This window comes from Lytechinus variegatus, chromosome 8, assembly GCF_018143015.1.
Source record: "Lytechinus variegatus isolate NC3 chromosome 8, Lvar_3.0, whole genome shotgun sequence".
Lineage (NCBI taxonomy): Eukaryota > Metazoa > Echinodermata > Echinoidea > Temnopleuroida > Toxopneustidae > Lytechinus > Lytechinus variegatus.
Window position 1 is genome coordinate 10864559 of NC_054747.1, and position 72089 is coordinate 10936647.

At 38.8% G+C, this 72089-nt stretch overlaps 3 protein-coding genes and 1 long non-coding RNA gene across 7 annotated transcripts in view; all 4 read left to right on the top strand.

Annotated features, from left to right (window-relative positions):
* The window catches only part of LOC121419970 (zinc finger protein 836-like), a 15067-nt gene extending 11913 nt beyond the window's left edge, over positions 1 to 3154 (top strand). For 2 of the 3 annotated variants that reach the window (XM_041614478.1, XM_041614479.1), the window contains one exon: positions 1 to 3154. This exon is cut by the window's left edge and continues 1015 nt beyond it. In XM_041614478.1, the coding sequence (XP_041470412.1) occupies positions 1 to 1141 (1141 nt within the window). In that variant the 3' untranslated portion in view covers positions 1142 to 3154. The other variant, XR_005970671.1, reaches the window with a different exon arrangement.
* A 6449-nt stretch (positions 3155 to 9603) lies between these two features.
* On the top strand, positions 9604 to 29904 carry LOC121419971 (histone-lysine N-methyltransferase PRDM9-like). The gene is made up of 6 exons (XM_041614480.1): positions 9604 to 9743; positions 14170 to 14382; positions 14962 to 15146; positions 26276 to 26961; positions 27627 to 27876; positions 28447 to 29904. The coding sequence occupies exons 2-6, from the start codon at positions 14231 to 14233 to the stop codon at positions 29874 to 29876; spliced, it is 2703 nt and encodes a 900-aa protein (XP_041470414.1). The 5' UTR covers positions 9604 to 9743; positions 14170 to 14230; the 3' UTR covers positions 29877 to 29904.
* Positions 29905 to 31086: 1182 nt separating this feature from the next.
* Positions 31087 to 33909, top strand: LOC121420639 (POZ-, AT hook-, and zinc finger-containing protein 1-like). The gene is given in 4 exon segments (XM_041615303.1): positions 31087 to 31091; positions 32660 to 33192; positions 33195 to 33311; positions 33314 to 33909. Coding segments are annotated over 4 exon segments (744 nt in total). The 3' UTR covers positions 33403 to 33909.
* A 7950-nt stretch (positions 33910 to 41859) lies between these two features.
* Positions 41860 to 49732, top strand: LOC121419972. 2 transcript variants are annotated; one of them, XR_005970673.1, is made up of 2 exons: positions 41860 to 45201; positions 49485 to 49732. It is a non-coding gene; the product is annotated as an uncharacterized LOC121419972 (long non-coding RNA). The 2 variants fall into 2 exon arrangements; XR_005970672.1 differs by lacking the exon at positions 41860 to 45201 and adding an exon at positions 45210 to 45437.
* The last annotated feature ends 22357 nt before the right edge of the window (positions 49733 to 72089 follow it).

Below are 72089 nucleotides of genomic sequence, written 5' to 3' on the forward strand. Positions count from 1 at the left end.
GAAATACCTTAAAGAAATGACTGTCCAGGTTCTCCGTTGCGGGGAATGTGGATTTTCCTGCCGTGATCGGAAATCCCTGGAAGTGCACAAACAGTCTCACAAGCTTGTCCAGAAGGTGGTTAGAAAGGTCAGTACCCCGGCTGATTTGACCAACGCAGAGACTTGTGAAATATGTGGTTTTAAGACAGCGGATGAAGAGTTCTTCACAGAACACATCAACAAGCATGTCGCTTTCCCATTTGGGTGCAAGAAGTGTGGAAACACTTATACGACTAAAAAGTCGCTTATCAGGCATCATCATGAGAAACATGAGGAGCAAATACTTGATAATAGGGAATTGGACCAGAGTCTAGATTTGAAGGCAAGACTGATCCATTCCAAGCACAAGGATGCCTGTCCAGAATGTGCCTTCTACACTCCGCATAAGTCAGTTCTCAAGAAGCACATAGCCAGGCACAAGGAATTCCCCTACGGGTGCATCGAGTGCGGGAATGTATACACACGCAACAGCACCTTACGTCGACACCAAAGATCCAAACATATCCATCTCTTCACAGGGGGCTTTGAGGGACCGGAAAAGAAGGAGATTGGCGGGCTGCTACGGAAGATGACTTCTCCCGAGGAACTCCAAATCCAGGGTGACTCCTGTCCGCACTGTGGGTTCCGGACACCCGACAAGAACTTCCTGACTGACCACGTCCTCCTGCACCTGACCCATCCCTGCGGTTGTAGGATCTGTGGCAATGTCTACACCCAGAAGAAGTTTGTGATGAGACACATGCAAGAGAAGCACCCTGAGGCCTACAGAGAGGACGTTGACGTTGCGCCCGTGACAGGCGACCAGGACAGCGCCTCGGACAGTGGAGGGGAGAGGGATGGAAGCCTGGATGATGATCGTAGTTCTGAATCGGGGAAGGACGATGGGTGGGAGCTCGAGGAAATGGTAAATGATGATTATGGTAGGGATGATGATGAGATGGATGGGGAAGGTGGAATAGATGAGGATGAGAGAGAAGAAAAGATGGAGGATGGAGAAGAGGATGAAGAAATGGAAGGGGAGGATTATTCTGATGAAAGTGATGCTAGTGAATATGATGATGATGAGGATGAGGCGAGTATTGGAAATCAAGGTGATCCCTGATTTCTTTTACATATAACATGTACATGTATATATATAATGGTACTTGCTCCCATGATACGCTGTATTTTTTTAAATAATGGATCATATCTTTGTTTTAATACTCACGATGTACTCCATCACAAAACTTTCAGTTTATTCCTCGATCTTTGATTTCCAATGTATACAATTCACTTCAATTTCAAATGTTTATATCCTGCTTTTATTGACGAATTTAGATTTAGATTTGGAGTGTATGGTGTTATCATGAGAAATGATGTTCAAACTATTACAATACTAACAAAGTTTAAACCTTTTGTTTGCACCTTCAAGGGCAATTTTGAAATTTTTAGTTCTTTATCTAGTTTGGAAAACGTTTTCGCCTTTTATTGTAATAGAAGGGAATGAATGAAAGCTTTCATTCAACTTTTGCAGATTGGAAATTGAAGGTTTGTGTCGTATTGACTACCGGTAGTCCGGTACCTGCACTTTATGTTTACAAACATAAATATGTATGTAGTATTTTTAGCATCTTGTTACAGTGGCAGCAAGACTGTATTGCTGATATTATGGGCAGTATTGTATATCAGCAGCTGACTGAAGAAAGAGTTTCATTTAGATACAAGTCTTAAAGCCCAAATACACAAAGGTTGTTTTGAAAACGGTTGCTTGCTTCCATGGTTTATGCACATTTCCTGTATGAATAACGTTTTTTTACTGCTTACATTAAAAGCAATGTCCAATGTTGACGAGTTAATCACACTCTTTTCTTCATGAGTCTACTCTTCAAAACATTAGCATCCTGCCTTTAAATTTTCCCTTTTCCCTTTTCTAAATCTCTTGGATTAGGCAAACCTGTATGTATTTCTGGCTTGTATATAATAGGTAGGTTTTGCTTTTACTACGGGGAAAACTTTCTACAACGCATCGATTCCTTTGAAAATGCAATTAGAATCACAACGGAGAGCTGAGAGGCTTTTGTCGAAGTTGGTGGACTGGTCAGAATTATGTTCCGAAGATTTGCACCGGACGAACAGTTGCAAATATGTCGTCGTCCAGAGTCGAGATATTCCGATGCCGTCCCGGTCCACCAACTGTCGACAAAAGCCTCTCGGCTCTCCATTGTGATATGGCTTGCAGTTTCAAAGGGATCGGTGCGTTGTAGAGAGAGTTTCCCTGTAGTAAATGTGAATAGTCCGGAATGTCATATTGTTTTGCGGATTTGGATATGGAGCATCGTGAATCCTGATGAAAAAACATAAATGCATGTATATATATGTATAGTATGTGTAGGTATATTTTACAACTCGCCCATCTAAATCATGCCATTTTTGTAATTGACTTTGCATCTCATTGGTTTAAATATGGTGCTAGATGTTTTTTGTTCGTGTGTGTCATTTGAGGAGAATGAAGCCCTTGGATCATTCATGGCTTGTATGAAAACAGAAAAATCTAAGAATAAGATCAATGAAAGTTTGAGGAAAACCGAATGAATAATAGGATGGTTATGAGGATTTGAATATTGAGATCGCTGTTAATGCTATGTAAATCCTAATATGGATAATGCGACCAAAATCTGTGACGTCACGCACGTAAAACTTTCCCATTACTTCAGTACATATTTCTCTCAGATATCATCTCTTGTATTTATACCAGGTATATATTCCATCGCAAAGTCAGGTTTGTTTTTTTTATAAGGGGACATGTGATACAGGTTTCACAACATTACATTGTGGATGAATTGATTGTGATATCATTAGAGCAGAAAAAAAGATGTTTGGGCGTGTGTTTTCACGGACCAAAAGGGGAGAGTTATACATTTGTTACATTAAAGATCTTTTTTGCATTGCCAAAAAGAGGATCTCCATCATGGATAGCATTTAATAGTATTGACTTTCAAATGTTCATAACTTTTGTTTGTCCAATTTTACTTAAACTTTTAAAAATCTTATTCTTTGATTTTTTTTCTGTTTTTACACAAGGAAACCTTCAATTGTGTAATTCTCCTTAAATCTTATGTACATTGTCAAAAATGTATGGCCAAGTGCTTGATGCATCGCCAGAAAAATTATTTTGTTGTTGTATTGCTGTTGATGCACAGGAAAAATCTTTTTTTGTTTAATATGCATTGCCTGTACATCTTGCTTCATGTGTTGTAGAATGGTGGCATAAAGGGTCTTTGCACAACTCAATGTAGGCCAGCGATCTGGGGAGCGTTTCATCAATATTTTCATCCGACAAGTTGTCAGATCTGACATCTTTCCATGATTTTGATTGGCTGGGAGGCACTGTTCCTATGGTAACTGTCGGATAGAATAGGACTTGTCGGATGAAACGTCCGACAAGTCCTTGTCATGAAACGCCCCCCAGGTTCGGAAAAAATTAGTGTACATTGTATGTGTAATTGACATGAACGTTCAAACAAGTTGAAACCCATGACTATAATAGTTCATGAAATTGTTATTTTGATATCCCTATCAACCCCACCCCTTCCTCAATTTTAAATTAATGAATTAATTTGTTCTGAATGAGTGGTTGGATTTTTAAATGAATTGTATTTCACCTGTATTCGCGTATCAGGTGGGGGTTTCACGAAAGTTGTCAGCACTGGCTGAATTGTCAGTGCTGAGAGTTCTATTGAATTTTGTGGTTTAGATTGGCTGAGAGGCATCGACCTCTGACTAATTGTAGAAACTGTCTGAGAAAGGCAGGAGAGCGTTTCATCAACATTTTCGTCTGACAAGCTGTCAGATCTGACAACTTTCCTTGATAATGATTGGCTGAGAGTCACTGTTACCATAGTAACTGTCGGATAAAACGTCCGACAAGTCCTTTCATGAAACACTCCCCTGGTTGTCAGTGTTGACAACTTTCATAAAACAGTTCCCTGATTGTAGACCTACAATATCCTATGACATGTAGTTGCCATTGTACATTAAAGGTAAATGCTAGTTTTGGTAACGATTTCAAAATGAGTTCGTACAGAATCCAATGAAATGACCACCAAAGTGTCTGTTTGTATAAATAAAACGCATGTGCCAAAGGATTCTGGAAGAAATTGTGTAATTGCTGAGAAATCAGCAAATAAGCACAGGATTCGGGTAGAGCGTCGGGCCCGGCGCTCTAAGCAATAATTATACATTGTCCCACGTGCCCTTATCTGTGTTGGGGATCTTCGGTGTGAACATTTTTCAGCGTAGATTTCAAGATTTCACAAAGTTCAGTTAATGTAACTGTACCAGATCTAGATCCTCGATGATATACTGACAATTAAGGCTTGTTTTACAGACTTTCTCATGAAATCAGTGTTTACTGCAACTACTGGAATTTATCTTTAAGTGTGCAAGTTATAGATGAACGTGACTCGGATGTATTACTGAAGGGAAAAGGCGGTTAAAAGACTGTAAAAACTTATGAAGTTTTTTTTTTGGTACTTGATTAGTGTAAGGAGAATGCTGTATAGAAGAAAAATTAATTGAATAAATGAATGCATTTGATAAAATTTAGATGTATGAAGGCTGAATGGATAGGAATACTGAATACAATTTTGATATGAAGGCTAAATGGATAGGAATGCTGTAAACTACATAAATTGATATTCCACATGGATGAAGGTTTTTTTACAGCCTCTTGTGAGTTTGGGCATGGACCTAGTGTAGGAGGTCCTTGGTTTGGGCCAGTGGCCCGTATTCTAAACTTGGATTTAATTCCAACTGGGAGCATTTAATCAACGTTTTTGTCTGACAAGTTGTCAGATCTGAGATCCTTCCTTGATTCTGATTGGTTGAGAGGCACTGTTGCTACGGTAACTGTCGAATAAAACGGGACTTGTCTGACAAAATATCCAACAAGTCCTTTCAAAAAATGTTCCCCTGCTGTACCATGTTGGTTCAAGTATAGATAGATAAATTTGACGGGTATGATCTCTATTAACAGTACACGTTCATTTTATAATTTTTATCAGCTCATTTTGACCCTGAAATCAGTCATTACTGACTCCGAACACTTACTGAAATAGTTTTCTTCATCATTAAAACATTGTTAGGAAAGGAGCCATGTAATTTACAGTAAAAATAGTAAACTCATGGGCTTGTATTCTGAACTCGGGTTTAAATTAAAGATGAATTCCAGTTTTGGTAACGATCTCAAAATGACTTTTTACATAATCTGATATAATGACCACCCAAGTGTCTGTTTGTATGAATAAAAAATATGTGCCAAAGGATTCTGGAGGAAATTATGTAATTGCTGAGAAATAAGGCAAATAAGCGTGGATTCAGTCACTTCTGTTGGGTCTTTATATCAGCAATGATAATGCACTGTCCCAGGTGTGCCTACTGTGTTGGTGATCTTCAGGGTGAACATTTTCAGCGTAGATTTCAAGATTTCACAAAGTTCAGTTTATGTAACTGTACCAGATCTAGATCCTCGATGATATATTGACAATTAAGCCTGGTTTTACAGACTTTCTCATGAAATCAGTGTTTATTGCAACTACTGGCATTTCTCTTTAAACCCTGGTTTAAAGATGTGGTTTAACAATGGAGAGCCAATTGGGCACAAATCCCTAACAGTACACATCCAATTTATTAACTCATATGACACTCAAATTGTCTGGGAATGATAACTGAAGTATTATGAAATATTTTTCATTATTATGAAAGCCAAAGGAAACAAAATAGTAAACATAAGAAATGTACAATATAAACACAATGTTTGAATTTTTGGCTCCCCATAATTTCAGCACAGACTTAGACCATGGTCTAAGTTAAACCCGACTTCAGAATATGGGCCCATAATGTCAATGCAATTCTGACTTTTTTGACTTCCGATAAATGTAAGACGTACTGTGGCTGAAGTTAAACTGGAAACTATATTTTTATGTTGGCAGATAGCCTGTACTCACTTGCAGATGACCTATACCTGTATGTACCTGTCGGATCTAGCCAGAGTAGTCTGCAGTCACAGACCCTGATTGAAACTTTGATCAACAAGTGTGTCTCCTTGCAAAGACTAGCACATACAAAACTTGCTGTTTGAATTCAGGGCGAGGGCCTTCAGTACACAAGGCATGAATAGGCTGCGATTCAGACCCTTTACTCGAGTGAAGGGTTTTGCATAGCAAACTAGGCACAGACCCTGATTGATACTTTGATCAACAAATGGGTCTTGACAAAAGACTAGCACATCTAAAACTCAATGTTTAAATTTTGGACTTCTTTACACAAAGCATTGTAGGCAGCACATCCAGACCACTTTTACTTGAGTGAAGGGTTTGCACAGCAGACTCTTCGAGCCAGGTTGGGCCCCATTGCATAAAAGAGTAAGTCTGCTAGCCAATTGTATCTTTAATGGAATCCTTGATTCTGTTGCCATAGTAACCATTGGATGGCAAAAATACCATGATACAAAATTAATGGTAACTTTTATGCAATGCCGGGATCCCGGTGTTATTTTATGGGGTTTTTTTTAATGATATTAATTACTGGTACATTTTTTTTTACAACATGACTTTGTGACACTTGTACCATTCCCCCTTTTCCCGTTTTATACCTTTTATTGGGGTCTGATTTCCCTAAATATGCGGAATTTATCTAAATATGACCCGGAACAGAGCTGCATAAATTACATTGTGTGCTATATGGTATTAGTATTCATGTGGCAAGTAATATTAAAAAAATAAGAATGTATGTATGATGTTTAATGAATTATGTTATAATCGTGTCACAATTGTTTTTTTCTTGATTGCATTTTTAAATCATTGTACATATTGGTGGTGACTCGGGACCATGTTGTTCCCACATTGTATGTTTCAAACTTGGATTGAATATAAACTGGGGAGCATATTTCATCAATTATTTATCTGACAAGTTGTCAGATCTGACATCTTTCCTTGATTCTGATTGGCTGAGAGGTACTGTTGCTACGGTAACTGTATGATAAAACGGGACTTGTCTGACAAAACATCCGACAAGCTGTGGGCTACAGTTTTTGTTTAAATATAGATAGGTAAATTTGACGAGTATGATCTCTAACAGTACACTTCGATTTTATCTGCTCATTTGACCCTGAAATCAGTCATTACTGACCCTGAACACTTACTGAAATTCTTCTCTTCATTATAAACATGAGGAAAGGAGCCATGTAATTTACAGTAAAAATACTAGTAAATTCATAGGTCGGTATTCTGAACTCGGGTTTGAATTAAACCCTGGTTTAAAGTTGTGGTTTAACTATGGAGAGCCCCTTTTCACCTCTTGCTAACCATTCCCAAGCATATCATTTTCACCCTTTTCATCAATCACCTGTTCTTCCCATTCTTATATATGCCCCCTCATTTCAGGCGTTGGTTCCCAAGACTCCCCTTTCAGGTTAAATCAGGTTAAATTCCATTTCTAAAGCACCCCCATTTGCAGAGGGCCATCTAACTTGCAAGTTCTTAGCCCCTCATTTCACCTTGTGCATGTAATTCTTACAGTGTACTTATTCAATCTTGTTTTATCTGCTCGCCCCCCCCCCCAATTTGTTATATTATCATTCATAAGACCTTAACTCTAACTTATAAATGTGTTAACAATCAAGCCCTAACTTATTTAGCTGACCTCTTTGCACACACATCCAAATACAACACTCGCTCGGCCACTAGTAATGCTCTTATTGTGCCTCGTTCTGCTAAACAAATAAGTGATGGGGCCTTTTCTACCGTTGCCCCCAAAACATGAAACTCCTAGCCGCCTTCACTAAAGACTTCCCCAACACTTTCCTCATTTAAGAAATGTCAAAAAAACTTACCTATTCTGATTTTCTGTACTGTTTCCATATAATGTTCATAATTTTATAATTATTATTCTTATATGTTTCATCCTCTTTGTGTTTCTATTATTTTTTTCTTTATTGCACTTTCACAAAATCTCATGAAAAGGCACCATATAAATGAAGTGTAATATATTATTTGACTCTGACTTCAAGATTGAATTTCCATTATAACAAATATTCTGATAAGTTTGAAGATTCTGGAAGTGCCAATCCCCCCCCCCCTCAGATGTCTGACAACTCTGTGTATTATGGAAACATCTCTGTATGGTTTAAAAAAAATAATTCTCTATAAACAATTTAGAACGATTTTCTATGCTGTAGTATTAGATTTAGGCCCTTATAGGGTGTAATTACAAGCATCATTATAATGCATAAACATTCTATATTGTCTGCACATAAAATATTAAGAATAAAACATTACAAATGTATTAATGTCTTATGCATTCCATTGTCTTTTTGTGTGTTCTCTCAATTTGCTGATACTCAATAGAGGCCATATACAAAGGCCTATGGGGTCTATTCCAAATAAAGTTACTTGAACCGCTTGTCTTACTTTCCATATATGATTTTGGTAAATTCGTTGTTACGGTTCCTACCATGGAATATAGTTTGGCTGTTGAGTATTTTTACCATAAATGGCAAAATTACATTATTTTTTCCACTCGTAGTATGAAAATGTGGACACTATGCAGATCGTCCTAGAAAAAAGGTCTGTTTACCCGAGCTTTTTTTACAACCTACTTTTGGGAATGTGAATTATTTTATATCATATACACATACACCATCATGATCATTAAGTGCTCAACCCGGGGGGCCACTTACATTGACGAGTGGATACCATGCGCGACCAAAAAAACACGTAAAAAGGATGTCTTTTTCACGATAGGGCACGTTACGTACGTAACGTGATAAGGGTGTCAAAAACACAAAAATAATGAAAAAAGGGTATCTATTTCCCTTACGTGTTTAGGATCGAATTTGCGGGGATGATAAAACAAAATCAAAATGTTTTATAAAGGATGTCCATTTTGCACCAACACTTTGTGTTATTTAGAGTCCGATTTGCGCGAGATGTAGAATATGGGGTCGTACTAAACCAAATGAGGTAAAGCCGACGACCGAAGGACCCGTAACAATAAAACATTCCTGTACTTGTTTAGGGGTTCATTTCAGGGAATATTTGCCAAGAGTATCGTTTTGTTTCCAATATTTGTTAAGGGTAGGGTTTCACACGCCAATACTTGTTAAGGGGTGCATTTTCAGAATATGGAAATTACGTGTTTAGGGTGCTTTTCGAGACCCCATGGTCGCGCATGGTATCCACTCGTGAATGGAAGTGGCCCCCCCCCCCCCGGGGTTTTCCCTCTATTTTGTTAAGATAATTCATGGACAATTATATGGATGCAGATCATTCTTTGTTTAGTTTTTTTCTCTTAATGTTTATATGAGAGTGAATTCTCTCAAAAAGTTTTGCAAAATCACTTCAGACTTTCCTCAGCATTTACTTGTTTGCATTTCCTGCATGATACATAAAATATTCACCAAATCATTAATTGATCACTTTCAAATACATCATCTATCTCCTCCCCTTCTGTTCCTTCTCCTCCCCCCAGCCCCCTTCTCTCGCGCGCTCGATCGATACTCCGCTATCGATCGATCCGGAAGGAATTGGAGCTAGAGATGACCTTTGGCTGCGAAAACTGCAGATGCTGCCGGCTCCCTTTTTACATTTTTTAGTGTAATTTCTCATGTTAAAAGCAAGGTTGCCGTGGTTTACATTTTCTTCCGTCGATGCCCATGAAATTTAAAGGTAAGTTCATCCCTTTGAGGGCTATTCCTTTTCTTTTGTTTTGTTTTTTAAACTAAACTTATGAAGAGATGCGCTGATGCAATAAATTATGCAACGGCAACGCCAACCTCCGCCATGACATGTCCGCCTGCCTCTCAGTCTGAGTCTCGTGTCTCTGCCTAGACAGCTGGCAGCCGTCTGTTTCGAGTTTTTTAATATTTTTTTTGTTATTTGTCCTCGTAGGATGGGGGGTCGGGTGTCCGGACACTATCTTTTTGAAGCCTTCTTTTTTTGTCTGGATTACACTATAAATATGAATCCATTAGGTAGGGCCTAATCATTTTCTAAGTATGGTACTTTCAGTAGAGGCGCACGGCCAATATTGGAGACTGTCTCCAATGTGGGAGACTATCTCCAATATCAGAGACTTTTGTAAAGAATTTGGGTATCCAATTTCAGAGACAGTCTGCAGTTTTGGAGACTAATTTCCTTTGTTTACATTTGCGGCAAGAGGATTACCTTGGCGGCAAATAAAAATGTGATAAGCAGATTCCTCATGAAAAATTACCCCTTTTCACCGTCTACTTTAAAAATTCACCGTCTACTTTTGTTTTGATAAGGATTTTTGTTGTCAATCACACACAAAACAAATGGGCTTCTGACCTCAGTGAGACAAAATTTTGGGTGGAAAAAATCATGCTTTTGTTGGTGTTGTTTCTTTTGTCCTTTTGCAAAGGAAGTCTCCAATGTGGGAGATTGTCTCCCCTATTGGAGAGAGTCTCCCATATTGGCCGTGCGCCTCTACTGACTTTGGTAGTGGATCGTATTACCGAACACTTTTCATGAATTTGATCATATCAAACACATTATTCCAATAAAATTCACCAAACTTTCACCATAAATACACAAATACCTACAAAATATAAACATGCAGAAATTTTGCCGAAATTGTTTTTCATTTTTACGACATCAGCTTCCAATCAGACCCCTCTTCGCAAGTGAAATATTTTGGTCACTTGAAAAGGTATCGTATTACCGAACGTGTGTTTTCTATGGGAAAAGTTGGGAAAACAAAGTCACTGATGAGCTATTTTGACCATATTTTATTGTTTTGAGGATATAAAGACTTCGAAATTGTGTTTTTGATAATTTTTCATCATTTTTCTATTTAAGTTCCCTTTGGAAGGAAGTTGCAAAGGTTTGAGCGTATTTGATTATTTTCTGACGCATATGATGCGCGCGTTCGGTAATACAAGGCCGGTCGGTAATACTTCACTCACTATATATATTTTGTTCTTTATAATATTTTCTAACATTTTGAACTAAAAATTGATGAAACTTCGCTGGTAAATTTTTCCAAATGACATTCTAAAATTGATCGTCTGGACACACAACCTGTCCGGATACACAACAACTGGGTATACACAGACGGCTCGCTATCGTGCAGCCACCATTAGGGGACTTGCAATGCAAAATCCCCCTGTCGGGGCTCTTCAATTTTTGTCTTTAATGAATAAAAATTTTGAAAATTAACGTGACCAAAATGCAAATTTATATTCCCTCTCGCCTCTTGGCATTAATTGCCAAAAAACAGAGAAAAATGAAGTTAAAAGGGACAAAAACAGTGACTTGCCTCGACTGTCGCGCAAATTCACTTCCCCGTTTTATCCGATCTTAAGTACATAAACATATGGCCATTGACTCGAGTCCCCTGTACAGATCGCGCTAGAAGTAGGAACTTCGGTCTCTGTATTTCATTTGGTGAGTGAAGCCAACGGCAACAAAGTTCAGCTGAACAACCAACAAAACGGAGACCGAATCTTTTGGTCTAGTCTCTGCCCTGCATTTGCTTCTGACCCGAGGCCGAGCTGATGCATGCCGACAGCTCGGGCTGGCTGGGGACGGCGTTGGCGTTAGCCCGGGGGGGGGGGGGGGCACTCAGTATATGATGCATAGTGGGTATGTCAATGTGCCGTGGAGGGGACCCCCATTTTTACTCTCAAATTTCTGTTTCAAGGCTTTAGCATTTTTGTCTTATTGAGAAGGACAAAGAAAGCAGCTCCAACACCAAGGCATTTTCTTCGAGAAAAAAAAAGAAAGAAATCCGCTCCAAAGCTTTGCATATTTTTTGTTACGCCATTCCGATCACATTGATCTACTATATAATGAACTGCAATTTTGGTGAAAAGCGGCCGCATAGCGCTGTACCATCGCGCCAGCGCACCTGGCAGAGGCAGCGCTAGCTGCATCATGAACATGACCGTTTCGTAGGGATGCATTCGCACTCACACGCTGGCGATCTGTTCCAAGGACCCCCGTTTTCACAAACATTTGTAGTTCCGAAGCCCGTTCCGAGGACCCTCCTTTTTACAATTTAAGCCCGCTCCAAGGCCCCCGTTTTTTGTCTTGCCCGCGGCACAGCCCCACCATTTTTTTGGTCGAGGGCGTTAGCCCTCTGAATCTAAAAATTTAGCTGAAATTAATCTGGAGGAGCTTTTTAAACATTTTCTTTTCTGGTTTTGGCATGTTTGTTTACAAGAGACTAGGTATGTGACCAAAAAAATGAAAATAATCAAATATGAATAAATTTGGTATCATTTGAAAGCTCTTATAATACGGTAACGTTAAGTTAAAATTAAAAAGACCTTTCAACTGATACCAAGAACTCTATTTTTCATCAAAAAAATAAGAAAGTTATGACATTTAAAAGTTTTGCTTTAATAGTTATGTGCACAATCGTGACAATTAAGTCTCGCAAATGAGAGACTCAATGATGTGATTTCCCCCTATTTCTTTTGTGTTTTATTGTTTTAATTAGACAATATTTCAATATTTACAGATTTGACAATAAGGACCAACTTGACTGAACCATAACAACGGCAATTCCACATGTTTAGGCTAATTATGAAAATAAACCTTGTTTCACATTAAAATTGTTCATATTTCACATAATATAAAAATACAAAATGAATAGTGAGTGATGTTATCAGTTCCCTCATTTGCATACCGACTAGGATGTGCATACATGTAGATCAACTATTTTGTGAAATTAAGCAAAATGTCACAACCTTCTTACTTTACATCTGATTTTGATGAAATTTTCAGTGTTACACGTATGCTTGTTACATTTTTCTATTTCTATTCAAATCAAGTTTTTGTTTGGGTGGACTTGTTCTTTAAATTTCACACAGAAGGATGACTGCCATTAGGCTCATAATGGTGGAGCAAACAACAGCCGCTTAACTACAGCGTCTGTGCAGAAAAGATGCACCCTCCTCGATTACTCTTAAATAATTTTTCTTTTTGACGGGGGAAAAAAGGAAGAAATAAATTAGGGACTAGATCTAGACTCTATCAACTACAATCAGCTTATGGTACCACCTTTCTGAAAGTGAAAAGTTTGCAGGAAAACAGCGAATTTGATGACAAACAGATCGGGATCAGCGAGGTTCTTCTTTGATCGCCATTGGTCAGCTACAGCTGAGAATACGGACCACTCATGGGTTCATTACATGCTGCTGTGCACGGGATAATCAAGGCACGCATGCAACTCTCTCTCTGAGCTGATCCTTTTATTTATTCATTTATTTATTTATTTATCAGAAAATATTTATACAGGATAAAAAGATCAGCTGAATTGCTGGTTTACATCAATGTCCTGATTTAACAAGGTTAAAAAACATATAATTACACTATCATGATGCAAAATACCTATATACATTTAAAACAGCAATATCCACACTCTGATGACAAAATGACAATTCAACACTCTACATTGTAGGAACCTTATCAGTAATGGCACCTTGATTCAAGTTAAAATTTCACTTAGAAAAAACAAATAGCTCTCCAAAAGGGGAGCCATGTACTCCACAAGCACCCAAAGTGCCTAACCAGCACCCCATCCTCCAGAGTGTATGACACCAGATAACCATACACAAAGTTTTTTTCTTTGGAGATTCCTGGAGTCCAGGGGCCTTTTTCATGACGAGATGATCGATAGGTAGGAACGTCCTAGGACCATCCGAGATAGGAAGATTGGCGATAAATCAACGCTTTCCGTTTCACGAAGCAGTTCTGTCTATCAAGTCCGCGACATCGCTTGATATCGAAAGTATCGGAAAAAAAACTTTAGTCTTCATCGTCACCTGAATCTTTTATTTTGGAATGACGACTTTTCATAAAATCATATATTTGCACATGATTTGCACTAGTTTTGCTTCTTTGAAATGCTGTGGAAGTGTTTCGTACATGTATCTTCCGATTATGAAAATGTCGGGACCCCTGCGATTCGCGAAAAATTCTGTACGCGAAAATAACAGCTTGTACAGTAATATGGTGACAAACTTAATTTCAGAGACTTCCTCATGAATTAATTGTTTGCTGCAACTACTTTCTTTTACATGTACCTTTAAAACCCTGATCTTGGTTTTCTTCACTGTATATACAGACCCACATGTACGTGTAGTCTCGGAGGGGGGTTCGTTCTTTGAGGTTCCACGACGAACAAGATGGAGTATAGCTATGCCCATGACAGACAGGAGGCCCGGGCTAACCCAGAGCCAGGCCAGGGGCACCCTCAGAACCAGCATCTTTTGCATTATCAGCACCAACAGTACCCACCACCACACCACCCAATACAGACAGGGTACCCTGGACTCAGGTTAGTAAACATCAGGGGCCTGTTTATTATGGTAACAAATTTGTAATAATAGTTAAAAGCTACTGAAATCTTGTAATCTGATTGGCTGATGGTGATTTTGTATAAAAATTGTTACCAAATGAAACGGGGCCCATATATTTCATTTCATTTCATTTATTGATTTAACCATTTTAAAAAACAACAAAATTACAATGTTCAAAAGATACAAATATTCTTGCAAACACTCTTGCAATAGACCAATTTGTAGGTACTTCATGGACAATTTTGGTCAAATGACCTTTCATTTCTTTCATTATGAAGGGCAGATTTCAAATCAAGATATTACATGTATGTAAACATGCCTTGCTTACATATTACATGTACGTATTAGAATATGCTTGAGAAACACTTGGGAAAAATCTGAAGTATACATGTAGTACATGTATTTTCCTGCATTTCAAACTATTTCCCATTTTCCTAGAAAGTTTTTGAGGCACTGTTTACCTGTATTTACCATCATTATACCCCACTCTAGCCAATCCTGTGTAGGAATAAAACTATTTAAAAAAATCAATCAATTTTCTACCTTTGCATCCATAGACTTGCCCCGTACATGAACCCGCTACCGGTGCAGGGTGGGGGGACACCAGCAGGACTTGGTCTCGGTCAAGAAGGGGCTTTGGTCCAACCCCCAAGGATTCCTACCTCAGGTTCTACAGCAAGCAGCAGGGATTCCAGTCAGAGTAGTCATGAATTTGAGAACGTTCTTAGTACTGTCATGCAAGGTAGGTACCTACATGTATCAGGGTAGACAATTTTCCAGGAAATGTTGGTATCTCCCGGCCAGGTGGGAAAAACCAGTTATCAGGTGTGGATCCAGCTGGATTAGATGTGCAATACTATTTTAGAAGTCATATTGTCTTTGCTCAAAACTATGTTGTCTAATCCGGTTGGAACCACACCTGCTAGTAAGTGCTAGGAATGAACAGGGAAGTACAGTTAAAGGGGAATCCAACCCAAATAAAAACTTGCTTTTATAAGGAAGGAAAAATCAGACAAGTTGATAGGTGAAAGTTTGAACAATATTGGACAAACAACAAGAAAGTTATGAATTTTTAAAAGTTGTAAATATTGGTAATCACTATACCCATGGAGACTTCAAATTGGCCGCATATGGGATGTCATAGTGATGTAAGGCAAGGACTCTTCCATGTACTCCAATACATATTATGGCTAAAATGTCATTTTTCCCAAAAGTTTTATTTAAAATTATATTTTTCTTTCATGAGGACATAAAACAATATACTACCTGGGTTATATTTAGATTACTGCCCCAGGGGAATGAGTACTTAGGAGAAAACCACAAATCCCTGATAATAAAGTACATAGCCTATGGGAAAGTTGTCCTTGCCCCTTGTCATAATTTACTTACCCAGTTGCCAATTTGAAATCTACATAGTATTAGTGATCTCAATTTTAAAGAAGCTATAACTTTCTTATTGCTTGTCCGATTTCTTTCAAACTTTCACCATTCTGTTTAATTTATTTTTCTCCTTCCAAACACAACATTTTATGGCCAAGGCTGAATTCCCCTTTAAATGCTAGAATATGCTTAGGAAACACCTAGATAGGCCATACAGAAATGTAAGTGGTAACAATGCGCTAACAGAGCCCATGTTACACCAATAATGTCGCAGCGATGCCTAAAGTCACAACACCACGTTTTATTTTACATCTTGGATCAATGTTTGATATCACAATGAGGAAGGTGTGACTGCTCTTACTGTTCGTGCTCTGTTAGGCTTACAACGTTTCTGCGCGGCCGTTACAGGGCAATACCTGAAAATATTCCACAAGTATGTTTGGTAGTATTCCCCTGCATTTCCAATTATTTCCCATTTCCTCTCACATATTTATGAGGCAGTATTTCCTGGTATTTACCACCAATATTTCCCAATCCGGTCAACCCTGGTACCTCTGCACAAAGTCAGAAGAAAACTTCTTTGTTGTCCGTCTTTCTATTGATTGTAATTCTAAGTTGCAAGAATCATTTATAAAACTGATATCTCGTGGGCTACCTGTAAATTGTTAAACAAAGAATTGGGATTTGCTATTGGGATTTGCTTTGCTATAATCCTATTTCTAAGCTCAGATTTCTTGCTGCTAATACCTAGGTCAAATTTGCTCTACGGTGGGTCGAAAACTGCTGTTTTAACATTTTTGTACCAGCTACATATACAGTACCAGTCAGCAATCTTTGAGCATACGCGGACACGCGGCGAGCCATCCAACCCGGATGTGTGTCACACGCGCGACTACACGAGAGCAAGTGCTACTATTTCTCTTCGCGTGTCATTTTGCTCTCGTGTCTATAGCGTGTTACACTCGGCGTCGATCTTTTGTGATCGAGCCATTCGTCATGGTCAAGTGACCAGAGTGTCATACGCGGTTTTTACACTCGACAAATCCGAACAAAAGAGGTCAAATTCGAGTTGCTTTTTCGTACAAGTAGATGTTCATGTATTGCGTTTTGATAGTAAACGCTATGCGATCGAGGTGGACAGGGAGGCACCGGCCGCGCCGCTGCTCTTGCTGCGCCATGCGGCACGAAGACGGAGAGCACATGCGCTGCATGCACACTTCACTGGCACGGCGCTCCCGGTTACTGGCCCGGTTCTCCGGCGTGCGACAGCTTGTGGTTGGCTTTGCGTGCTTGATCATGCTCCGGTCAAGCAAAAGCAATTCAAAATTTAAATGTGAATGAAGGAATTAACAGGAGCCTACATCAAGAGAACATAAGATCTAGGATATTACTCACATTGTTCTCCCGTTCCTCACCGGTCCCTCAATGACCCAAACAATCCAAGATTCATATGTACAATGTGTATGTTTGTGATTTTTTTTCTAGTGTCAAGGCCGGCCCGTAATAATACGGTTTCGGAGATATTATGCATGATGATTTATTATTCATTACTATTGTTCATATTGTCATTGTTGATATACTAGTATCATTTGTTTTAATAATCTGAGTTCCTCTCTCTATTATTTTGAGGATTTGTCTTCTTCCCTTCTTTTTTTAAATGACCATACAATTTTTTTTTTATTTTTAGTGATTTTTTGCATGGTCAGCTTCCCAACTTTTGGTTCAGCCCCCCCCCCCTTCCCACTTTGAATACCGGTCCGCGGCCCCCGATGAGTGTGGATAAGGATGATGATGTCGATGCCGTATTAATAACGATGATATGAGTGATGGTTATGATAATGATTATATGGCCATTGGCGGCGAGGAAGCCAAACAATTCAGGGGGGGGGGCACCAAAAATTTTTGACAAGCAAGCAAAAAAAATTATCAACCCAAAATTTTAGGGGGGAACACAGGAAACGAAAAGCAAAAAACAAATTATCAACTAACAATTTAGGCTTCTGCCGCCTGTGCATGTGGCAATAATGAGTATGACAAGGCGATGATGGAGGATGGGCATGTAAATTAAAAAGACATGTTTTTATCTTTACACAATTATACTCTATCATCTGTAAAAAAGGGATTTGTTATGATGGATACTGATGACAGCATCGGAATAAGTAGGCCTACAAATTTTTTTTTTAAGTGGTAAGGTTCACCACAGTGGCGTACGCAGGATTTTTGAAAGGGTGGGGGCCCAGCTGAATGAAATGTTGACGAGCAAAAAAAAAGTCTACACCACAAATTTTACGTTTCGTACCCAACACAAATTTGACAAGCAATTTTTTCCGACTTTTCTTCAGGGGAGGGGGGGGGTGGGAATAAAAAACTTTGGCGGGGGGTGAACACCTGTACCCCCCTTCTGCGTACGCCGCTGATCCACCATTATGGTCTGTTGTCAGTTTCCATTCAATATTTTACTTACAACGTAATATGATGTACCCCGCTATATATGAAATATTTTATTACAGATGAATTCTCTTGATCATCATTATTTTTTACATAAAGTACGACCATACAAATTTGATCACGATAATGGCATTGAATGATGATGATGATAGTAATGGTGGTGATGATTATGATAATCTTAGAAACGATGACAATTTCATGATGAGGATGGTGTGACCGTAATGATTGTGGTGATAAGGACGATGATGTTGATCCCGTGTTGATAACAACGATAATTACAGAGATGGATATAATGATGAAATGTGGCGAAAGTGAATATGACATGGCTATGATGGAGAATGGGCATGTAAAAAGAAATTTAAAAAAAATGTTTACATGAATATAATATCAGCGGTAATAAAGGATTTGTTGAGATTGGTGTGATTCATTCTGATTACATCATCGGAATAAATAGCCTAATTTAATTTTTAAAAAGTGGTAAGGTTTTTGAGTGTTTCTCATCAAGAAAAACTAAAAGCTAAGACTTGAAGAGGTTCCACATGTGAATTATCATCCATGACGCTGACAGAGCTGCAACCGTCCTCATTTTGTGCGAGGCTCGATCCCTGGACATCGTGATAACGTATCTGATATCAACCAAAGATAATTCGCGTTGTTTGTGATTATTGGATACCATACCACATAGGAGCATGAATGTCTTCGCTCACTGACAGGTAAGATTTTCTTGTTTCAGATGAAATACCGAAATTGCAAAGTGAGAAGAGTGAACAATGGGCCAGGCCATACGGGGAGGGGTGGAGTTTCCAGGGCAGGGGGATCAATTCAAAATTTGATTGTGAATAATGGGTACGTGATATAATGATGTCATGATGATGCAGGGGCCGCGGTATCGGGGGGGGGGGGGCTGGGGGCTTCAGCCCCCCTTGTTTTTACAAAACCATGTACAAAAACGTAAAAATTACCACTGTGAGTGTGACGTGATTTTTTGCAGGGTAAGCCTCCCCCCCCCCCCCCCACTTTAAAACCATGATTCCGTGGCCCCTGTTATGTGATGCTGGTAATTCTAATGATAATGAGGGGTATGATGGTGAATTTTTATGATGTGGGTTGTGACGATGACGGTAATATATTCTTTTTTAAGACCATGAACTTCGGCGACGCGGGGGCCTACAATGTATAAGGCTAGAGTATAGATTCGAATTCGTCATGATAAAAAAATAGGTGGTTTGCCTGTTTTCATTCAATGTTCATCACAATAAACAGAATGTTTTGACCATGAGAAATTAACTATAATGTAGGTGATAAAAAACGGATAACATTAAGTCACTACCAGTTCTCGAGCCTCGCCTTCTAATTGTCTATAGAAGCAGAGCTAACCAGGCCAGGGAACTAAAGCAGAGCCTGGCTGATGTAGCTAGTGTCGAAAGACCATGCATGTAGTATGTACCGGTATCGTGTGGTACGCAGATAAAATTACTCATTCGGATATTTGTAATTCCATGCAAATTATTTACGATTTGAAGCCAGTCTTAAAGTAGTACAATACAATCGGCAATATGCACAATGCACAGATTTGTAATAAGTATCAACTTAAATAAATGACGGGTTATCCCTTTCTTTGCAGAACTCTCTAACTAACGTTGACCTGCTCCCAAATAATGCGATACTATGGTATGGTATTCGCAAATTTCCAATAAAAAATATATGCAGGAGAGTCATACAGTGAGCCATAAGATAAAGGCAAATGGACTTATATTGACGTTCAGATTTTTTTTAATACAAAGTAGAGGCAAAAATGAAACAAAGGAATTTTTTTAAAAAGATAGGGAACTATGAAGCCATAAGATGAAACTTTTAGAAAGGAGTTGAGTCGAGATTGGGCAATGGGAATGGTAGAATGATAACTACCAGTACTCAAACAAAATTATTTTAAATGAACCGACAAAGCAATCATGGCATAAATTCCTTGCATAATGGGGGACGCCCCCCCCCCTCAAAAAAAATCCAAGCAGGTCAAGATAATGTTATCACCCCCTTCGGGCTGGAGCTACGCCACTGGGGCAAATGATAATTTGGTACTAAAAAATAAAAGGGGCATAACTACCCCTAGAGCCTTCTATTAACTTGTAAGCTATTTGATCTGTTCACGAACATGATTGCGTATTATACGGCTTCATATTAATTCTCGTCATTGGATGGAAGATGGGTTATTGGGTGGGAACGGAATTTGTTTTATTTACCTGAACGTTTTCATATATTTTTATTTCTTTTTTCTCACCTCTCCCGCGAGCCCTCCCGTTGTTCATCTTTCTTCCTCCTGCAATTTGTTCTTACTCTTATCTGATCATTAACTATCCTCTCCCTCTGCTTTACCTTTTTTTATTGCGTCCCCTTTCTGTTTTACCTACAAAAATTAGGAGTTAGGCCTGCACACCAGAACAAAAGTTTATTCTTATTTTAAAGTTTACCCTGACAAAAGTTTAGTGCGAAGTAGTAAAAATATAAAAATATTGCCGACGGTTTGATGAAAAAAATCAGAGAATAAAATTCATTAGAATTTCGATTTGATTTGTGACATGTGCTAGAATGCTTTCCTAAATATTGAATAGCAAAAAATAAATGAAATGTTTTTTCTAAGAAAATTGAAATGCTTTTTTCCCGAGCATCCCGGCTGAGCATTCAGTATATCAGTAGACAAATCATAAATTTTATACCCGTTCGTAAAAAGGAAACCAAAAGGAGTCATCATTAAAAAGTTACTTCACTTACTAATATGCATCCTTTATAACATGTACATAACATAATGGGGAAGCTGCTCGTTTACGACGTCACAAATTAAAAGATTAAAATTCTAATGACTTTCTTAATATTCATTTGATTTTCCTCAAACCTTCGCCTTTTTATTATTATTTCTCTGCTATTTTCACAGCAAATCTTTCTTCGGGTTGAACTTCCCCTTCAAAATGGAGACTTGATCAACACTTGTAATGAAATAGGTAATGATCAAATACTTTCAAAATTGAGGCATTTCAAAAATTGTTTTAAGATTTGATGGGAACGAGACGGCACTCTAACATTTCATATCATTTGAGAACTTAGATGGTACGTCATAACAAGCTGCAGATTTTTTGTATGGTCCCCCCTCCGTAACACTTTACAACTGTTCCGCGGCCCCAGTACAACTTTATGATTTGGTCGTTATCGATGGTCTTATCATAGTATACAATACAAACCTTCAGTACTTGAGAGTTGCATGTGTTCTACTCTAATTATCATTTTCATTAGAAGTAGTATTATATTATAATTTATTGCATTTCATTATATACAGCCTGGTAAAAGCTTTTTACAAATCAAAAGCTTGACCAAGATTATGATTTAAATAATATTCCTTGGCATCAACAACACGTGACCGACATTGCTATTAAGCTCACAGACATGTTTCTTTCATCATAATTCTTACATACGTATGAATATGTTAAGGTAGTTTGCAAAATTCTCAGCTTTGGGTCATTGCATGCTGCATATTCGATTTTTGTTGTATCCTGGCTTTGTATAACGTACCTGGCCTTGGCAAGTACAGTACATGCCCAAATCGTCAAGCATTACTGATATGATAATCCAGTTTGTCGAATATCAGGCATTAATCACAACCCATCGTCATAATCTCTATGTCGTACATCATTTCTTGTGTATTTATTGAATCAACTAAATCACGATATTTGATCAAAATATAGAAAAAAATCAAGTACAAGTAAAATAAACAATATCCCCCAAAGAATGTATGTTATATGCAGACAACCCTTATTTCTACAGAGAAAATTTACTTTTTTTCTTGACGTCACCACCATATCAAGTTCATAACATAAGAAAACAATCTTATTATCGTCATCATCACATCACTACCATTATCCTCATCCTCGATCATTCCGTTTTCTCAAATGCTGACTGTTCGTGATTGGACAATGGGAGGGGGGGGGGGTCATCGCTGAATAAAACATCAAAAGACTCCGTGGCGTAACTTCGGTTGCAACAGATTCTTCCTATTGTCAGCTGTTAGCGGTAATTCACACCTTCATCCATTGTTCACAAAACGTGCGAGACGATGTAATTAATTATCCCCATTCAAGTCGCTACAGCTTGGGGCGTTCAATTCAAAGCTTCTGCTGTTATAAAAAGGATATTAAGAGTTAGTATCTTTCCTAAATGAATGCTCAAGTGCATTGGGGTCTTTATACAATAAAACACATCTTGAACAATATCAATTAGAAGCAGCTCAGATCCTCATGGAGGCTGATTATTATCCAAGCACAGACACACTGACACTTCAAAATAGAGTGAAGAATTAATGCTTACAATAAATATTTATGTTTAACTCCGATTAACTCGTTACCCATTGGCCGACACCATGCACAGTGCAAGTGAAGCATCGGAAAATTGACGTTTTTTATTTTTTTTATATGAAAATACCTTTGAACTTGGGGTCCAATTCACAAAATCATTTCCCCTAAAAAGGGGAAGGAAAGACCGAGAATGAAAAAGCAAAAAAGAGGAAGTGCGTATATGTAGGCAAAAAAAAAAATATGTATGAATGACCGGCCGAGAATGAAAACCCAAAGAGAGAAGGTAGGAAATAAGATGAATGTAAACCAGAGAGAACGTTGGAGATATATAATAATGTATGAAAGACAGAATGAAAAGGAAAAGAGAGGATTATGGTAGGATAAAAAAAGGTCGAGAATGGAAAACCGAGGAGAGGAGGATAAGAGAAATATGAAAGATCGACTATAAACCAATGAGAGAAGGTGGAATGATTTATGAAAGACCGGGGGGGGGGGCACTTCCATTCACGAGTGGATACCATGCGCGACCATGGGGTCTCGAAAAGTACCCTAAATACGTAATTTCCATATTCTGAAACCTTACCCTTAACGAGTATTGGAAACAAAATGATACTCTTGGCAAATGTTCTCTGAAATGAACCCCTAAACAAGTACAGGAATGTTTTATTGTTACGAGTCATTCGGTCGTCGGCTTTACCTTATTTGGTTTAGTACGAACCGCCTTCTACACCTCGCGCAAATCGGACTCTAAACACGAAGTGTTGGGGCAAAAAGGACATCCTTTATAAAACATTTTAATTTTGTTTTAAAATCCCCGCAGATTCGACGCTAAACACGTAATTTTCCTAGCGAAATAGATACCCTTTTTTCATTATTTTTGTGTTTTTGACACCCTAATCACGTTACGTACGTAACGTGCCCTATCATGAAAAAGACATCCTTTTACGTGTTTTTTGGTCGCGCATGGTATCCACTCCTCAATGTAAGTGCCCCCCCGCGATGAAAGACCGAGAATAACAAAGCAAAGAGAGAAGGTACATGTAAGAGAAATAAAATAAATACAGAAAAAAATTGGGAATTAAAAAGCGAAGAGAGGTAGGAGGAAAAGAAAGATCGAATATGGAAAAGCAAAGAGGTAAATTAGGAGAAATAAAATAAGAGTGTGAAAGACCAAGAATGAAAAGCAAAGTGGAGCCAGGCCGTGAGAATGAAAAAGCAAATAGAGGGGGTTGAAAATGGAAGATCGAGGATGAATAACAAAATTTAAGTGAAGGTAATTCAGAGATATAAAAAAAATGTAAAGCCGACTGACCGAGAATGAAAAAGCAAAGAGAGGAGGCAGGAGAAAAAAAGAAAGATCGAATATGGAAAAGCAAAGAGGTATAGGTAGTAGAAATAAAATTTGGTGTGAAGGGGGCTGAAACTGTTAAGACCGGCCGCGCCCCCTCCCTCGGCTCCCCTTGTCCCCCCTTGTCTGCTTTAGCTGGATATACATGTATATTGCAGATGAATTCCATATAACTGCCATTTTAATCACCCCCCCCCCCCCTCGAAGATAATGAAAATGGAAGATTTTCTTTGCTTATGTGAATGTAATGTTTGGTTTAAAAACATAAACCTATTAAATCAGAGCCTAGTTAGAAGGGCGGGATCGAGGCAGATGGGTGAGGAATGTTGGTTGAATGAGGTCAGAGGCGATATCAGTAATGCATGTAAAGGCGTACCACGAAAAAAATCAATTCCATTCAAATTTAAGTTTGAAATTCCGAATTATCATCAATTTAAAATACATTGTAATAATCAAAAGAAACACAATATAATGCACACAAACAATTAATATATCAAATATATAACAGCATAAGCTTATGAAATGTAATACATTTTGAATTTGGCAAGATAAATGATGAGATCAATTCAGGATCAATTTTATTTTTACAAAACTTAAAGGTTACGTGAATAACAATGAATAAACAGAAAACAGAGATATGGCATTGCAATCAACTTTTCTTGTGGTTGAATCGATTGTACATGTCGGCCAAAGTTTTTATTTTTAAGTATAATATATTGATGTTTGATTATTAAGCCATACAATTAATTTAAGAACAGAGTTCAATAAAAGGTGTAACTTAAACACACTGGAAGTTTTAAAGGTACATGTATCTTACCTCAATATAGAGATTGTAATAAAAATCAATTCAACAAATGTATGTAATGGATTGTAAATCAGTACCGTACATGTAGATGTACTACAGTTGTAGATACATACATGTGTACATGTAGATGCCTTATTGATACAAACTCTGTAAGATCGCCGAGGAACCCGGCGCAGCTAGCTAAGGACAAAAAAAAACTACTCCGATATGCGATCCAGACACAAGTGAAATCTTGGATTTATCAGTCCATATATGACATACAATACATAAATACTGTACAGGAGGTATAGCCGAGGCACAAGTCATGTCTCGTGAAGACGAAATTATAAAGCAGTGCAGAACTCTACACAATATACATTCTGTAGGTGCACTGGGAATAGTTTGTAAGTAGATTTATTCAATTCTGGGTGGATTATCATAAATATTCACGCAGCTACGACCGGGCGGTTAACAGTTACCGTATCAGTGGAGCAGCCCTGCCAGTCGCCGCGCACCGCTAGCGCGGCCCGTATCATGCGGCGGACCGTGCTATCCGCTTCATGCTCGAGAGCGGAATCGAGCGGTTCATCTGCTGTGCGACATAACATGATATCATTCGCGCGGAGTGTCATTTTTACACTTGACACTCGGCTAGAGCGAGCGGACACACAAGCGCCGACCGAGTGTCAGTTCTACACTTGTCACTCTGTAAACAATGGACGCACCTCTCGTGTCAAAAATCAGAACACTCGAATACATGGCAGAGTGTGCTCTAGCGTGACATTGGCGTGTCAATACGCTGCGACGGCCGGAAATGGCTCGCCGCGTGACCGAGTGTACTCAAAGATTGCTGACTGGTACTGTAGATGAATTGAATAAAAAATAAATGAAACTGCTGTTTTCGACTCGACGCACGGCCGCCATAGAGCAAATGTGTCTGAGGTATAATGCATGCATACATTCACATCATCTCTGGTCACATTTGAAATTTTAAAGGATTCTACATGTAGGCTAAATGATTGGATGTCAAATAGGTGGATACTAAAAGGGGAATCCAACCTTGGGCATAAATGATGTGTGTGAGAGGAGAAAAATAGGTAAAAGAGAATGGTAAAATTTTGAACAATATCGGACAAAAAATAGGACGATTATGACCAGAAGTGTGGTGCATACATACTTAATAATAATAATAATAATATGTCCATTTATATAGCGCAGTTACTATGTGCATATACTCAACTGCGCTTTGATACTTGGTATCATATTATTACCCCGGCTGTAGCTAAGCCGCCATATTAATAGGCGCTAAAGCGTTCAAGGAATAAATCCTACCGGGTACCCATTCACCTCACCTGGGTCGAGTGCAGCACAATATGGATAAATTTCTTGCTGAAGGAAATTACGCCATGGCTGGGATTCGAACCCATGACCCTCTGTTTCAAAGTCCGGAGACTAATCCACTGGCCACAACGCTCCTACTTAACAAACTCCTGATTAGAAATATCACTGTTAATACCATGTCAGTATCATTACAACTACCTTTATTTTGCATTTGTTGTCTATTTGTCTAGGGAGCAATGTACAAGGTCACTACCACCAAGAGGTACCGTCACACAGCCAGCATGGGATACCTCTTCAACAGATCCCAACGTTGGCATCAACCCAGCAAACATCACCACCCCTCCAGCAAGGTCAGACTGGTGGTAGCAACACTTACCACATAGAGGACCTCTCCAACAACACTCGCCTCCCAACAACCACCTCCTGTGACCCATTGAGCACCGCTCCTGGGAGCATCGAGGTAGGTGCCAGCACGTCCAAGAGCAACTCGCGTGCCGTATCTTCTACGGGTCGCACACCTAAGAAGCGAGCTGCTCCAGGATCTATAAACCCCAAGCAACTGAGTAAGGCACCCAGTATGCGGGCACCAGTGACGCAGATAGTGACTCCTCAGGTTTATCAGCAGACACAAGTGCCACAGCTGCACCAGGATCAGACTCCTCGCCCAATGGACACCATAAGCTTCAGCAAACACTGCCAGACCGAACCTTTGTTCCAACAGTTCTACAATGCCTCGGTGCACTTTTCCAAGGAGAAGGAACTACCTGATGGTCTTAGGTATACAGAGGATGAGAAAGAGAAGAAGATATCTGGTGTCGTCGCAACCAAAGACCTTGAGGTCGGGATGCAGTTTGGACCATTCACTGGAGAGTTTGTGAAGGAAGGCTTGGGTTGCTTCAACCCAAACACATGGGAGGTAATTATACTGCACTTGTTCTTAAACTTAAAATCATAAAGGATAGGAAGGAGGCAAAATATTAATTTTCTTTTATTTGGAGCTACTTTTCACAAACTATTTGCTATGTCTGCTACTTTGCATAAACTTCAATGTATCAGTGAAAAGAAGATTTCCACGGCTGTTGCATTTGGGGGGTTGAAATCACCCTGAGTCCTGTGTAAAGACAGATATGAGAGAACCAGGGATGTGAATAACTTTTAATGAAAATAGCTGAAATTGCAAAAGCTGTTATACAGACATAGTACACAAAAAGCTGAAAAAGGCTGAAAATCAAAGGATAAAAAGAGTAGGGTTTTTGATAAGCACCTTCTGTGATATCTCTAGTTAAAGATTTACAGCTGAATTATGATTTCATGCATTGATTATCATAATTGATTAAAAATTTGAATATTTTCAGTACAATTATCCAATTTGGAGATTAATTCATGTGTGACGCCTGTGCCAATTTTCATTGTGATCGCGTGATCAACAACCAAGATCTGAGGGGGGCTAAAAGGCAACTCCCCCTTCCCCCCCCCCTTCCTGGGCTGTGTGTTTTCAAAATAGCCTTGGGTATATACATGTAGGTGTAAGCTCATTATGAATGACCAGATTATTTGTTTTTATGATCTTGTCTTGTATAGGTATGCGTGAGGGGAAAGACCTGGTACTACATCGACGGGGCCACCGACCCTCACAACTGGATGCTCCACGTCCAGTTTGCCAGGAATTCTGAGGAACAGAATCTGGAGGCCTTCCAGTTCTACGGGGACATCTACTTCCGAACCACCAAGCACGTAAAGTCTGGGACGGAACTGAGGGTGTTCTACAGCCAGGATTACTCTAAGCATGTGGGCTTCAAGGAAAACCTCAACAACCTGCTGTACTTTGAAGGTATGCTTTGGTTTCACCTTGAAGCTATGGAACTTATTTCCTTTAATAGTGACCATATTTCTTGGCTCTGCAGATTTAATACTACATTAATATATTTGGATGCTTTGTTAGTAAATGTTCAGGATTAATGCGTGAAGTTGTGTGTATAACACCACACTCCACAAGATCTGACTACAACACAATTTTTTTTAACAAACCACATTTTTTATTAAATGTTAAAGTTTCAAGAAGAAAAATGATTCTATTTAAAGTTATTCATGCATATTCATGCATACTTTGAGTATGCATCAGATTTTGCAGTATTTGTTCTTGCTTGCTTTTAAATAATATTAGTCTTGTTCTGGTATTGCCAAAAACAAAAATTATAATGGCACATGGAAATACTGGTAGCATGAAAATATTACTTTTCATGTTACAAAAAACATACATTTCTTGAGATGTTTCTGGTTGTCAGAATCCATCACCTAAAATATTTTTCACAACCTATGATCATTTGATGTTATTCTTTGCCTTACGTGCAATTTAATCGCCAAATAAATAATCTTTCCCTTTTTTTTCTTGTGCATTTAGATGCTGAAAGGTTTGAGTGCAGAGACTGTGACAATCGCTATACTAATTCCAAAAGCTTGTTTAGACACATCAAGTTTGAACATGACAACAAGAAAAACCTGATTCCTCCCAAGGATTTTGAACCAGCCAAGCCCACTCCACCGCCGAAGCTAAAGATACCAAACCTCATGACCATCAAGGATGTCGCGGCAAAGATGGCGAGGGACAAAGAGCGTAATGCAGAGAAGGCTCGGGAGAGACCTCGAGTGGACAAGTCCAAGAGATTCTTGAAGGTCAAGCTCGTCCCACTTGGAAAATCATCAGAGAAGGACGAGAAAGAAGAAGAGTTCTCTTGCAAGAGGTGCAGGAAGAAGTTCCCGTCTGAGGGGCACCTGAAGGAACATGCTGCATTCCACAAGGAAATGAAAGACGTGAAGCCAATTTGCGAGGTCTGTGGACTTGAGTGTAAACATAACAAAGCACTGAAGCAACATCAGCTTTCCCATAACCCTGATGCATTCCAGTGTGAGTTCTGCAAGAGGTATTTCCGAAGGAGGGGTTGTCTTGTGTACCACCTGAGGCACATCCACCAGACCTTTGTGGGTGAGAAATGGACAAGGGGCAACGTCCAGGAGCAGATGACGAGATACGTGGGGCCTGGTGAGGAAGATGAGGAAGAGGAATTCCATCCGGAACTGCCCAAGGACATGTTAGGTAAGCATATCCTCATCAAGTCAAAGAAGCCAAGGGTTTTTAAGTGCCAGTTCTGCCCCAAGAAATTCATAAGACACAACCTGGTGTGCAAGCATGAAAGAACAGTGCACATGAACAATGGGCGCTTCAAATGTGAGTTCTGTTCGAAGACTTTTATGGAGGAATACAACTATACTCTGCATAAACGTAAGCATACCAAGGAACGCCCCTTCAAGTGTTCGGAGTGTCCTCAGTCCTTTGCATCGGAGAAAGCGCTCATTAACCACCAACCAGAGCATCGTGGGGAAAGACCTTTCAAATGTGACGATTGTGGGAAGGCATTCCGCACGAGAAAATACATGCTGAAGCACAAGCGAAGGCAGCATATGGCACCTTCTAGACTCTTCAAATGTGGATACTGTGACAAGACTTTCAAAGACAACACTGGCAGGGAGCGCCACGAACGTCGCCACAAGGGTATCCGGCCCCATGTCTGTCTGACGTGTGGGAAAGCGTTTGGTACAAAATATTCCTTGCAGACTCACTTGCATGTTCATACAGGGGAAAAAAAGTTCTCATGTCACATTTGTGGTCAGAAATTTGCCTTGAACAACACTCTTATAAGGCATCTCCTGCGACATGACAAGGAGTCAGCTCTGAGTGACCAAAGTATTTCCAGCGTTCAGGACAAAGTTGCTCTTCAGAACAGCTCAACTGGTAACACAGGACTCCAAGAAGTTCAACTCCACCCGTCGTAGCAGTAATTAGGATATCTGCCCTTCCATCATCAAGGCGAGCTGATGTTCTTTTGTGACCTTTTGTTTTGAAACTATGTGTTCTTGTGATTGTTCTCTTTATAGGGGAAGGTGGGGTAAGTTGAGCATAGGGGCAAGTTGAGCCACCAGCCCAAGGCCAATAATGAATGAGTCAGACATTGTGGTGGTGTCATGTATTGATGACCCATAGCATAAACCCTAACCCCACCACATTGTTTTCAACGTTGAAACAAAAAGTAGTTTTTTAGAGGGAAAAATATGAATTTCAGCCAAAAAAGTAAAAAAGAGTGTGAAATAGATAAGTGCTTTATAAACACACACGTCTTTAAATATAATAAAGACATGATAACAACATTATTAGTCCAGGTATGGATCTTCATTCTTGTCATAGTCTTTTATAGGATGGATGCATAATAAATGTGTGGATACAAAATTATCGCACTAAGTTCGGACTGGGGTAAGTTGAGCCAAACAGCATGGGGCAAGTTGAGCCATGGTAATTCCTATGGTAATGTATCTTAAAAAACAAACCATAAAAATCGATTGAAATGCTGGCTGAAAGGAGCAAATTTACATGACTGCTCTTTTCCTTTTAAAGGATGTTAGTATTTATAGAGAATTAGCAAGTGAAAAGACTTAAAACAAAAAATTGACATGCTGGTTCTCCCCTCATACATTTTGTACATAGTTTTTGTGGCTCAACTTACCCCAGAAGGTGGCTCAAACTTACCCCATATATGGGGCAAGTTGAGCCATTTGACATCGTTTTTTTTCAAAGGTCACGATGACTTTCAGTGTGGGATAGAAAGTTATATATAGGTGGAAAATATTTGAGAAGAATTAAATTTCAAGGCAAGGTACTTATTTCGACAAGATTATTAATCATATCAATTCTAACATGCAAAAAGCAAAAACTGTCACAACTTACCCCGCCTTCCCCTATGCTTCTGAAAATGGGTTTATGTTGATCCTTTTTTGTGTGTGTGTCCTGGTTGTAAAATATCGTACATACATGATTTTCACATTTAGCTCATCTGTATGCGTATGAAAGTGACTCTGATATGATTTTTTTTTAGGGGGAGGGGTGTCAGGTCAAATGTCACAGGGGTCATTGTATTCATGAATATTTCCCCCAAGAACCATTTGCTAAAGCAATTTAAAACTTGGTCATGTGGCGTACATTTAATGTTATATGGCGTAATTTCCTTCAGCAAGAAATTAATCAGTCACACCGCAGGTCCCAAGAAAGTGGCTTCTTTCATCCAAGTGATATTCATGACTTGAGTTGTTTTGCATATTTAATGAGCTTGATGCGGACCGAAACACCTATTTTCATTCAGTCATTGCTGCTCTAATTGTGCATCGAATTTCATGAAATTGGTACCATTGTAAAGAAGAAGAATCATTCTTTTAGGTCATGTGTTTGGATTTATTCAAAAATTTTGTAATATAGGTGAAAATTTTGATCTAAAATATGCTACAAAATAAATATTTTCATCTGACAAAGCTGCCTTTTTCACACTTTATTTATGTTTGAGCCCACATGATTTTTATATCAGGATAAAGCTGAATATGTATGCTTTGAAATGATATAGGTTTAAAAATAAGAATTGGTTTAATTAGGTCAAGATCACACTTTTCCTTTGCCAAGTACATAAAGCAGTTTGAAAACAAGAATACTGCACTCTGATTGGTCAAAGAGACCACCCAGTGGCAAATTCCAACGGTTCCAGTGCCTGGGTTCGTGGGAAGGTCACACTTCCCATGTGGTAATCTCCTCAAATACCCGCGCCTGTTGTTCTGTGAACCTTATCCAGCCAATCAGAACTCTGGATTTCATGCAAGTAGAAAATTTCAGAAATCTCGTCTTGTACCTTGGTGGGAAAAGTGTGATCTTGACCCGATTAAAAGATGCCACATATCAAGAGTGGCATTGTGAGAAAGTACAGAAGTTCAGCTTTATGGTGATATATATATCATTGAGGCTCAAAATAAAAAGTTTTGTACAATTTGCAAAAGAAAACAGAGGAAGAAAATTCAGTTTTGAGGCACACTTTCAGGCCAGAAATTTACTTATTTAACAAAATATTGTATACAAAATAAATGACCAATATGAAAGAGTAACTTTTACTCTATCTGATGGTGCAATAATATTTCATTTAACTTGAGGTTAAAATAGGTAAATTCTTAGAGAAAGAAAATCTCACGAATCACGAGATTTTGCAAGGAGGAGGATTCAACCACGAGATGATTTGGATGAATCTGGCCTTTTTGCTCATTAGCATAGGGACCTGCGGTCTGACTGTTATCCATTGCTGCACTCAACCCCTGATACCGGCAGGAAGTAATTCCTCAAAAAGCTTAAAGCTATGAGCGCTAGAATCGGTAGTGGAGCTTAGCCAGATTAACTTAGGACTGCCTTGAGCACCTATCAAGACGAAATGGTGCGATATACAAATATCCTGTTTGATCGTGTATCATGTATCGTGTATCGAGTCCTAATCATTAGGTTATAGATCAAAGGTCTCAGAAGTCCTATCCAAATAAAAGCACTTGAAGAAAAAAGCCTCACACCTGACACTGTAAAAAAGGGAAACTCATTAATGTATGCAAACAGAAAGGACTATGGTTTGATTAGATATGAAGCAATAGTTTGCTCAGGCAGTTCTCATGGTAATTGCAGTAACCATAATTTCAAAGAATCTTTACTGATTACCTGTAAATGGCCACCCCCATAATGTGGGGAATAGAAGCTAATAATGTAGTATTTTCTTATTTTCCTTCTTGTTTTTCCACTTTTCCAGATCAGAACTTGAGTCGAGAGGTGCAGATGGCAGACGGGACATGGGCATAGACCACAGCAAGGGGACCGACCCTAAACCAATACAGCGAGATGCTCAGGACAAGAGAGATGAAAACCATAAGCCAATCTGTGAAATTTGTGGGGAGGAATGTAAGCACAACATGGCTCTGAGGCAGCATGTGCTGTCACATGACCCCAGCTCATATCGATGTCAGTACTGCGATTGGTTCTTAAAGAGGAAAGACTACCTCGTCTTTCATCTTCGCACCAGACGCAAGATCACCATGGGTAGGAAATGGTTCAGGGGGACCATAGATGAGCTTCTGGAGAGGGACGATGCGTCTGAAGTTGTCCAGGAAGAGTCCAGGCTTGTGGAGGAGATGAGGAAGCTGAAGCGGTTGCAACGGGCTGTGAATGACCTCAAGGGATTGAGACAAAGGTGTAAGATCTGCGGAAAGGAATGCAAGCATAGCAGAGCCATGAAGCAGCATATGCTGTCCATGACCCCAACTCATTTCGATGTCAGTTCTACAAGCGGTACTTCAAGAGGAAACATCTCGTTTTTCATTTGCGAACCATACATCACCTGTCCATTGGTGAAAAGTGGTCCTGTTTTGAAAAGAGGATCTGATGACACCAACCAAAACTGACAGCAAAGAACTTGATCAGAGCAACGATTTGAATGACTATGACAGTATGGTGTAGGAAATGGAAAGCCTAGACTATACCGAAGAAGAATATGACTAAAGGACAGCTCATCAAAGGAAACGGCAACTGAAGAACCTACCACCTACATCTCATATACCATGGTAAACCAGTCAAATCAGAGGTGGTGTCAATTGCAATACATCAGGATGAGAAGGTAGACATTGTTGATAGAAAGAGTGAAACTGAATTTGCCAATGCTTGTTTGTATGTAAAATCTCAATTTTTTCTTGCCATTCACATTACTACTACTTACCTTGATTTTTTTGATGGCACATTTGACCGCAATACATAACTTATTCAGCCTTCTTGGTAGGCTTTTGAAAATGCGCTTCAGATTCTGAAATAGATGTACATTTGATAGATTCAAAATGTCTGATAAGGTATATGTAGCTACTTATGACCAACTTATTTTTCAGTTCATCCTTGTTTGACTATGACCAACTTATTTTTCAGTTCATCCTTGTTTGACTATTAACCATTTGCAGCTGCATTGGGAAGGGGGGAGGGGGGGGGGCAACTTTATCATCATTCATGTACTGAAAAAGGTGAAGATCACCATCTGATTTTTTTTTTTTGGGGGGGGGCATGTTCAGCCTATCCCTTTCAAAACCGTTTTCTGGTTCAAAATCACAGTGAAATTGTGGGTATTCTTCTTTCTTTTTGATGTACATGTTAAACCCTTTTACAATGATGGAGAGGGCTTACAATTCCAGGATATGATCCTTGTCTGTCGCTTTCTGATTATCACTCACTGAATTGTGAAGATAAGTGCTCGAAAGGCAATTTCTCAAGAACAATAAAACAAAGACGTGATATGACAAACATTAAGGAAAATATAGGGAATGTGACATATAAACCTTATGGAAATACCCAGTGGTAATTGCAATTTAATAGATGAATATAGTTTCCCCTCAATGATGCAATTTGTTATATAGTTTGTGAACTCAACATTGATGCCCCATTTGTACCCCTTTGGGATATTTTTTTTCGTATGGTGTTCTTTTTTTCACTACAATGCTGATTTGATGGCTTTGAGAAACAAGGCTTGTTGCGTTTTGGCATCCACTTGGCATTTCGTTGCAATGTCGTCTCTTGCAATCTTCGTTGAGACAATACACACAGGAAGGGCAAGCACGTCTGGTGGCGCGTCCAAAGTTGATGACTTTGGTCATAAATCTGCCTTCCTCCTTGTTCATTAGAACATTGTTGCATTTGAGATCATTGATGAGGAATCCTTGCCGATGCATGATGATGATTCATTCAACAATGTCCAGGGTGATCAAAAGATTATCCTCCTGCTTCCATCTGGAAGGTCTTGCATCCAGGGAGTCAGCCAGAACGACGCTCTTCCCCCGCTGGGCATCACCCACAAACTCCATAGCTAGAGGGAGAGTATGACAGTCCAATGTGACATAACCGTAGTTCTGTGAAAGTGACAGAATGCACCAAGATCTTTTTGGATGCTTGCCTCCTCGCTTATGATGTAGAACTGATGATGACAGTGTGCAGGTGCCCTGTACGAAGGGAATTTCTTCAGAGCGATGGGATCTTTTTTCACCACATGCCTGAAGAGATAATCTGCACCGTTGGAACCTCTTCCTAGCTCAATGGTCCTGGCAGCAAGTCATTGTTTTATCCTAACAAAGACACGACCAATCTGGAAGGTATCAGACTGGATGGAAGGCATTTGGCCATCAAGGGCAACCTCCGGTTCCATATGATTATAGCCCTTCGCTGTGGTATCGTCTCTTGGTATATTCATTGAGACTGAAACATGGGAATGGCAAGCACGTCTGATGGCGCGTCCAAAGTCGATGACTTTGTCCTAAATCTGCCTTCCTCCTCGTTCATTAGAACATTGTTGCATTTCAGATCATTAATGAGGAATCCTTGGCGGTGCATAATGATGATTCCTTCAACGATGTCCAGGGCAATCAAAAGATTATCCTCATGCTTCCATCTGGAAAGTCTTTCATCCAGGGAGTCGGGCAGAGTGAAGCACTTCCCAAGCAGGGCATCACCCACAAACTCCATAGCTAGAGCGAGAGTTTGACAGTCCAGTGTGACATACCTGTAGTTCCGTGAAAGTGACAGAATGCACCAAGATCTTTCTGGATGCTTGCCTCCTCGCTTATGATGTAGAACTGGTGATGACAGTGTGCAGGTGCCCTGGCCGAAGGGAATTTCTTCAGAGCGATGGGATCTTTTATCACCGCATGCCTGAAGAAGTAGACTACTCCGTTGGAACCTCCTCCTAGCTCAATGGTCCTGGCAGTAAGTCATTGTTTCATCCTAACAAAGACACGGCCAATCTGGAAGGTATCAGACGGATGGAAGGCATTTGGCCATCAGGGGCAACCTCTGGTGCCATATGATTATAGTCCTTTGCTGCGGTATCGCCTCTTGGTATATTCATTGAGACTGTACACACGAGAAGGGCAAGCACGTCTGGTGGCACGTCAAAAGTTGATGACTTTGGTCCTAAATCTGCCTTCCACCTCGTTCATTAGAACATTGTTGCATTTCAGAACATTAATGAGGAATCCTTGGCAGTGCATGATGTGATTCCTTCAACAATGTCTAGGGTGATCAAAAGATTATCATGTAATAATATGTTCTGACAAGGGTTGGCCACTTTCTCATCTTCTCCATTGTTTTATCCTGCCACTCATGAAAATTTAGTTTCTTGAGAATTAGATCACCTTTTCCGTATGCTCTTGCCTTTTTCACCTCCTCCAAACAGAATGATGATGTTTCACATACTTCGTTCAGTTTTCTTTGTCCATTTCCAGGATTTCTAATGGAATTTCTTCCATCTTCCCTCCAATACATTTTTCAAAATTTTCAAATCTCCAGTCGAGACATCAATTTTTCTCCCAGGTCAGCTTCTTGCAACATTTTCTTTCCAGAAATCTTCTGTTTTCCTTCCTAATTGTTCTTACTTATCTTACACATGGAGTTTGATGACCTGCTAGGCGCTCTTGAGCATTTTCTTTCCATGGAATATATGAAGATATGCTTGCTGAAGACAGTTCAATAAATTCATGGAATAAAATAAGTTGAGGGGAGAATCATTAAAAGAAAACCTTAGGAAGTCTGTAGAAATTAAAGTTAGAAAAAAGGTTATTCAGTTCGAATTACCTGTGCCACATTGCCACCAACAGAGCGTGGCATGTGAACGGGCACTGTGACACAAGAGAAATCACGTCCACATCCTACGAATGACTAACTAAATCAAAATAATTCAAGGAATTATGGAAAATGGATGCCTCTTTCATAAATATAAAGATTTAAAATGTGAAATTTCAGCAACTTTTGATGAAGCTTCTATTTTTTTTTATTTGGAGCGCAATATTTTGTTATATTTTTTTAGGAGCGCCGGCGCGATCGTGCTCAAAAATGAAGGTCTGAACTTCTTTCAAACCACATTTTTCATTTGTTGGTTTTGAAAAAAATCATTTGATTTGATTGATAGCATTTATTTCATTCATCATAAAAACAAATACAAGGCACATACAAAGTTTACATAAATTACGTGGAAAAATTGCAGATATTACAATTATAAAAATTTTGGAAACAATTTTACGAAATATAAGAGTGTACATGATTTTAAAAATGAATGAGGAGGCAATGAGAAAGAAAAAGCCTTATTAGCGCCATCCGCTGCCACCTTTACAAAATCTGGAAACTGAATATATCTGATATTGCAAAATACATGATGCAATTCTGAATACCAGATATAAACATTGAACATAAAAGAGGAAAACACACACACAAAAAAAAACCCTGATCATATGTTATTTGAATATTTATTGAGAAGTTGGGTTTTATATCTCCTTTTAAGAACATTTTATGATAGACTAGATTTAACAGAAAATGGTAACTTGTTCCAGACATTGTATTGGCAATGTGGAATGAACTTTTACCTAGTTAAGTGAACTTACACAAATCGCTCTCCAAGAACTTCAAGTGTAGTTCCAGGGGATGACTCTGGTCGAAGCTTGAGTTACCCCAATGCCATGAGGGCATTCATTTGTGTGGGGAAATCGTTGAGGTACTGGGGATATTCACTGACGGGATAGATACGGTTAACAATTATCCTTTAGTCAACCGCTTGTGTTCCATCCCCAACTCTAATTTTGTTCTTATTATCTGATGAACACACAAGGGCCTGGACTCCGGGCTTTGTCACCATTTCAAGGAAATCCTTTACTCTGGCTGAGTGAAAGTGACTGTTCGAATTTCAAGATTAATTTCTAAAAATTTTCACGGAACTTTGGTAATCTTGATTGTCTCCCCATGCAAATGCCAGCCTCTTAATCCAATCTTGGCTCTAGCGTCAACTGCACTATCAAATTTCTGTACTATATTACACTAAACACGAATATAATTCACTATACCGCTCTGGCTGCGTGACCAAAGTCTATGATTTTGGTCCTCAGTCTGCCTTCCTCCTGGTTCAGCAGGACATTGTGGCATTTCAGATCATTGATGAGGAATCCTTGGCGGTGAATGATATTGATTCCCTCAACGATGTCCAGTGTTGCCATAATGACAATTACGAATATAGGCCTACTAAATTAAACACTAATATAAGCTTAACGATACACCGATATACTACACTATACACCGATATAGTACATGCTACACTATACCATTATGGTTGTATGACCAAAGTCAATGATTTTAGTCTTACATCTGCCTTCCTCCTGATTCAGCACAACATTGTTGCATTTCAGATCATTGATGAGAAATCCTTGGTGACGCAAGATGTTCATTCCCTCACTGATGTCCTGGGGGGTGTTTCACAAAGATTTAAGTATGACTTAAGTCGCACTTAAATGCCGACGCGTACAAGATATGCAACGTGCGATCTTATTGATAAATACGCATTAGTGCGCGTTCCCTTGAGACGATCTGACCAATGCGGTCAAGCCTTTCATACCGTACGCAACCCGGCATTTGAGTGCGACTGTAAGTCATACTTAAATCTTTGTGAAACACACCCCCCAGGGGGATCAAATACTTTTCTCATCCTTCCATCTAGAAGGTCTTCCAGCCAGGGAGTCGGTCAAAGTTAAGCTCTTCCCAACCTGGGCAATACTTGCCTCTTCTTGTTCGATCAAAAAAATTTTCCTCCTGCTTCCATCTGGAAGGTCTTCTATCCAGGGAGTCGGCCTGATTGACGCTCTTCCCCCACTGGGCATCACCCACAAACTCCATAGCTAGAGGGAGAGTATGACAGTCCAGTGTGACGTACCCGTAGTACTGGGGAAATTGGGCATCACCCACAAACTCCATAGCTAGAGGGAGAGTATGACAGTCCAGTGTGACGTACCCGTAGTACTGGGGAAATTGACAGAATGCACTAAGATCTTTCTGGATGCTTGCCTTTACGCTCATGTTGTAAAGCTGGGGTTGACGGTAGGCAGGGTCTTTGGACAGAGGGAAGTTCTTCAGAGCGATACAATGTAAATGTACTGTCATTGCATGCCTGAAGAGGTACACAGCCAACGTTTGAACCTCTTCTCAGCTTTATGATCCTTGCTCACTTTGAACTTTTTTTCAAGTGGTAGGCCTACTACACTACATGGGCAATTTTGACCAACTCATCAAAACTTTTATTTGAATCATACTGGTCCAAAACACATCCTTTGAGGCTCGAGTAATTCCGCTTCTATACTCCACCTGGTCTGATAACATTTGTAAGCGCGGAATATACTCTGTAACTGACTCGAGTCTATTTTGCTTTGATGAATAAATCTGCTGTAGGAGAACAGCTCCTGATTCATCGGTCCCATAAAATCCAATTAGTTTTTCTACTATTTTGGCCCCAGTGGCTTTAACATCCATATGGAGCACAATATGCGCAGCCTCACCATGGAGTGAGCAAAGTATCAACCGGGTAAGTGTTTCAGAATTGCATCACTCCTCGTTCTGTAAGCATTTTATCTCATTCTGCCAAACTTCAAAAGAAACGTCTCCCCCTTTAGGATTTTGTTGTCACTATCAAGGAAAACCTTTAAGAATTTTGTATAACAATGGGCATCTTCATTTCTTGTTCCCCTGAGGAATCATCATCATCACACCCAAGATTAATTTCTGAAAAATTTCTTGGTACTTTGGTAATCTTGATTGCCTACCCATGCAATCGCCAGCCCGTTAATCCTAACGTGCCTGTTGCATCAGCTGCACTATCAAATACACAAAATTCTGTACTATATTACACTATACATGAATATATTACACGATACCCTTATGGTTGCGTGACAAAAGTCAATGACTTTGGTCCTCAGTCTGCCTTCCTCCTGGTTCAGCAGAACATTGTCGCATTTCAGATCATTGAAGAGAAATCCTTGGCAGTGCATCATAAATATGTCCAGTGTTGCCATAATTACAATTAGGAATATAGGCCTACTAAATTATACACTAATATAAGCTTAACTATACACCAATATACTACATTATACAATAATATACAACACTTTACACTAATATACTGCACTGTGCCATTATCGATGCATGACAAAGTCAATGACTTTGGTCCTAAATCTGCCTGGTTCAGCAGAATGTTGTTGTATTTCAGATCATTGATGAGGGATCCTTGGCGATGCATGATGTTAATTCCCTCAACGATGTCCAGGGCGATCGAAAGATTATCCTCCTGCTTCCATCTGGAAGGTCTTCCATCCAGTGAGTCAGCTAGAGTAACGCTCTTCTCCCGCTGGGCATCACCCACAAACTCCATAGCTAGAGGGAGAGTATGACAGTCCAATGTGACATAACCGTAGTTCTGGGAAAATGACAGAATGCACCAAGACCTTTTTGGATACTTGCCTCTTCCTGTTCGATCAAAATTTTTTTTTTCTCCTGCTTCCATCTGGAAGGTCTTCTATCCAGGGAGTCAGCTAGAGTGATGCTCTTCCCCCGCTGGGCATCACCCACAAACTCCATAGCTAGAGGGAGAGTATGACAGTCCAGTGTGACGTACCCGTAGTATTGGGGAAATTGACAGAATGCACTATGATCTTTCTAGATGCTTGCCTCTACGCTCATGTTGTAAAGCTGGGGTTGACGGTAGGCAGGGTCTTTGGACAGAGGGAAGTTCTTCAGAGTGATACAATCTCCTGTCATTGCATGTCTGAAGAGGTAAACAGCAACTGTTTAAACTTCTTCCTAGCTCTATATTCCTGGCCCTGCTTATTGCATTATGTTCATACCTTTGTACATGTACTTATTCTTTAGTTGTCACCTTCTATTTTTTCAATAGATATTATTACCATTGTTAGGAAGTTAGTATACTCTCTCCTCTTTACTTGATCCATTAGATTCACTTTCAGTCAGGTCGTGGCCAGCAATACTTTGTGATGAGGTAGCACTGAAGAGATGCACCGTCTTCCTTTACTCTGATGGCTCATGGCTTGTGTGACTGTCCTTCCACCGGAGAAATCTAAGGATGTCCCTGTCACCACCTTGACTAACATTGCTTTCCACACAAGTCGATAGGTTCCTGCACCTGCCTTCACTGGTACAATTCTTGAGAACTAATCTTTTGCACACTTATATTCAAACATCATTCTCCAGGAATGTGATAGTTTTGTTTTTCTTCCTCAAACAGTCTTCTTGCCCTCTTTCATGCTAGACACAGATTTTCATATTTGCCCCGATAAGAAATCTCTTTGATGATTATCATCACTCAGTTGCCAGTATTCCTTAACAGAGCTGCCAAGTAGTACGATTTTTCCGTATTTCATACGGAAATCAATTTAAAATACGGCAGTACGCTTTTTCATGATAAAATACGGGAAAAAACAAATTAGAGAAGAAAAGGTATTCCGTGTGTTGCTGCCCTCTACGTTCAATGAGTTATGCTTTCATCAAGGCTTTCCGATTAGAATTTTCGATATCCTGGCGAATCAATGCGGATGACAAGTTCCGAGCGCACGCATGTAGCGGCTCAAATCGCGATATTTTGCGACTGGTAAATACGTCTGTAAGGATGATGACGTCATCCAAGATGGCAACTTACGTTGACCGACGGAAGGATCGAAGATGACGATGTTTCGATCATAATTTGAAACGAATTAGCCGTAACTGCGGTCTAAGGTACGATATTTCTGAATTTCATACATTTTTCCGTAAATATGGATGCAATTTCTTTTTCATAATTTGATATTTTATGATTTTATGTGCAAAAAACGATCGAAAAAAACAGGTTTCCGTCGAATGTTAGATCTAACGTTACTGCTAATACGTTGTCTGTACGTACGGGCCTCCAAATTCTTCAGTCTATGTATGGGTGAGTCAGCCAACGCAGTTCAGCGGAACAACTAAAATCTAGACTGAAGCTTTCAGTCTCATGTGCGACGGTGTGGGGCGCAAAATAATGTAAGAAGTGATCGAACTTTGCCATTATGCATGCATATTTATCTCATGGTAAAAATACAGATTTTTTGGTCAAAATACTGATTTTGGGGGATAAGAATACTGAAAATGCAAAATACAACTTGGCAGCTCTGCCTTAAGTAGAGTCATTCTTTCCTCAGAATTCTTCAGAGCCTATCAGTAGGGGAGTTGAGAAGTTTTGAAAAGCGTGAAAATAAGCATGCACGTGCTTATATGCACGTTTTCTTTCCTGCCAGTCCTTCCAAAAACGTTATTATAAGCACGTTTGGGCCAGTTTTTAGGCTTTAGCAGCCAGGCTTTTCGAAAGCCAAAAATTTGATTGACACCATCAGAAGGAGCAGGAAAAATTACATCGTATACCACTTTATAAAAAAATTCACCGTCTAATTTTCCTACAACAGCTGATTGAAGCAACTACAACGATCGATTCCAAATTTTACCGTCGCTACGTCACTTGTCCCTTGGGCTTCCAGCAAACGTTCTTATATGCAGGTTTCCACATCCAGGGAAGTTCTGCCTCGAGTGTCTGATTTGTTTTATTAGGATAAGGTTAGAGAGGGTGTCTATAAAATTCCCAAAGGAGACTTGCGCTTGCTCTTGGCATGCCCCTAAATCAATATGTCACTTGAATATTTTCTACTTTTGGTTTGGTCGAGGTGGCATGTGTGGAAATAAAATGTTCATTATTCTGTTTAGTATGTCTAGGCTGTTCGGCATAATGTTTTTTTTGTGTGTGTGGGATCTTAAAGTTCTTTCACCTTTCACTGTTTTATGAGAAAATCTCTATTCAGATTGTTTAAATTTTGTTCTAAGAAAATTATCAGACTGTTTAAAATTATACATTCTGTAGAATTTATTTGCATGTATTTGATGTGAACAATATTATGTATACAGTTGTTTTCTTATCCTTAATTGTTGAATTTCGTATACTGTGGATAATATACATGTATGCTTGAAAGCAATGTCAAAATGTATATTTTCTTTATCTCCTATTAAAGGTAAAAAGCATATATACATTTGTATACATATATATATACATGCCTATGAATCTAAGTCTGTCACTGTCACACTGTTTTGGACTCCTTGCCTTGCTAGACACAGATTTTCATATTTGCCCCGATAAGAAATCTCTTTGATGATTATTATCACTCAGTTGCCAGTATTCCTTACGTAGAGTCAATCTTTCCTCAGAATTCTTCGGAGCTGATGAATCTAACTCTGTCACTGTCACAGTGTTTTGGACTCCTTGCCTTGCTAGACACAGATTTTCATATTTGCCCCGATAAGAAATCTCTTTGATGATTGTAATCACTCAGTTGCCAGTATTCCTTACGTAGAGTCATTCTTTCCTCAGAATTCTTCAGAGCCTATGAATCTAAATCTGTCACTGTCACAGTGTTATGGACTCCTTGCTGTCCTGCCCTCTCTATTTGTGTCAATTCTTATTGTCCAGAAATATGAATATTTTCCACTTGTTTAAATACTACAGGTACTATACCTGTTTGTGTTCTTTGCAAGATACAGTGGCGGACCGTGACCCCGAGGAGACAAAGCATTGGGGGGGCACGGCATTGTTCACAAACAATGCAGTGCCCCCCCCCCCCCAATGCTCTGTCTCCTCCGGGTCACGGTCCGCTACTGGCAAGATATGTCAATGTCTGTTTTTAATGAAATAACCGCAACCCATAGATAAACATATGCAATCGTGGGGACGCACGCATCTCTTGCGGGTGCAAGTTATGGCAAGCTATCTATGTCTACCTTGTATTTCTGTAGTTCACCACATATTTTTCTGTTTAAAATGAAATGCACTCTTCTTGGCCATTCCGTACTTTTATACCGTGGTGTGGGCAGTAAGTAGAGTCTGATGTACCTTTAAAGGTTGATGCCATGGCATTCAGAGTAGAGTAGAACTTCTTGTGACCATATCCAAGGCCATTTAGTCTCTGTTCGGTCTGGTTTGGTAGGGAACGTAAAGCTTCTATTGCATGATGTGAAGAGGTCAATGATCTAATTCATTTGTTTTCTTCTGATTGACATTCTTTTTTATATAAAGTCATGAAAAGCAACCATTGTACAAACATTAACAATATGAATTTACACATTATTCAACTCATTTTATTCACATCTACAGTGTTTAAACCACACCAAAAATATTTGACAGATCAATTTTGATGAATCCATGCGAATCACATGATACAACATATAAGAATGATTTACAGTTGAGCTAAAAAGGTAGTGAAACCCACCACAAGATGCTCTCCTTCATGCTGAGTGTTGAATGTAGATGATAACACTACAATGTTCGGCCAGCTCCGGGAACACAACCCCCTGGACATTTTTCATGATAAATCTGTAACATAAGGATCTTCTACTGGTATCCTTATCCATTTAGTCTCTGTCGAGTCTGGTTTTGTCACTGTGTTGCAAGTATCGAGTAGAGTCCGATGTATGGTTGATGCTTTTGTTTTCAATGTAGAATAGAACTTCTTGTGACCATATCCAAGGCCATTTAGTCTCTGTTCGGTCTGGTTTGGTAGGGAACGTAAAGCTTCTTCTTCGTGATGTGAAGAGGTCGATGATTCAATTCATTTGTTTTCTTCTGATTGACATTCCTTTTTATATAAAGTCATGAAAAGCAACCATTGTACAAACATTAAAGAATATGAATTTAGACATTATTCAACTCATTTTATTCACATCTACAGTGTTTAAAACCATACCAAAAATATTTGACAGATCAATTTTGATGAATCCACGCGAATCACATGATACAACATATAAGAATGATTTACAGTTGAGCTAAAAAGGTAGTGAAACCCACCACAAGATGCTCTCCTTCATGCTGAGTGTTGAATGTAGATGATAACACTACAATGTTCGGCCAGCTCCGGGAACACAACCCCCTGGACATTTTTCATGATAAATCTGTAACATAAGGATCTTCTACTGGTATCCTTATCCATTTAGTCTCTGTCTAGTCTGGTTTTGTCACTGTGTTGCAAGTATCGAGTAGAGTCCGATGTATGGTTGATGCTTTTGTTTTCAATGTAGAATAGAACTTCTTGTGACCATATCCAAGGCCATTTAGTCTCTGTTCAGTCTGGTTTGGTAGGGAACGTAAAGCTTCTTCTTCGTGATGTGAAGAGGTCAATGATTCAATTCATTTGTTTTCTTCTGATTGACATTCCTTTTTATATAAAGTCATGAAAAGCAACCATTGTACAAACATTAAACAATATGAATTTACACATGTATGTATGATGTATGGTTGATGCTTTTGTTTTCAATGTAGAATAGAACTTCTTGTGACCATTTCCAAGGCCATTTAGTCTCTGTTCGGTCTGGTTTGGTAGGGAACGTAAAGCTTCTTCTTCGTGATGTGAAGAGGTCGATGATTCATTTGTTTTCTTCTGATTGACATTCCTTTTTATATAAAGTCATGAAAAGCAACCATTGTACAAACATTAAACAATATGAATTTACACATGTATGTATGATGTATGGTTGATGCTTTTGTTTTCAATGTAGAATAGAACTTCTTGTGACCATTTCCAAGGCCATTTAGTCTCTGTTCGGTCTGGTTTGGTAGGGAACGTAAAGCTTCTTCTTCGTGATGTGAAGAGGTCGATGATTCAATTCATTTGTTTTCTTCTGATTGACATTCATTTGTTTTCTTCTGATTGACATTCCTTTTTATATAAAGTCATGAAAAGCAACCATTGTACAAACATTAAACAATATGAATTTACACATGTATGTATGATGTATGGTTGATGCTTTTGTTTTCAATGTAGAATAGAACTTCTTGTGACCATTTCCAAGGCCATTTAGTCTCTGTTCGGTCTGGTTTGGTAGGGAACGTAAAGCTTCTTCTTCGTGATGTGAAGAGGTCGATGATTCAATTCATTTGTTTTCTTCTGATTGACATTCCTTTTTATATAAAGTCATGAAAAGCAACCATTGTACAAACATTAAACAATATGAATTTACACATGTATGTATGATGTATGGTTGATGCTTTTGTTTTCAATGTAGAATAGAACTTCTTGTGACCATTTCCAAGGCCATTTAGTCTCTGTTCGGTCTGGTTTGGTAGGGAACGTAAAGCTTCTTCTTCGTGATGTGAAGAGGTCGATGATTCAATTCATTTGTTTTCTTCTGATTGACATTCCTTTTTATATAAAGTCATGAAAAGCAACCATTGTACAAACATTAAACAATATGAATTTACGTATGATGTATGGTTGATGCTTTTGTTTTCAATGTAGAATAGAACTTCTTGTGACCATTTCCAAGGCCATTTAGTCTCTGTTCGGTCTGGTTTGGTAGGGAACGTAAAGCTTCTTCTTCGTGATGTGAAGAGGTCGATGATTCAATTCATTTGTTTTCTTCTGATTGACATTCCTTTTTATATAAAGTCATGAAAAGCAACCATTGTACAAACATTAAACAATATGAATTTACACATGTATGTATGATGTATGGTTGATGCTTTTGTTTTCAATGTAGAATAGAACTTCTTGTGACCATTTCCAAGGCCATTTAGTCCCTGTTCAGTCTGGTTTGGTAGGGAACGTAAAGCTTCTTCTTCGTGATGTGAAGAGGTCGATGATTCAATTCATTTGTTTTCTTCTGATTGACATTCCTTTTTATATAAAGTCATGAAAAGCAACCATTGTACAAACATTAAACAATATGAATTTACACATGTATGTATGATGTATGGTTGATGCTTTTGTTTTCAATGTAGAATAGAACTTCTTGTGACCATTTCCAAGGCCATTTAGTCTCTGTTCAGTCTGGCTTGGTAGAGAACATAAAGCTTCTATTACATGATTTGAAGAGGTCGATGATTCAATTCATTTGTTTTCTTCTGATTGACATTCTTTTTTATATAAAGTCATGAAAAGCAACCATTGTACAAACATTAAAGAATATGAATTTACACATTATTCAACTCATTTTATTCACATCTACAGTGTTTAAAACCATACCAAAAATATTTGACAGATCAATGTTGATGAATCCATGCGAATCACATGATACAACATATAAGAATGATTTACAGTTGAGCTCAAAAGTTATTTAACCCCACCACAAAATGCTCTCCTTCATGCTGAGTGTTGAAAGTAGACAACAACTACAATGTTCGGCAATCTCAGTGTAAACAAACCCCCTCAGCGTTTTTCACGATAAATCTGTAACATAAGGATCTTCTACTGGTATCCTTATCCATTTAGTCTCTGTCAATTCTGTTTTTTCTCACTGTGTTGCGAGTATCGAGTAGAGTCCGATGTTTGGTTGATGCTTTTGTTTTCAATGTAGAATAGAACTTCTTGTGACCATTTCCAAGGCCATTTAGTCTCTGTTCAGTCTGGTTTGGTAGGGAACATAAAGCTTCTATTAGATGATGTGAAGAGGTCGATGATTCAATTCATTTGTTTTCTTCTGATTGACATTCTTTTTTATATAAAGTCATGAAAAGCAACCATTGTACAAACATTAAAGAATATGAATTTACACATTATTCAACTCATTTTATTCACATCTACAGTGTTTAAAACCATACCAAAAATATTTGACAGATCAATGTTGATGAATCCATGCGAATCACATGATACAACATATAAGAATGATTCACAGTTGAGCTCAAAAGTTATTTAACCCCACCACAAAATGCTCTCCTTCTTGCTGAGCGTTGAATGTAGACAATAACACCACAATGTTCGGCCAGCTCCGGGAACACAACCCCCTGGACATTTTTCACGATAAATCTGTAACATAAGGATCTTCTACTGGTATCCTTATCCATTTAGTCTCTGTCAATTCTGTTTTTTCTCACTGTGTTGCGAGTATCGAGTAGAGTCCGATGTATGGTTGATGCTTTTGTTTTCAATGTAGAATAGAACTTCTTGTGACCATATCCAAGGCCATTTAGTCTCTGTTCAGTCTGGTTTGGTAGGGAACGTAAAGCTTCTTCTTCGTGATGTGAAGAGGTCGATGATTCAATTCATTTGTTTTCTTCTGATTGACATTCTTTTTATATAAAGTCATGAAAAGCAACCATTGTACAAACATTAAACAATATGAATTTACACATGTATGTATGATGTATGGTTGATGCTTTTGTTTTCAATGTAGAATAGAACTTCTTGTGACCATTTCCAAGGCCATTTAGTCTCTGTTCGGTCTGGTTTGGTAGGGAACGTAAAGCTTCTTCTTCGTGATGTGAAGAGGTCGATGATTCAATTCATTTGTTTTCTTCTGATTGACATTCTTTTTTATATAAAGTCATGAAAAGCAACCATTGTACAAACATTAAAGAATATGAATTTAGACATTATTCAACTCATTTTATTCACATCTACAGTGTTTAAAACCATAGGGGAAGGCGGGGTAAGTTGAGCATAGGGGCAAGTTGAGCCACCAGCCCCAGGCCAATAATGAATGAGTCAGACATTGTGGTGGTGTCATATATTGATGACCCATAGCATAACCCCTAACCCCACCATATTGTTTTCAACTTTGAAACAAAAAGTAGTTTTTTAGAGGGAAAAATATGAATTTCATCCAAAAAAGTAAAAAAGAGTGTGAAATAGATAAGTGCTTTATAAACACACACGTCTTTAAATATAATAAAGACATGATAACAACATTATTAGTCCAGGTATGGATCTTCATTCTTGTCATAGTATTTTAAATGATGGATGCATAATAAATGTGTGGATACAAAATTATGGCATTGAGTTCGGACTGGGGTAAGTTGAGCCAAACAGCATGGGGCAAGTTGAGCCATGGTAATTCCTATGGTAATGTATCTTAAAAAACAAACCATAAAAATCGATTGAAATGCTGGCTGACAGGAGTAAATTTACATGGCTGCTCTTTTCCTTTTAAAGGATGTTAGTATTTATAGAGAATTAGCAAATGAAAAGACTTTAAACAAAAAATTGACATTCTGGTTCTCCCTTCATACATTTTGTACATAAGTTTTTGTGGCTCAACTTACCCCACAAGGTGGCTCAAACTTACCCCATATATGGGGCAAGTTGAGCCATTTGACATCGTTTTTTTCAAAGGTCACGATGACTTTCAGTGTGGGGATAGAAAGTTATATAAAGGTGGAAAATATTTCAGAAGAGTTAAATTTCAAGGCAAGGTACTTATTTTGACAAGATTATTAATCATATCAATTCTAACATGCAAAAAGCAAAAACTGTCACAACTTACCCCACCTTCCCCTACCATAAATCTTGGACAGATCAATGTTGATGAATCCATGCGAATCACATGATACAACATATAAGAATGATTCACAGTTGAGCTCAAAAGTTATTTAACCCCACCACAAAATGCTCTCCTTCATGCTGAGTGTTGAAAGTAGACAACAACAACAATGTTCGGCAATCTCAGTGTAAACAAACCCCCTCAGCATTTTTTATGATAAATCTGTAACATAAGGATCTTCTACTGGTATCCTTATCCATTTAGTCTCTGTCGAGTCTGGTTTTGTCACTGTGTTGCGAGTATCGAGTAGAGTCCGATGTATGGTTGATGCTTTTGTTTTCAATGTAGAATAGAACTTCTTGTGACCATTTCCAAGGCCATTTAGTCTCTGTTCGGTCTGGTTTGGTAGGGAACGTAAAGCTTCTTCTTCGTGATGTGAAGAGGTCAATGATTCAATTCATTTGTTTTCTTCTGATTGACATTCTTTTTATATAAAGTCATGAAAAGCAACCATTCTACAAACATTAAAGAATATGAATTTAGACATTATTCAACTCATTTTATTCACATCTACAGTGTTTAAACCACACCAAAAATATTTGACAGATCAATTTTGATGAATCCACGCGAATCACATGATACAACATATAAGAATGATTTACAGTTGAGCTCAAAAGTTATTGAACCCCACCACAAGATGCTCTCCTTCATGCTGAGTGTTGAATGTAGATGATAACACTACAATGTTCGGCCAGCTCCGGGAACACAACCCCCTGGACATTTTTCACGATAAATCTGTAACATAAGGATCTTCTACTGGTATCCTTATCCATTAGTCTCTGTCAATTCTGTTTTTTCTCACTGTGTTGCGAGTATCGAGTAGAGTCCGATGTATGGTTGATGCTTTTGTTTTCAATGTAGAATAGAACTTCTTGTGACCATTTCCAAGGCCATTTAGTCTCTGTTCGGTCTGGTTTGGTAGGAAAATAAAGCTTCTGTTAGATGATGTGAAGAGGTCAATGATTCAATTCATTTGTTTTCTTCTGATTGACATTCTTTTTATATAAAGTCATGAAAAGCAACCATTGTACAAACATTAAACAATATGAATTTACACATGTATGTATGATGTATGGTTGATGCTTTTGTTTTCAATGTAGAATAGAACTTCTTGTGACCATTTCCAAGGCCATTTAGTCTCTGTTCGGTCTGGTTTGGTAGGGAACGTAAAGCTTCTTCTTCGTGATGTGAAGAGGTCGATGATTCAATTCATTTGTTTTCTTCTGATTGACATTCCTTTTTATATAAAGTCATGAAAAGCAACCATTGTACAAACATTAAACAATATGAATTTACACATGTATGTATGATGTATGGTTGATGCTTTTGTTTTCAATGTAGAATAGAACTTCTTGTGACCATTTCCAAGGCCATTTAGTCTCTGTTCGGTCTGGTTTGGTAGGGAACGTAAAGCTTCTTCTTCGTGATGTGAAGAGGTCGATGATTCAATTCATTTGTTTTCTTCTGATTGACATTCTTTTTATATAAAGTCATGAAAAGCAACCATTGTACAAACATTAAAGAATATGAATTTAGACATTATTCAACTCATTTTATTCACATCTACAGTGTTTAAACCACACCAAAAATATTTGACAGATCAATTTTGATGAATCCACGCGAATCACATGATACAACATATAAGAATGATTTACAGTTGAGCTCAAAAGGTAATGAAACCCACTACAATGTTCGGCCAGCTCCGGGAACACAACCCCCTGGACATTTTTCATGATAAATCTGTAACATAAGGATCTTCTACTGGTATCCTTATCCATTTAGTCTCTGTCGAGTCTGGTTTTGTCACTGTGTTGCAAGTATCGAGTAGAGTCTGATGTATGGTTGATGCTTTTGTTTTCAATGTAGAATAGAACTTCTTGTGACCATATCCAAGGCCATTTAGTCCCTGTTCGGTCTGGTTTGGTAGGGAACGTAAAGCTTCTTCTTCGTGATGTGAAGAGGTCGATGATTCAATTCATTTGTTTTCTTCTGATTGACATTCTTTTTTATATAAAGTCATGAAAAGCAACCATTCTACAAACATTAAAGAATATGAATTTAGACATTATTCAACTCATTTTATTCACATCTACAGTGTTTAAACCATACCAAAAATATTTGACAGATCAATTTTGATGAATCCACGCGAATCACATGATACAACATATAAGAATGATTTACAGTTGAGCTAAAAAGGTAGTGAAACCCACCACAAGATGCTCTCCTTCATGCTGAGTGTTGAATGTAGATGATAACACTACAATGTTCGGCCAGCTCCGGGAACACAACCCCCTGGACATTTTTCACGATAAATCTGTAACATAAGGATCTTCTACTGGTATCCTTATCCATTTAGTCTCTGTCAATTCTGTTTTTTTCTCACTGTGTTGCGAGTATCGAGTAGAGTCTGATGTATGGTTGATGCTTTTGTTTTCAATGTAGAATAGAACTTCTTGTGACCATATCCAAGGCCATTTAGTCTCTGTTCAGTCTGGTTTGGTAGGGAACGTAAAGCTTCTTCTTCGTGATGTGAAGAGGTCGATGATTCAATTCATTTGTTTTCTTCTGATTGACATTCTTTTTTATATAAAGTCATGAAAAGCAACCATTGTACAAACATTAAAGAATATGAATTTACACATTATTCAACTCATTTTATTCACATCTACAGTGTTTAAAACCATACCAAAAATATTTGACAGATCAATTTTGATGAATCCATGCGAATGACATGATACAACATATAAGAATGATTCACAGTTGAGCTCAAAAGTTATTGAACCCCACCACAAAATGCTCTCCTTCATGCTGAGTGTTGAATGTAGATGATAACACTACAATGTTCGGCCAGCTCGGGAACACAACCCCCTCAGCATTTTTCATGATAAATCTGTAACATAAGGATCTTCTACTGGTATCCTTATCCATTTAGTCTCTGTCGAGTCTGGTTTTGTCACTGTGTTGCAAGTATCGAGTAGAGTCTGATGTATGGTTGATGCTTTTGTTTTCAATGTAGAATAGAACTTCTTGTGACCATTTCCAAGGCCATTTAGTCCCTGTTCAGTCTGGTTTGGTAGGGAACGTAAAGCTTCTTCTTCGTGATGTGAAGAGGTCGATGATTCAATTCATTTGTTTTCTTCTGATTGACATTCCTTTTTATATAAAGTCATGAAAAGCAACCATTGTACAAACATTAAACAATATGAATTTACACATGTATGTATGATGTATGGTTGATGCTTTTGTTTTCAATGTAGAATAGAACTTCTTGTGACCATTTCCAAGGCCATTTAGTCTCTGTTCAGTCTGGTTTGGTAGAGAACATAAAGCTTCTATTGCATGATGTGAAGAGGTCAATGATCTAATTCATTTGTTTTCTTCTGATTGACATTCTTTTTTATATAAAGTCATGAAAAGCAACCATTGTACAAACATTAAACAATATGAATTTACACATTATTCAACTCATTTTATTCACATCTACAGTGTTTAAACCACACCAAAAATATTTGACAGATCAATTTTGATGAGTCCATGCGAATCACATGATACAACATATAAGAATGATTTACAGTTGAGCTAAAAAGGTACATGTAGTGAAACCCACCACAAGATGCTCTCCTTCATGCTGAGTGTTGAATGTAGACAACAACAACAAATGTTCGGCAATCTCATTGTAAACAAACCCCCTCAGCATTTTTTATGATAAATCTGTAACATAAGGATCTTCTACTGGTATCCTTATCCATTTAGTCTCTGTCAATTCTGTTTTTTCTCACTGTGTTGCGAGTATCGAGTAGAGTCTGATGTTTGGTTGATGCTTTTGTTTTCAATGTAGAGTAGAACTTCTTGTGACCATATCCAAGGCCTTTAGTCTCTGTCTAGTCTGGTTTTGTCACTGTGTTGCAAGTATCGAGTAGAGTCTGATGTATGGTTGATGCTTTTGTTTTCAATGTAGAATAGAACTTCTTGTGACCATATCCAAGGCCATTTAGTCTCTGTTCGGTCTGGTTTGGTAGGGAACGTAAAGCTTCTTCTTCGTGATGTGAAGAGGTCGATGATTCAATTCATTTGTTTTCTTCTGATTGACATTCTTTTTATATAAAGTCATGAAAAGCAACCATTGTACAAACATTAAACAATATGAATTTACACATGTATGTATGATGTATGGTTGATGCTTTTGTTTTCAATGTAGAATAGAACTTCTTGTGACCATATCCAAGGCCATTTAGTCTCTGTTCGGTCTGGTTTGGTAGGGAACATAAAGCTTCTATTTCGTGATGTGAAGAGGTCAATGATTCAATTCATTTGTTTTCTTCTGATTGACATTCTTTTTTATATAAAGTCATGAAAAGCAACCATTGTACAAACATTAAAGAATATGAATTTACACATGTATGTATGATGTATGGTTGATGCTTTTGTTTTCAATGTAGAATAGAACTTCTTGTGACCATTTCCAAGGCCATTTAGTCCCTGTTCGGTCTGGTTTGGTAGGGAACGTAAAGCTTCTTCTTCGTGATGTGAAGAGGTCGATGATTCATTTGTTTTCTTCTGATTGACATTCTTTTTTATATAAAGTCATGAAAAGCAACCATTCTACAAACATTAAAGAATATGAATTTACACATTATTCAACTCATTTTATTCACATCTACAGTGTTTAAAACCATACCAAAAATATTTGACAGATCAATGTTGATGAATCCATGCGAATCACATGATACAACATATAAGAATGATTCACAGTTGAGCTCAAAAGTTATTTAACCCCACCACAAAATGCTCTCCTTCATGCTGAGTGTTGAATGTAGATGATAACTACAATGTTCGGCAATCTCAGTTTAAACAAACCCCCTCAGCGTTTTTCACGATAAATCTGTAACATAAGGATCTACTGGTATCCTTATCCATTTAGCCTCTGTCAATTCTGTTTTTTCTCACTGTGTTGCGAGTATCGAGTTGAGTCTGATGTATGGTTGATGCTTTTGTTTTCAATGTAGAATAGAACTTCTTGTGACCATTTCCAAGGCCATTTAGTCTCTGTTCAGTCTGGTTTGGTAGGGAACGTAAAGCTTCTATTAGATGATGTGAAGAGGTCGATGATTCAATTCATTTGTTTTCTTCTGATTGACATTCTTTTTTATATAAAGTCATGAAAAGCAACCATTGTACAAACATTAAAGAATATGAATTTACACATTATTCAACTCATTTTATTCACATCTACAGTGTTTAAAACCATACCAAAAATATTTGACAGATCAATGTTGATGAATCCATGCGAATCACATGATACAACATATAAGAATGATTTACAGTTGAGCTCAAAACTTATTGAACCCCACCACAAAATGCTCTCCTTCATGCTGAGTGTTGAATGTAGACAACACTACAATGTTCGGTAATCCCAGCGTAAACAAACCCCCCTCGGCTTTTTCCACGATAAATATTCATGACTTTTTTCCTTTAACTCTCACTCAACTTTTAAGACTAAATTTGTGGCGGGGTGGTACGTGGTCCAAAGTGAATGCCAGACCCAAATTTGTTCAAACATTTGATTTGATTTCAAATCCAATACAAATTCTGAATGCAGCCAAATTTTATTAATACTTCATCAAGCAAAAACAAAAAAAAGAAATGGCTTCCATAGGCATTCCTCACTTTCGGAGGAGCCCCATATTAAAGCAAATGGGGAAGGAACAGCACCTTCTTTGAGCATTTTCCTTGGTTTCGTTTTCATCAGCCGTCCACGAATGTCCTCCATGGGCCTCCCCCGTATGCTCGAAAGGGCTGTGCCATTGCTACTAGCAACCACAATTCTGTATCCACGACTACCCACGATAATTCCGGCTGAGTCGTGTGGCGTAGCCGAAACTGACATCATAGTCGCGCCAGTAATAGTTGGAGGCTGCTGCCGTCCTTACCACACTCGTATAGCTCCTGACGTCTTTCGTTGTGATGCTCTGCATATATCAAAAGATAAATGAGCATCGCGCTTGTCCATTGTCGATAAAGCGGATGGCTATCGGCCGAAGATGGGGGCGCAGTTGGAATCCCCTGCTATCCTGATCTAATGTGAGGGTCATATCGTTACATGTAGGGGATCCCGCTTTTAGCAGATGCCCCAGCTCTATGAACTCCCCTTTCCAGATACTTTCCTGCATAGCTAAATTAAATTCGAGCCCAACTGCTTGCTCATGCTATGGCGCATGGCTGGAAGGCCTGGCTGTGAAAACTTGGGCATTGAGGGAGGGGCATCCACATTTTGGGGGGTTAGTAAAGGCCAAGACTCACCTGGTTGGCCCTGTGTTTCGCTGAAGCTGAAAATTTGATCTTTACCAGACCACGGTGGGAATTGGTCTTTTCGCTGGAATATCCGTCTCGGCTGGAGGTGCTGACATAGATTGCGATGGCACTGTGGCAGACGCCTTCTCTGTCTTTCTTTGACGATCCTGAAGCGATGTTCTTTTCTGCCCTGACGGAGGCGTCCTGACTTCGGCGGTTGACTGTTTCACTCTGCGACTGCCACGTCCCCTCCCCTGTCCTGGAGACTGCTGTTTAGACTTTGCTTTCAGCATGGTAACCAGTAACTCAAAGATGGATAACCGATGGATTAAGATTCAATCCGAAATATACATAGATTATCAATATGAAGGAGCAAGTTTCAACCAATGAATTCTTTACACAAAAATATTTTTGAAGAGAAAAAACTGTTTTAACAGACAAACTCCAACGAAGACAACTGTTTTCTTGAACAGATTAAAACTCCAACGAAGACAAAAATTTCTTAAACAACTATTAACTCCAATGAAGACCATGGAAAGAATATGGCTTAGAATATTTTACCTCCTTTATCAAGTTCAGTAAAACTTATTAATAACCATCTCACAGAAAATTTAGTATATACAGGAAACAATCTGGAAACATATCTAATCTATCGGTGATGATACTAGTGGCAAACAAGTAGTCTGTAATAAGTTAAGTATAAAAATACAATTCATAATCGAGTATTTGATATCAAACATTAATAAATACAAATAAGAGATAATCGTCATTTCTTATCATCATAGCAGTCTACAGTACATACCGTCATTTGTGTAGCTCTCTCATTCGTAACTACAATTATCGTCAACCACAGTTCACATTCTTTTAATTTATAGTAAGTTAAAAGAAATTAATAAAATAACTACACAATTTCACATTCATATAAAATATTCATTTCATCAATTCAATGGCACATGTACATCTACTCACCAGTAAGCCATTGTAAAACTTTTTTTTCCAACATAACAATTCAAATAATATTCAGATGATGAATGGTTGTTGATCAGCACAAGAAAATAAGTTACACCTGCTATTGAGAGGAAATCTATTTCTCTGACAAAACAAACTTGACAAAGAAAGTATATTGACATCGCAACGCATTTAACAACACGTTGCAGATTGACGCAAAGTCGCGCAACTCTATGCAACCGGCGATGTTATGTAACAGTAAGTTACGTAACAATCGCATTACCACATATCAGTGAAAATAATAAAAAATATAGTAAGATCCTTGCCATATATTGTGCTTAAAGAGGATATAACAGTCATGCAAGTACTGAACGATACTACCATTACATAATGAGTGCTCTATAAATATATCGGAAAGAATATAAGAGATATTAGCTTTAATCCTTGCCACAATATGGAACAGAATGTACGATGTACTTCAAGCGTTCAGGAAATGAGCAATATTTTCTCAAATTGTAATTACCGGTATTTAAAAAAAATTCTTACACCAAAGTTTGCTCTATCACTCATTTCATAACCATTCTTAAGCAGAATATACGATATACTTCAAGCGTTCAGGAAATGTGCAATATTTTCCAGAAATTTTAATTACCGGTATTGAAAAAAAAGGTTGTTCTTGTGCTACAGTTTGCTCTAAATATATAGGAAAGAATAAGAGAACTGAGCTTTAGTCTTTGCCACATGTTGTTCTTAAACTGAATGTACAATATACTTCAAGCATTCAGAAAATAACAATATTTTCCCAAAAATGTAATTACCGGTATTTAAAAAATGTTTTCTTGCACCAAAGTTTGCTGTATCACCCATTTCATAACCATTAATAAACAGAATATACGATGTACTTCAAGCTTTCAAGAAGTGAACAATATTTTCTCAAATTGTAATTACCGGTATTGAAAAAAGATTTCTTGCGTCAAAGTTTGCTCTATCACCCATTTCATAACCAGGTGTATCATAAAGCTGTTTGTAAGTTGCGATTGACTTTACAAACGACTTGTTATCTTTTTATATTAGGTGCTGAATCAATATCAGTTTTATGAAACACCTTCCTACGTATTGCTTTCATTTCATCCATTATTATTTGCAAGAAATATTGAATGCTTTCTGGTTCGTTCCTAATGACTTTGATAGAAAAGGGCTTATTTAAATTGTGATAGCTCACAGTTGGCGCATCTTCCTTAGAAGGCTTTACTCCAAGCCTGATCGTTGGAACCGCCTAGTCTTTGAGCTTGCACCTGACTTTCATTCCAAATGACGAATATAAACCAGCCTCCTCAAATTTTCTTTGGAAAAGTGGTCGCTGTAGATGGTGCTCCAGTTACTAGGGCCATGCCAGTCTGCCCGTGTGAGTTTTACTTTTGAAATCTACAATTTTCGTAGATTCCCATCCTTTTGAAAACGATGTAAGCTCACGTCATCCTTGGGGGTGTTGCTGCAACCAGCAACTATACACAGATACTGCATTATTATTATTTTGGATTCCAAATCAATTGTAAAAGAGTCAAGCGCACGAGAGAACTTCTTTCTTTTTCAAGTCTCCTCTTTGGGAGATTTTCAAAATAAATACAAATAACAAAATCAATACAAAATACTAAAATAAAATGACCTTACCTTGTCTCCGCCTTGAATTATCTAAACTAAATCTCTGTGTATCCCTATGTAAGAAAATAAATAAATACATAAATATACATAACTATTTATATAACTATATTAAAGACATAACATACATACATAACTATTTATATATAACTATTTTATAGACATAACATATATGCATAACTATTTTACACAATACAGGATGCATACAAAATTATTTGATAAGTGAACGGTATAGCAAATTATAGGCATCCATTATTTCATTTTTAAAAATTCAATCATTTATCATAAATCATTTATCACAAAAACTAGAATGGCAGGCGGAGACAGGTGCCAGGGAGTAGCATTGCCTGTTTATTTAAGGCAATACAACTCTGGCATTAATCGTCGTCTCCTCGAGTACTTGGCCGAGGGAAACCCCTCAGATAGACGCCACCACTTGCTCGACATCGCCTATAAATGATTCGCTTTGCCAACCCTGGCGAGGGCGGACGGGCAAGTAGGGGGCGTCTGTCTCGAGGAGGAGACGGTTTTGTGGGATGGAGTGAATGCCAAGCTTCTTTAGACTGGAGCCCGCTCCACAGTAGTAAGAGGCGTTGCCCGTTATCCCAAAGTACGCATGCGCAAACGTCGATGTCCACTCATCGACGATGTCCGGCGAACCCATGAAACAGTGTAGATGGATTCTTTGGGTGGCCAAGCATCGTCGACGGATGGCGTCGCATGCTATCTTGTGAATTGAGCGCGGGATTGGCTCATTTGCCGCTCGAAGAGCTGCTCCTGTGCCCCCAACTCGGAGTCGTCAGTACTCCAATCCAGGCCAACCTCCGAAATGCCCCTGACTTGCGGGTCAGCCAGAGCCAATCGCAAAGCCTCATAATGGTAGCATGACAGGCCAAAGGCCTGTTTTGGGTGAATCCCCACCGCCACTGCGTAGCCCTTAGGAAGCTCCCTGAATACCCTGTCGAAGCCGGGGGTGGAATATCTCACTGGGTCGCAAAAATTCCATACTCCCCCGACCACCTCGACCGTGTGACAGGGCTCTCCCTGCAGTTGCGTTTTTGGGGTTATTCCCCGCCCTCTCCCAGTGGAGGGACACTCCACAGGATGGGATGGTCTAAGCCAAGTGGGCATCTGCCCACGACCACGATCAACTGTAAGGCCTCCACTGGTCGAGGGTCCAACATCTGTTTCTGGAAGCGGCCCTTGTGCGAGTTTTTTTGCCTGTTTGGCGCGCTTCCCGCGTTCTTTCTGCGTTTATTTAGTTTATAGTTTTTTTGGGCGCGCTCGGCCTCGGAGAGCTTCCTCTTCCGAGTATTACGTTCCTGGCAATGTGAGGGGCAGATACTCGGAAAGTGTCCCCGAAGCCTGCGGCGTCATTTGCAATCTTGGCGGGTCGGCCTCAGAGGCAGGCTCACCGAGGGCCTCCTCTGGAGCCAATCCGGCTTTTTCTTCTACATTAATTTCTGTTGGTTCGGCTTCAGAGGGGGCCCTTACTTAGTGAGCCAACCTCTGAGGCCGAACCAACTTCAACCTCTATATCGTCCTTCACTCCCGGCGGCAGTTAGGCTTCCCTGTCCATTGTATAATATTCTCTGTATGGGAAGAGGAGAATAATTCACATATGGGGGGAAAGAGGAGAGGAAAAAACAAGATTATTAGATCATTTATCGCAATGTGCGATACATAATAATTGGTTCATTATTTAGAAGTATTCTAGCACCCCCTACGTACTAGAGGGGGGGGCAGAACCACTTTCGGTTTCTCCATTCCTTCTGTTTCTGTGATACCCACGCATATTCCATGGTACCATTCATTGCATTTATCACAACATATCATCAGAGAGCCGTCATCAGGCTTCCGGCAAAAACAATAAAGTTTACCTTTGCCAGGAGTCTCAACAATTGCCTTACATTGATCCGTACACTTATTCAGGCGGTCATGGTTGTAGGTGGCTATTGTTCTCCTGAAGGCCACTCTGTACAGATATGGCGATCTCTTCTCCACGATGATCGCCGGACCTTTCCAAGGAGGGTTCAACTGATGCGATTTCCCTTTGGCACAGGCCGTGTCTCTAATGTACACATGATCATTTACTTTGAATTCCTTCGTATGTTGTTTGATATCGTAGTCTCGTTTCATCTTCCGTTGAGCGGATTTTATTGCAGCCCTAGCTGAAATGTGAGCATTACGCATCGCACAAGTCGGCCACATATTCCTCCTTGTTAGGGGGTAAATCCAGTTGTACGATTTACGGAGGAGCGAATAGCACCTGCGATCTGCTGGAGATGCCGATCCAGTCTCTTTGAGCATTGCACTGCATCCATCAAGGTCCTATTTGCTCTCTCCACTTGAGAATTTTCTTGGGGGCGGAAAGCAGTTGTTTTTGACTTGTGGATATCAAGGACATGACACATGTCCTTGAAAATTGTACTCTCAAAATTTCTGCCCTGTCCCGTGAAGATTTGAAATGGATACCCAAATCGGCAGAAAAAACTGTTCACAGGGGCGTGAGCAGTCATTTCTGCTGTTTGAGAGGGCAGGGGTACGCATTCCACCCACTTGGTAAATAGGTCTACCATAACCAGGATGTGCTCATTACCGTGTGCTGTCTTTGGTAACGACCCATGAAATCGAGATGGACACGTTCCATGGGGGCGCTCGCATGAAAACTCTTCATGGGATGCCTCCCAGGACGGGTTGCTTTCTTGTTTGGTTACAGGTGGCACATCTGGCGATGTAGATGCGAATATCTTCCGACATGCCGTACCAATAGTATTTGGACTTTAACTTAGCGCGAGTACGATTGACCCCAGCATGCCCTACTAAAGGAGGATCATGATTTAGCCGGATGATGTCATGCCTCAGTGATCCCAGAAACATCACCTACATCCTTCTTCATCCAGACAACTCCTTCCTTGAGGTAAAAGAGTTCTCTGTTCGTCCACTAAAACTTTCCCTCTGGCGAGAGGAGAAACAGAGTCCCTTCATCCAGTTCTTTTTTGTCTGTTAACCACTCAAGGAGGGGCTCGATGACTTGGTCTTTTTCTTGTTCCTTCTTGACTAAGTTGTCTGAAGGCAGTTCCTCTGCCCCCTCAGCTGGGTCAACTGAAATACTTCGGATCTCAAATGAGTTGGCTGTGTTAAACGATATTTCCATGTTTGTTACAGGGAAAGAATCTTCACCCGCCACTCTTGAGACCCGTTGGCTTTTGCTTAATGGCACGACATCGTCTACGCAGTCGACGAAGTGTGCCCATTCTTTGTGTCTTTTGGTACAATATGAACACCCGCCACACTGCAAATCCTGTAGTCGCACACCCAGCTCAAACCCTTCGCACATTGGCTCCGTATCCCGAATGCGCGAAAGGGAATCAGCATTACAGTGGCGTTTACCGGGCCGGTGTTCCACTTGCATATTATACTGTCCTAACTCTTCAAGCCAACGAGACAGCCGTCCTGTCGGCGTTTTGAAGTTGAGCAGCCATGTTAGACTACCATGATCCGTTCTGACAGTAAATGGCCTCCCTAAAAGGTAATGCCTATACTGTCTGCAGAATAACACTAGCGCTAGGAGCTCGCGGCGAGTGACGCAGTAATTCCTTTGTTGAGGAGAAAGTGACAAATTGCCATAGGCTATAACCTTCTCCTCACCATTCTGAACTTGTAATAACTCTGCCCCAATCGCTGTGCTAGAAGCATCCGTATCTAGGATGAACGCATCATAATGCATTTGGAAGTGTGAGCACAGGGGCCGAGGTCAAGAGAGCCTTGATTTATTCAAATGCCTCCTGGTGGGCCTCTGTCCAGCAAAAAGCATTTCTACCTGTGAGCTCATATAATGGCCCAGCCACCCGTGCATAATCTTTCATGAACACTCTGTGGTAATTGGCCAAACCCAAGAATTGTTCTACCTCCCTCGTGGAAGTAGGAGTCGGCCAGTTCGCTACCCTTTGAATGTTTTCTTCTGGTAGATGCAAGCCTGTAGCATCCACTTCTCTACCCGAGAACTCCACCCTTTCTTGGAACAGGGCACACTTTTTGGGCTTCAGTTTAAGCTTGTAGTCCTTGAAACGTCCCAGGACTGCCCCTAAATTCTTGATATGGTCTGGGAATGATTTACCTAAAACCAGAACATCATCCAAGAATGCAAGAGCCACGTCCCATGTGAGACCTCTCAGGACTAAGTTCATCACACGTTGGAAGGTGGCCGGTGCATTGCACAGGCCAAATCCCATGCGGACGAACTCATACAGCCCATGTTTTGTAACGAAGGCTGTTTTGTCCATATCTGATTCAGTTACCTTGATTTGCCAATAGGCTGCGTTGGCATCAAGTTTGGAATACCACTTGTTGCCTGGTAAAGTATCAAGGCACTCTTCTATGCATGGTAGTGGGTAGACGTCCTTTTTGGTGACATTATTTAGCTTGCGGTAATCAATGCACCATCGGACTCCTCCATCCTTTTTCCTCACTAACACAGGCGGCGATGCCCATTCAGACATAGACGGCTGGATAACTCCAGCGGCCAGCATCTTGTCGAGATTTGCCTGCTCCTCCTCAATGAAGTTCAGGGGGGTCCGCCTCATCTTTTGTTCTATGGGCCTTGCATCGCCAGTGTCTATGCTATGAGTTACCTCATCGAAACCACCGAGGTCAAACTCGTCTTTTGCAAAAACTGATTGATATTTGAGTAGAAGCCTTCTCAACTCCTCCTTTTCCTCTGGAGCCAGCCCCTTAATAGAGCGGCCCCAGAGATCCAGGAGGTGTGGAGGTAGGTCCGTTTCAGGAGTATCCGCATTGCCAACGCTCCTCACTGGGATGCCTCCCGAAGGTTCCGTTTCTGGTTCTACTACGAAGACTTCATAAACATTCCCAATCATAACTTGTAGGTTATATCAGAGGGATTTATCAGGAAGACCTCTGTCTCTTTCTCATTTTCATGAAGGCTACGGGGAATAAGTACAGGTGCGGGCAGGAGAGGCAACGGTTCCACCAAGAAGGGGCCAGAATTAAGTGCAACAGAGCACTTTACCCTCCGCACTGAACATGGAGGAACAGAGACGCCCTTACTTATGCACACCCTTGCCATGTTCCCCGAACCGTCATGTTGTATGATTTGTAGGTCTTCACCATTCAAAGTTAGAGTAGCATTTGGAATGCTAATATTGGCATTGTGTTTCCTTAGTAACGCCAAATAGCATCTCAACTGCTATCGGAGCTACGTGAATTTCCTCGATTTTGTGGATGGAGCTAATGCCAAGCTTCTTTAGACTGGCGCCCGCTCCACTGGTTCCTTGTTTTAGAGACTCGCAATCCACCCATGATCCTGCCGACTACGCCAAATGTAGTCCCTGTGGCAAGCAATGTAGGGGTTGGGTACCAATATACACAAAGGCTTGAGATGAGTCTCGAACAGGAGGCAAGTAGAAGTCAAAGCTTTTGAAATGGAATCCGAAGAGTAGAGTGTTTTACACAAGTCCTTTGTATTTTGTGAAAGGGGGAGGATTTGTAGATTTTGATGTGTAGGGTTATAAATACGTTGTGGGGTCACATGTCATGGGTAATTTGCATAAAAAGTATCAAGTGGAATTTAGGATTTCACAAAGCAAATAAGATGGGTATATGAGTAGTCAATAAACTGGTCACCTATTTACACAAATTTAGTGATGCATTATCAGAAATATCAGAAAGCAATGTACAGACGATGATAATATCCTTGAGTTGAAATTTTCAACTGTATAGGAAAAGTCTATTAATTAGAAGTAATCACTAGCTCACTAGCGTACCTACCGGGGGGGAAAGGGGGGCAGTAAGACCCTGCCCCCCCCCTGACGAGTCACAACCCATGCAACCATACAAGGGATGTATCCCTGCTTGAAGCCTTTTTTTTTTTGCTTGTCAATTTTTTTCTGGTACGATATCCTATATTTGTAACTTTTTTCTTGTCAAATTTTTGGGTGGACGATTTTTTTGCCCCCCCCCCCCCTGTGAAAAGTCCTAGGTACGCCACTGGTTGTAATATTGGTAACATTACAGATGTTCCTCAAAATTGTTCATAAAGCCTGGCGTACACTAAATGATTTGTTGCAATCCGAATTTCAAAAAAATTGTAATACTATTTGATATGAACATTCCAATTAATGAAATCTCAGCAATATGAGTTTAGATTTAATAGTGGATTACTGAAATAAAAACTCAGTCTAGTTCGAGCCTCCCTGCAGGGCTTGCCGCAAAGCAAGAAATGTATTATTCCTAACATCATGCCGAACTTCAAATAAAAATTTTTACTTCGTGGAACTTTCGTGTTTACCTTATTGCAAAATTATGATTTATTTCTTAAATAGATTGTATCAGATCGTATAGTGTGCGCTGAGCTTAAGTTAAGCATACATGTAGATTTTATTTATCAAATGAAGATTTTTTTTTAAATCTAATCAAATACTGAGAAATAATAATCTTTGGTTTTAAGAATCTCAATCGTCAAAGATCAGGGTCCCGTCTGACAAAGAGTTGTGATTGATTTGATCAACCACAACTATGGATGGCCAGCAACGTCAACCTCTAAAAGGCAAATCTGTTCAAAATATTTTCTAGATATGATGTATATTCATAGTACAGACATCATTCTCTTGAAGAGTCCGTGTGATTCTCTATGTTATTAACTATTAAAGGAGATGGTGCTAATTTCCTGTAGAAAATGATGTGGTATGAATGGATTTCTATACAGTTGAGATTGATTGGATATATCAAGACTGTTTGTCATAAGGCCCTGATCTCAACTCTAGAAGCGGACAAATCAGAATGATCAAGAATTTGATTTAGCACCGAAGAACAGGGTAGTTACTAGTATATCATGAAACGACTCATCAGAGATTTTTCACGGACAACTGATTGACTCAAAACAGATTAGTCAGTGAAAATAATTAGCTCTTTGCTTCATGAAATGCTCCGAGATCACTAGTCTCACAACTGCTGATGTGTATATCTATTAATAGGATAGTGCCACTTTTTGTCTGACAGACAATTATTTATACCTATTTCACCTTTTACTCTGCTTCTGCAAATATTTCAGCTGCTTTTTTTTACATCTCTGGTTTTAGGAAATTGCAATGTGTCATGAAGGTAATGACTAGTAACATGTATTATTTCAATTATGGTTTTTACTTGTAATGTTCATGTTATACAAATAATACAAATCATCAAGAAGTAAGAATTACCAGGTTTCCAGGGCCCTGTCTTACAAAGAGTTGCGATTGATGCGATCAATCACAACTATCGACGGCCAGCAACGTCAACATCTGTTATGCATGTTTGTTCAAAAAAAATTCTAGATATAAATGTATATCCACAAATTCATGGATTTCTTGACAATTTTGTGTGTTCTCCTTTGTTTACATAGGACATTTTGCAAATTTCCTGCAGAAAAAATTATGACACTGATGGATTTCCATAGTTACGATTGATTAGATCAATCGTAACTCTTTGTAAGACGGGGCCCTGGTGTCCAGGCCTACCTTTGGAACAGGGGCCCATTCCATAAAGGATTACAACTGTTGTAACTTTGTGATCATGGCAACTACCATGGTAACAAGGCTCAGCAGCCAATCAAAATCAAGGTTGCCATGGAAGTTACAATAATGACAAAGTTACCATAGTTTTTAACTCTACAGTGTATATGAAAACGGGCCCCAGGTCTACTGTTTGAAAGTGTGTGCGATTACAATGCCCATGCAAAATGATGTGGATTATATGTTGATAAGAGAGTGATGTAGATGCTTGTTATTTGGTCAACTATTTTCATGTGGGGCGCCGTGGTCTAGTGGTTATGGCCCTCGACTTCCAATCAGAGGGACGTGGGTTCGAATCCCAGATATGGCTTCAGCAAGAAATTTACCCATATTGTGCTGCACTCAACCCAGGTGAGGTGAATGGGTACCCTGCAGGATTGATTCCTTGAATTGCACTGGGCGCTGAAAGGCAGCTCGAGCATTTGAGGCCTGGGTAATAATAACAACAATGCGCCTCGGAATAGATTATTTCTAGATAGATGGCGCTATATAAATGCGTATTGTTGTTATTTTTATTCATCTCATAACCATGACCTGTCAATAGAACTAATCATTAGTATCAGTCACTAAGCAAATTTGCATGTTACTGATCATGTGATAGATTTCAGCCAATCATTGATCAGTTACCAAATCAACATTTTATGAATATTTATGATGATATTTAATTCTGGATCTTATCAAGCTTATGTGACTACATTGCCACTGTTTGCCCAGCTTAGCTAGATGTTTATTTGTCATGAAAATTATATGAATGTTATTAATTATGTTAATAGAATCGCCATTTACATTTACTGACAAAACCTGTTTGAAATGATGTATATTCTTTTCTAGTAACTTAATGTATGAATATTGTAAGGTTTACATGTTTCTGAAATAGCTACTATAATACAGATTGTGTGTACTGTATATATCCTTTGGACTTATTGGCCCGAATTCACAAAGGTGGTTTTGAAACCCACGGTTGAGTCCATGGATTATGCAGATTTCCTGTATAAATTACGCTTAATTGAGCGCGTATCGGGCACGTGTATAAAACATGTCCAATGCTGATGCGCGCATCAGCATTATTCACGAGTACGAGTCCACTCTTCAAACAGTGGACTCATGAATAAAATAGCGTATCTAAGTATAATCTAACCATGGTAACAGCCGTCAATTTGGCGTACTGTGACAAATGCGCGCATCAGCATTGGACATGTTTTATACACGCGCCCGATACGCACTCAATTAAGCGTAATTTATACAGGAAATCTGCATAATCCATGGACTCAACCGTGGGTTTTCAAAACCACCTTTGTGAATTCGGGCCATAGATATCTATTTAGGTTGTCATTTTATTTCAGTACAGTACTTAGTCATGATATCATATCCTTCATTAAATGCATTAAATCCACTCTACGAAGTGCTCAGGGGGCATTGCTCGGGGGTATGTGAGAAGGAAGAATATAAAAAGAAGGCAATGTAGCAAATTGTAAAGACATTTACATTTGCTACCTGTAATTCCGAGTCAGTAATACAAAAATGAATTGAAAGTAAGAATAAAATAAAATGGAAGTGTTTAATTGAAAGTTCAACAAAGAACAGACAAGGAATATTCAAAACCAAATCATGGATATTAAAAATCTCAAATAACAGTAAATAAAGATAAGAACATTATTAAAGACATGGTCACACCAGCCGAGCGTTGTTGGAGCGGTCGTGGAGTGGTAGGGAAAGAGGGTCGAATTTCTCTCTCAAAATCGGGGAAAAAATCGAAAACAAAAAAACAATCGAAATCGAAAATGGTAAACGGTAGCGAGCGTTGGTGATTTTTTTTCTCCGCTCCACGACCTCTCCAACAACGCTCGGCGGTGTGACCATGCCTTAATATCATGCATTTATTTGGTAATAAGATGCTATGAGGTACAATGTCTCTATTTTCAGGTCCACTTTGAAAACTTTACTTCTGATATGTCCATGGCTTAGGTTCTTATCAATGTATATCACAAAATAATATTTCGAGCACAATTTATGATTGACCAAATTGATTAAAGCAAAACCCCTGCTTTGATGATAACATTAAGAATACTTTGCCTAATATGTATACCTCTAATAGCAGTTGATTATTTCAAAATTCATAATTTGTTTATTTCTTGTCTGTTGTAGCAAATTCAAATGTCTATTCCCAATCTCGCAAGTCTGAACTGTAGAAAGTTTTTTTTATTTCAATAACCCACTCAAACTCAAAAAATTCCTGAAGCCCAAATTTCCAACAGCAGCCAAAACAATTATTTGCCAAACAAGAATATTAAAACAGTATGATATACACGTATATTTGAATATTTCATTGCAATTCTTAGAATATATATATATGTGTGTGTGTGTGTGTAAAGCTTTACATGTACAACAGCTTTTGGCAACTCTTTATTTAAATATTGTAAAGAAATGGATGAAGAGAACAATATATATATTTCAAATATATATGAAATATGGTTTATCTGGGACGAACCCCGGGCTTTCCACGCATAGCCAGGCACCTTACACCACTCGGCCACGGCATTTTCACAGATTGAAAATGAAGAGTTAACAGAGAGGGAGAGAAAGATATATTTTTAAGGCCATTAAGGGAGGGGGAGACATGGAATTGGGAGAAAAGGGGGAAGAAGGGGACAAGAGAAGGGGAAAAGAAAGAAAGAAAGCGGAGGAGGGGAGAGAAAGAAAGATGTGGGGGGAGAAAGAAAGGAAAGCAAAAGAAGTGATATTGACCCCCCCCCCTCAAAAAAAATGAAGAGAGAGGCAAAAATATAAAAGAATACAAGGGAGAGAGGAAGCTATAAGGGAAATAAAATGAAGGTTAAAGAGAGAGGGGGAGGGAAAGAAGGCAAAGGAGCTGGAAAGAAACTCAATGAAAGAAAAGAAAGAGAAAGTAAAGCGAGGTGAGAAGAAAGAAAGCTGAAAGGAAGAGGAGTAAAAAGAGAGAAAGGAAAGTGAGATCTGACCCCCCCCTAAAAAAAAAATGAGAGGAAAAGAAAAGGGCAGTGCAGAAACAAACTGCTCAAATCCCCTCCCCCATAAAAATATCGAAAGGGATTTTTTTTTAAGGAAGGAATGAAGGATTCCTTGATTAACCTAAAAACCACGCGGAAAACCCTGAAAGGGATGCTCCGGGCTGAAGATATTTATATCTGAATAAATAGAGTGAAATTCACAGAGCAAAATGCTGAAAATTTCATCAAACTCGGAAAACAGAGAATGAAGTTATTTTAAAGATTTGCATTATTTTGGTGAAAAAGTTCTAAGTATGAATCATGAATATTCATTAGGTGGGCTGATGAGAGTACCTACATATGTAGGTACTCTAGGGCTGATGATGTCACATCGCCCCTATTCTTTTTCTCGTGTTATTACATGAAATCATAATTGTTTCATTTTTTCATAAAAGTGTCTCTATTATGCTGAAATAAGCTGCAGCAATAAGTAACTAATGCACTTAATCAGTTGTCAATCCAACTGTTTTAGTTCTTGCCGTTAGAAAAATATAGAATTGACCTAATTTCATATAATAAAGTACAAAAGAACAAGTGGGGATATGACATCATCAGCCTACCTTATGAATATTCATGAAGACATGCCTAGAACTGTTTCACCGGAATCATGCAAATCTTTAAAATTCATTAACTCCGTTATTTGTCATCCAATTTTGATGAAATTTTCATCATTTTGCTCTGTGAATTTTACTCTACTTATTTAGATATTTCTTGTTTTCAGCCCGGAGTACCCCTTTCAAACTTTCAGTTGGCTTCTCCATTCTCTTTGTTTTCATTGTTTGATTTTGTGTTGTTTGAAAGTATGCTGATTTTCTCATAGAGTTCTGTACGGTGGCTGATTTCCGCCACTTTTTTCTTCCTAAAGTACGGCGTTATAACGCCCTAAATAAATTACGGCGTTATAACGCCCTATTACGACGTTATAACGCCCTAATTGACAGCGTTATAACGCCCTAAATAAATTACGGCGTTATAACGCCCTATTACGGCGTTATAACGCCCTAATTTAGGGCGTTATAACGCCGTAATTTAGGAAGAAAAAAAAGTGGCGGAAATCAGCCACCGTAGTTCTGAGTTTCACTTATCAGGGGAAGCCCAGCAAAAACAGTAAACTACCAGCATGACCAGACTTCATCGAGTTCAATTTTGTCCCTATGTCTTCATAGTTAAGTTCCATCTTCTCCTCTCCTTTTGCTTCTGTTTAATATGTATGATATAGATTCTGCTCCTTCTTCAGTTAAACTCTTATAATCCCCTATACATGTATATGTTGTATTATTTTCAACCCTAATTTATTTTATTCGTTTATTTATTCATTATTTAAACATACGAGAGATACGGATCTAGCCTATTCAGATAAACTCTTTTTTTGTCAGAATGCTTTTGTTTTTCGAGCTCAGAAGTTCAATCGATTTATTTTCTGATTGCACACATGGTCGAGATGTATTAAGTACAAACATGATGTGCTTCATTTAAAAAGTATCATACTTCATCCGCTGGGAGGTCAAAGTCAATAACATCAGAGTTAGATGGAAATATCAGCAAAGTGCAGGTCAAAGTTCATTGTCACACGGACCTTGGATAGGCACATCTTTGGGGGAATAACCATAGTGCCGGTGTCATTTAACACGCGAACATTCTCCAAATGAGTTTACATTTTAGAAAATCGAAATTATCTTCTTCCCGCTCCATTATTGAACGAGAAAAAAACATTATATGAGTAAAATCAATTTCATCCCATTACTTGGGCCTATCCAAGGGCATGCCCCCCCACGATGTAACCGTCCGGGGGGGGGGGTCAAATGTATTGCTGTACACAGTCATGCTTCCTACGATATCACTATTTCTTTAATTGTCACATTATGAAATTATACTATGCCATTGTTTTTCCTCTATCTATTCATCATATCAAATTTTAGTTATTTTGAATTACTATACCATTATGCGTCAACCAGTATTGAATACGATTTAAGTACGATAATTCCGAGTCTAAAATTGAAATATATTTTTCCTTTGCAACCTTTATTTTATTTTTTTGTTACCATGGTATTTTTCTCATGCCTATTATTGCCATTGTTATAAGTTGTTATATTTCTTCCATGCCCCCAGGAGGGGCCGTCAAGAAATAAAATCATTGTCATTGGGTGAGGGTACTGTTCTGCAGACTCTCACTCCTCCCACCCTTTTGATAGGCTGTTTTATTTGATTATATTTAGTTTGATTTGAGCCTAGAACAATTTACATATTAAAAAATCGGGCAAAGAAACTTTCAAGTTCATATTTTGATTATATTTTGAAAAATTTGTTTAACGGAAATAAATAAATCTAATCTAAATAAATCTAAAAAGAAAAAAAAAAGAAAAACATAATTTTACCCTTGCTAAAGAGGTCAGTTACTGATTTGAATAAGTATCGAATATGTTTAAGGGCTAAACATGAAAATTGTTAACAATAATTAATAATAATAATAGCAGTCAGTCGGCAAGCCCTGAAAAAGTAGCTTCTTTTATCCAAGTGATATTCATGACTATAGGGTTTTTGCATAGTTAATGAGCTTGGTGCGAACCAAAACACCTCTTTTTATTCTGCCATTGCTGCTCTAAATATTAACCAAATTTCATGTTTTTGGTATCTTTGTAAAGAAGAAGAATCATTCTTTCAGGTCATGTGTTTGGATTCTTTTTTTTAAATGTTGTAATATAGGGAAAACTTTTGATATAAAACATGAAACAAAATGATTTTTTCATGCAACAAATGTTGTTGTTTTCACACTTGATTTCTGTTTGAGCACAAATGATTTTTAGATCATAATAAAGCTGAAGATCTACGCTTTAATATGATATACTTTGTATAAGAAGATGTATCTTAGATGGGTCAGCAGCCAGCTTTTCATAGGCCAAGTACATTTAGCAGCCCAAAAACAAGGATACTGCACTCTGATTGGTCACAGAGACCACACACCCACGCAAATTCCAATGTTCCCCACACTGGGCCTCTGCAAGGTCACACTCACCATGTGGTAATCTCTTCAAATATCCCGCGCCTGTTGTTGTGAAAACATTATTCAGCCAATCAGAACTCTGGATTTTATGTTACTCAGAAATTTTAGAAATCTCGTCTTGCATCTTGATGGAAAAAGCTGGCTGCTGACCCATCTAAAAGATGCCACATATCAAGAGTGACATTGTAAGAAAGTATAGAATTTGGGCTTTCTGATGATATAAATAATGTTGGTACCTAAAACACAAAATGTTGCATAATTTGCAAGTGAAAACAGAGGAAGAAATTTCTGTTTGATGCATCTTTTCTGGTAAAAAAATCACTTATTTATCAAAATATTTTATTCAAAAAAATAACCAATATGAAAGAGTAACATTTACTCTTCCCAATGGTACAAAAATAATCAATTTTACTCCAGGAGAAAGTGGTTAAATTCTTTGAGAAAGAAAGTCTCACAATTCACGAGATTTTGCAGGGACATGAATTCAGCCACGAG

Coding starts and splice junctions, on each gene's coding strand:
- LOC121419971 (XM_041614480.1), top strand. CDS start 14,231: ATGGAGTATAGCTATGCCCATGACAGACAGGAGGCCCGGGCTAACCCA. Junction 14,383..14,961: donor ACAGGGTACCCTGGACTCAG/GTTAGTAAACAT, acceptor TTGCATCCATAG/ACTTGCCCCGTACATGAACC. Junction 27,877..28,446: donor CAACCTGCTGTACTTTGAAG/GTATGCTTTGGT, acceptor TTGTGCATTTAG/ATGCTGAAAGGTTTGAGTGC.